We start from the raw sequence: 62,282 nt of genomic DNA on the forward strand, positions 1-62,282 counted from the left end.
TGGTTTTGCCCATTTTGAGAACAAATTTGTACTGTGATCTGATCTGAATAAGGGCCATAGTGAAAATGGTAAGGAAGGTTAGCCAAAATCACCCAGTGTTACGAGGGCTTGCGATACCGATGTGCGTTCGGTATTGCAACTAAAAAACAGAGGCCTCATTCTGATCTGCTCGGTAAGATATGAAGCTCGCAGCTTACCGAGCAGTTGCTGTGCCGCACCGCCGTATCCCCTCACAACTATACAAGGGGATGTGTTATGAACACACCTCCCCTCACATGTGCCCACTGCTGGAGAAATCATTTGATGGACCTGACCATTGAATGATTTCTCCAGGACTCGCAAATATGTCAGTGGGAATGCCCAGCATTTGTAAGGGAACACTGGGCCTTCTCATGTCGGAGTGCTGCCACCACACCCGTCCTCCCCCCGCCCCTGTGTGAGCATCACGGCACAGAAGCCCTGCACAGAGCACAACCATCTGTCCCCCGTGTGAATGCATGGGGGACCGAAAGTATCAGAATGAGGACCAGAGTGTCCAGCACAGTCTATTTCTATTATATCCCAGGAGCCCAGGAGGGCCATGCTGCACCTTCCCTCCACCACCGGTGTTTGTCACCGGTTGGCTGATGTTTTAGCCTTGTCTGTCACCGCTGTCTCCAGATATAGTTATGTAGTAATCCTGCCTACTGGTATGCTGGCCTCGCCCATGTTGATTTGGTGCCGCCCAGAGGCAACTACCAGAAATTTTCCAAGGCCACTTTTAGTTGCCAATCCACCACAGGCTGTATGTCAGGGCTACCACTAGGAATTTTGGGGCCAGGGACTGATTTCCATTCTGGGCCCCTCCAGCCCCCCTTCCCCCTCCCTTCACTTGCGGCCCGACTCCTGCCGCAGGTCCAGAAGCACAGGCTTCTGCAATGCAGGATGCCATAGCCAATTAAAATTCAGCACCAGTTGGTGAGCCAATCAGAGCTTGTATACCAGCAACTGCTCTGATTGGCTAACGCAGAGATGGGGAACCATTGGTGGAGGAGGATTGGCGGCCAGGGGGGCATCAGGACTTATACCCCTTTTACACCGCCGAAAAATCTGGGTCAGCGGCGGGTCAGACCCGGATCTTCGACAGTGTAAATCCCTAACGCCGTGTCCCTTTACACGGGACTTCTACCCAGGTCAGGCTAGGACCTGGGTAGAGGGCGGTGTAAATGGGAACGCCGGGTCGGATGACCCGGCTCCCATTTACATGAATGGGGAAAGTCCAACCTGAGGACCGCAGCGTCCGCAGGTTGGACGGATTGTCAGTCTGACACTGACAGCCGGCGCTGCTGTCTGCTATACTCTGCAGACAGCAGCGGGGGAGGGAGGTGAACGGATGCCTGTGTGCGGCATCCATTCACCTCCTGTCCAATGGCGGGGGTGCGCGCGGGGACTGGGGGCAGCCTAGCAGCTTACCTTAGTGCTGGGCTGCCCCCAGCAGCGTTCCGGGTACGGCAGCGTCGATCAGCGCTTGAAGATGACATCGCGCTGTCATCTTCAAGCGCCGGGAAGGGGCGGGAGGGGGGTGCGGGCGTTTAAGCCCGTCCGGTGTAAATGCCCCTAAACGCCGGGTCGCACCCGGCTTCAACCAGGGTCCAAAAAGCCGGGTGCGACACAGCGTTTTGGTCTAAAAGGGGTATTATCTAGCAGGGGGTCTAGGGTCAGATTAAAATCTCCTAATAGTATCAGGGAGCCCTTAGCTGAGTTCTTAACCCGGGAAAGTAACTTACGCAGGAATGGGATCTGGTTAGAGTTGGGAGCGTAAATGCAAACAATTGTGGTCAGCCTGTCTTCGAGGAGGCCTGTTAACAACAGGTACCTACCATTCTTGTCTGATATTTGGGATTGTAGGACAAAGGAGGTGTTTTTGCTAAACATGACTGCCACCCCATTTCACTTAGCCGGGCCATTGGCATAGAAGGCTACAGGGTAGTTGGAGTCTCTAAAAGTATGGGGGTTGGAAGCGGCAAAGTGTGTTTCCTGGAGCGCGACCAATTCTGCTCTTTGTTTGTGGAAAAATGAAAGAGCCAATCTACGCTTGTTAGGGCAGTTCAGTCCTTTAACATTGAGTGTAAAAATTTATAGGCATTTATAGGGTTTAAGGGGGGCGGTAGGAAACCAGCCAGTGACTGTGTGAGGGGCACTCGGTTCTGGGGGTGCGTTGGTGACAGTTTCTGCCATCCAGGTTGAGGGGGGAGGGGGTGGGGAGGTGGGGGGGAAGGTGGGAACAGAGAGGAAGGAGAAGGGACAGAAAAAACAAAAGGGTCCAGTACATTAGACCCGCATGACTACTGCAGGGGAGAGGAACAAGGGGGAACTCGTGCAGTAGTTTGTAGAGGTGAGGGGGGTGGCCAGGCTCTCGACAGGGGGGGGAGAGAGCAGGGCCGCCACTTACGTATGCATAAATGGGAAGGGAGGCATAGTGGGGAGGAATCTAGCATGCTATAAAATTGCTAATCAAAAGGAGAGGTAATGCAAACATACCATATATCAGGTCTAAATGAACTTGGAGAAACTAACGGCAGACTATATGAAATGAACCTGTCTTAAAGGCTACAAAACAAAGAGAACAGTAACACATAGTTAACCAGTGATAGCGACACTGCAGTTACTGGACCGAGCGTCCAGCGTCCTGCTTTGCTAAGTAAACAATGGGGAAGATACTCATCGCTAAGTCCTCATCCCATCGGGGAGAGAAGCAGGAGGGATAGCTGTGTCGTCCACGAAACTTCAAATATAAACAGGTTCAACGAGTAGTAGATGTTCAGGTGTCAGTCCAATCCTGGCGCAGGGACTGCGGGCGTCTCGGTTCTTGGGGGTCTTTGACCGATATGTCCCACTCGAGTAGGAGTTTGACCCCTGCATCCAGGGAGGATACGTTGTAGGTGGCGTCGTCATGGTATATTATTAATTTGACTGGAAACCCCCAGCGGTACCGGATATCGTGAGAACGTAGGGCCGAAGTGATGGGGGCAAATGCTCTCCTGTTGGCCAAGGTTGCGGGGGAGAAGTCCTGAAATAATTGGAGGCCGCCCAGGATATCCGTGTTTTTTCGCTCACGGGCCGCTCTCAGCAGCTGCTCCTTCACCGTAAAAAAGTGGACTCTGAGGAGGGTATCTCTGGGTAGGTCGGCAGAGACCGTCTTCGGTCTGGGGAGGCGGTGGATGCAGTCGATCATCAGCTCTTTGGGATCAATGGCGGGGAGGAGTTTACGGAACAGGGAAATGGCATAGCCTTCGAGCTCAGGGTTAGCTACGGAGTCAGGGATGCCTCTAATTTTTACGTTATTACGTCTGGACCTGTCCTCTAAATCCGCCAGCTTGGACTTGAACTGGGTGATCTCCTGTTGCTGCTGGTCGTAGGAGGATATGAGATCATTGTGGGACGCAACTAGTTCCTCCATTTTCCACTCAAGGTGGTCTGTTCTGTCGCCTATCGCCACCAGCTCAGTTTTGACCTCCCGTATGGCCAGCTTGAGGTCCCTGGCTATCTCTGCCTGGAACGCGGAGAAAACCAGGCATAGGGACTTCACCATTACTGGTTCATTCGATTTAGCATCAATACCCGCCACTGCAGATGTGGGAGCAAGCTCTTCAATAACTCCCAAAGCATCTGCTTCGGGGGGCTGGAGTGGGGTACTGGGATCTGGGAGGATCTCCTGGAGGACATGGAGATCCTCACCGGCCCAACGTCCTTGGCTTTCTTGGAGGGCATATTAGCGACACAAGTGCGGTGGAGCGGAGGGGAGATGGGGTGTGGTACCGAGGGGGTCACAACTCCGAGTTACAATAGCATGGTGGTAGCTAGATTCTGGTCGTTAGAGAGTGGCGGCCATGCCTGCAGGGAATTCACATGTAAGCAGGAAAAGAAGGGGCTTCTGAGGTACCCCCGCACTTACTGGGGGTTATGTTGCCAGTACAGGCATATGGCTGGGTGGCCAGAAGGCCCGCTGTGCAGCTAGGGCCAAGGTGTTCCTCTGGAGGTAATTCCGAAATCGGAGGGCAGATGTGGGGTAGTGCGGGTCCACACTGCCAGGCCGGCTGAGCAGAGTAGGGAGATGTCGGTGTGGGCCCCTGGGTTCAGCGGGAACGCCTGAGGGAGAGGCTAGTGGGGGAAGAGGCTTTATGCCAGAGGCTGTGGGGATGCTGGCTGTGATGGGGGCACCGTGTTAGGGGGTAAAATGGCGGCTACAGGAGGATTGGGAGCTCCGTTTCGGCTCCAACTCGCCCCGGTGGCTGTGCGGCCGAATCTCCCCCCAGAGGGGTACTCACAATTCGTCTGGGGGGTCCTCAGAGTCCCGGCCGAGGATGGGGGCAGAGCACTTCAGGCAGACACGGCCCGTGTCCAATGGGCGCAGTGTCAGTGCTGCTGGAGTCTTTCCCCCCTGCCTGTGTGCTGCGGGTGTCCGTCTGACCCAGCCCGGGTGAGTCTGGAGTCTGAGGTGTGTGCGGGGGGCTGTCTCAGAGGGGGATCCTCGTCCCCTCTCGTGCTCCGGAGATCCTGGGAACCGCGAGTCTGCCGCGGCTCCAAAATTGAGGCCCCGGCTCCGGCCGCCGGACCAGGCCGCAACCCGCAAAAGCGTTCAGAAACGCTTCCCGGCTCCGCTGCAAGGACCCGGCGTGACCGGAGGTGATGGGGCTGCTGGTGGTGTGGGTTGGAGGGGGCAAAGTCCCCCGGAAAGCTGCTTTTGGGGTGCTTATAGTGCTGGGCAGCAGGAGCACTTCCAAAGTACGTCTGGTCCGTTGCGTGCCTGGCCACCGGCTCCAGCGGAGGTCTATTTCTAATATTGCTGAGTGATATTCTTCTGGCAAAACAGGATAAAAACTTAGACCAACAGTCTACTATGAGTAAGGATAATTTAAATCCCAATCAAAATTTGAGATATAGACCACCCCCCGTGAAAGAAAAGAAATCTTTCAGCCACGGGCTAATAGATATTACAGAGATGATAGACCCTACAACAGAGAAAGGGGAAACACTTATAGAGTGGACGAAATATCACCTATAAAACAAAATAGAGATTATAATCTTTATAACTCTAATCGTCAACAGTTTGAAAGACAATACAGACCAACCAATTACAGATATAGAACGGATAATGAAAACTCGCACCCTAGTAAATATAGAAGGAACAGCACAAATAGAGATAGAACACAACATTTATTCTATGATAATAACAGGTATAAAGTTTTAGACAATTTAGACACAGGAAAGGACTCCTCTTCTTTTTTAGAGTACAGAACATACAAAGAGAGGAACCGATAAATCCAACTGTGCCATTAAATAAAAAGAAAAAGAAACAAAAACGAGGTAAAAGAGGGGGGATTAAAAGAAAGAAAAACAAAAATAACAAAAAGAAATCAAATATAGAGAAATCTATTAATTCCATCGAAGAAATTAAGATATTCAACTTGAGTAAAAGAAAATTGACTATTTATGAAGAGAAGGTCCTAAAAAGAGGTTTGAAGTATGCCCCAACACACAAATTAGATTCCTTTGAATTTTATGTGGACCTGCAAAAGTACATACGTAAACTAACTCTTAAAAAATATTTTGCAAATAAAGAGCCCGATAAAGAAGATACTGGGGGACCACCCAGATCTGAATTTAAAAATAAATCCACTTTTTATCCTAGTGGTCAAAAGGGTTGCTTTATTGACTGCTTTAGCAAAATGGTTTTAGAGGAAGTAGAACAAGCACTTAAAAAGAAAAGGAAAAGCTGTAACCTAACACAGAAGGAATGGATTGCCTTGAAAGCCTTAAAAAGTGATAATGACCTTATCATTAAACCAGCCGATAAGGGTGGAGGGGTAGTCCTTGTTGATAAAGTCGATTACATTAAAGAAATAAATAAACAGTTGTCAGAGGGAAATACTTATGACAAATTAAAATCAGATCCAACTATAAGAATTACAAATGACCTTATAAATCTGACAACAAAAGCCCTAAATGATAATTTAATATCCAAGAGTGAATACGAATTTATAAATATCAAAAACCCTTCCACTCCAACTTTGTATACACTCCCTAAAATCCGCAAGGACCCCCTCCACCCCCCCGGTAGGCCAATAGTTTCGGGGACTAACAGTATAACCTCGAACCTGTCGGCCATTATAGATTTCTACCTACAACCTTTGGTCAAAACCACAAAGGCCTATTTGAAAGATACTGGGGACCTTCTTAGACTTTTGAATGAAGTCAAATGGGAAGAGAACAACACATTAGCAAGTGCTGATGTTTCCACCCTATATACCATAATTAAAGAAGATAAAGGTATAGAAGCGGTATCATACTTCCTTGACAAATCAGACTACTCACTGGAGCTTAAGACCTTTATTCTGGATGGAATAAAGTTCATCCTGAGAAAAAATTATTTTTTCTTTGAGGGCACTTATTATATCCAGCGTGTTGGGACCGCTATGGGCACCAGGTTCGCCCCCAGTTATGCAAACCTCTTCATGTCTTACTGGGAAGATCTTGTAGTGTGGCATGGAGGGGTTCTGGGGGCGGACCTGGTGCTCTGGAGGAGATATATATCGATGATATTTTGTTTTTTTGGAGGGGCACATCGGAAAGCCTGGAAATTTTCTGTCAAAATTTGAACAGTAATGACTTTAACATTAACTTGGTTTTTTCAAGTAGCAAGGAGTTAATTAACTTCTTGGACCTGTTTGTATATAAAAGGTACTAATCTCGAGACTAAAATCTATAGGAAATCTACTGATTGTAACGGCTACATCGAGAGATCAAGCCAACACCATGATAATTGGCTTGACGGAATACCGTACAGCCAATTTGTAAGGGCCAAAAGAAACTGTACGGAAGAAGAAGAATGTAAGAGACAAATAAAAGATATGGGCCAAAGGTTCCTTGATAAAGGCTATGAGAAAACCATGATAGAAAAAGCTAGCATTAAGGAATCCGTGATGCCCCGCATCGACCTTCTAAAGGAGAAGGATAAAACCAATCCATCTTCAAGTAATGAATATACAAAATGGGCTTTTATTAGCCAATTTCATACCCAACACAAAGAAGTTTAATATATTTTTAAAAAACATTGGAATGTCCTGAAACAAGATCCCACAATAGGAAAGGACTTACCATCTAAACCCTCATTTATTTATAGAAAGGCCCCTACAATAAAGGATGCCATAGTGAGAAGTGCAATTGAACCCCAAACCAGAAGTAGCATAAGAAGCAAGGGCTTCTATAGGTGTGGGTGTTGCAAATTATGTAAATGCACCAAGGGGGTAAGCAAATTGAGTAATTTTACTGCAAATGGTATTAACCACCCCATAAGAGATTTCATCACCTGTAATTCCAAAAATATAATCTACGGAATAGAGTGTACATGTGGCCTTATGTATATTGGAAAGACCACCAGGTGTATGAAAGTGAGAATGGCCGAACACGTCTATAACATCCAGAAGGGACTAGATACACACACCCTCTCGGCCCATTTTAAAGCTAAACGTGACCCCACCAAAATTAAGACCTTTTGGGGGTTACAGGCTCTGAAATCCACCTGGAGATGTAAAGATCTGGATCAGAGATTAGCAAAAGCCGAAATGAGGTGGATATATAGATTAAAAACACTACTCCCCAATGGCCTTAACGGCGATTTTGAACTTAATTGGTTTTTATAAATATTTTATTACTTTTTAACCAAGACTTTTTACTCATTTTTTCATTTTTACTCAATTTTCTACTTACCCCCGATCCTCTTTTAAGTATTGGAATTTTTTAAGATAATTTTAAAATGTATGTATTTATTGTGTACCTTTTATAATGTTATTTATTGATAATTGTGTTATCCTTCTTTTTTATATGATGGACTTTTGAGGATAATTTTCCATATACTACTACCAAAAAAAACCTATGGACAGAGTAATACACCTATCTGTAGACATATGGAACGCATATCTGCCAGTTTGGAACGCAGAACTTATCAGCCAAATGAAATATACAGGTGGAACGCATTCTGCATGACGTCCTTCCGCCTTCCCGAAAGAATGGAACGCACCAACGTCATTTCCGCTTCCGGCTACGGACCCGTTTTACATTGCGGAGTCCGTCTATAAAACTGTATGCCATCACTGACCTATTTTGCTGCTATTACGCATTTGTCACTTTAATCTGTAGATTACTGTCTGTATATATATTTTCTTGTGTATCTTTGTTATGAAATATCGATCGGGGAACCATATTGGGAACAAACAGTGCACTTCCGGCACGCATTGTTTAGCTGGAAGTGCTCATTATCTCTCTGTGAATAAAAAGGCTCCAAGGAGATGATGTTTCCAGCTTCTGAGGAAGGACCATCCAGGTCCGAAAACGCGTTTAAGCCTGAAAAACATCATCTCATTTGGATCTCGGTTTCAGTCTCTGGTTTTTGCTTGGCTGGTATATCATCCGCTACTTTTGGAGGAACCGGTACCCCCAGTTGGAGCGATCAGCAAGTATTACCTTGGGCTACCATCTATACACCCGCTGTGGTGATACATGCTTGTTTTTATTGTTTTAAATGTGAGTGTACATCTGTATCAATAAATTGGATATTCTATCTATACAGTGTTGCAGTAGATATATATCTTTCAAGTTTTAGGAACATCCTGAAATCCCTTTGACTCAGAGTGATCTATGCAGGACCGCAGTGTCCCTATTTCGCTATTGATTAACATCTAATATGTGAGTGTAATACCAACAAGAAAAACTCTAACACTTGTGGTGTCCAAACCATCTGCACTTTATTTTTTCTTCTTCTGAGTTGTTTCAGATTTATATCAGGACTCTATGATTCAGACTTCCTACCCAGAAGATGTTTGATAGGAAGAATCAGTAAATCATATGTATGTGGGATCGCTTATTGTGACACCTGCCTTGTTTTTTTTTTTGTCTATCTGTAAAACTTTGGTGAAAGTTTTTTCTGGGTGTCACTGGAGCTGTACTCCACAAGGTGGCGCATTTAGGAGGTTTATATATATTGTATAATTGAGCAAATATATATACATTTTTTAACAATGCATCTTTGCTTGCATAGGTGCAGGGACCCTCCATTTGCTTCAGAGCCCGAAATTCAAAAGTGTTCACTAAATTGTCATTTTACATCTGGTAGCCCCATGGCTCATTTTGCGGGTGAGCTGCTCCACTGTAGCGCGTCTGTTGGCCCTAAAGCACCTTCGTAACCAAGATTCACCTCATACATCAATGGCACATGGTGATTATCAGTTTCCACATCAGTTAAGCACAGCGGTCCCATTTGTCCAGTAATGATAATCAGTCACCACAGCAGCACGTGATCAGGTCACAATCTGCTCTGCTCACAAATACTGACACACTTGGCCTGAATGTTGGTAAACATAACATTTTGCACATCATACAATGAGTGATGTCTGCAAGTGGCCTTTCACACACCTAATATACCCACCAAGCCAGTGCATGCTATGTAGTATACTTCACGGTGTACACGGTGCTGTCATATGTAGGAAGTAGCCATAATTATGTGACTCAGCCTTGTCATTTCTCTCATTTGATGTATAACAAGCTGTAGCCTATGGGAAAATATTTGCTGCTTTAAGTACATTTATATGGCTTCTCTCCTGTGTGACTCCTCTGATGTCGGACAAGATGTGACTGATGGGAAAAACATTTGCTGCATTCAGAACATTTATATGGCTTCTCTCCTGTGTGACTCCTCTGATGTTTGACAAGATTTGACTGATGGGAAAAACATTTACTGCATTCAGAACATTTATATGGTTTCTCTCCTGTGTGACTCCTCTGATGTACGACAAGATGTGACTGATGGGGAAAACATTTGCTGCATTCAGAACATTTATATAGTTTCTCTCCTGTGTGACTCCTCTGATGTCGGACAAGATGTGACTGATGGGAAAAACATTTGCTGCATTCAGAACATTTATATGGCTTCTCTCCTGTGTGACTCCTCTGATGTTGGACAAGATTTGACTGATGGTAAAAACATTTACTGCATTCAGAACATTTATATGGTTTCTCTCCTGTGTGACTCCTCTGATGTACGACAAGATGTGACTGATGGGAAAAACATTTGCTGCATTCAGAACATTTATATGGTTTCTCTCCTGTGTGACTCCTCTGATGTCGGACAAGATGTGACTGATGGGAAAAACATTTGCTGCATTCAGAACATTTATATGGTTTCTCTCCTGTGTGACTCCTCTGATGTTGGACAAGATTTGACTGATGGGAAAAACAGTTACTGCATTCAGAACATTTATATGGTTTCTCTCCTGTGTGACTCCTCTGATGTTGGACAAGCTCTGACTTCTGGGGAAAACATTTGCTGCATTCAGAACATTTATATGGTTTCTTTCCTGTGTGACTCCTCTGATGTCGGACAAACTGTGACTTCCAGGAAAAACATTTGCTGCATTCAGAACATTTATATGGTTTCTCTCCTGTGTGACTCCTCTGATGTTGGACAAGATTTGACTGATGGGAAAAACAGTTACTGCATTCAGAACATTTATATGGTTTCTCTCCTGTGTGACTCCTCTGATGTTGGACAAGCTCTGACTTCTGGGGAAAACATTTGCTGCATTCAGAACATTTATATGGTTTCTTTCCTGTGTGACTCCTCTGATGTCGGACAAGCTGTGACTTCCAGGAAAAACATTTGCTGCATTCAGAACATTTATATGGTTTCTCTCCTGTGTGACTCCTCTGATGTCGGACAAGCTTTGACTTCTCGGAAAAACATTTGCTGCATTCAGAACATTTAAATGGCTTCTCTCCTGTGTGACTTCTCTGATGTAGGACAAGATCTGACTTCCGGAAAAAACATTTGCTGCATTCAGAACATTTATATGGTTTCTCTCCTGTGTGACTCCTCTGATGTATGAGAAGCTGTGATTTATATGTAAAGCCTTTGTCACACTCAGAGCACACATGTGGTTTCTCTCCTGTGAGGTTCATCATGTACAAGATAAGAAAAATTAATTGTTGAATGTTTCTTCTATTCGCAAAATAAAGTCACTTTAATCCTCCAGGTGTAAGAAGAAGTGATGACTTTAGTTGGCTGGATCAGAGAACAACGTCCCCTTGAGCAGGATTTGGACTCAAAATATAAGAAGATGTTGTACAATCGTCCTGTAAGACAGGTAAAATGTAAAAGGTTAACATACTGTAGTACAAGTGTGATGTCAGGGTTATATTGTGTAAGGAACATTTCTATATAGATCACATATCAGTCGTGGTCCATTGTTTTATATTTCTGTATGCTGCCAAATGGCTGGGACTATTTGCTGTCAGATGCACAGCACAGATCTCGCTACCTTACTACAGCAGATACCAGTTAGGAGTGTGCACCCAGACATTTTATGGGTTTAGTGCTTTGGCTCTGGATTGGTTTTGCCAAAACCACCCTCCCAGGTTTTTTGTTTTGGTTTTGGATCTGTATTTTTTTTTAAATAATAGAAACATCTAAAATTACAGAATGTTTTTTTGTTCCTACAGTATTATTACATCAATGACATTTATGCTGCTTTCCCACTGCAGACCCGTTTAAAGTACTGGTAATCTTAAATGGTATTTAAAACGGTATTAGCATTCCCACTGCAGCAGATTACAGTTTTAAATACCATTTAAGTACCATTCCCATTGCAGGTAAAACGTTTGCTGTTCAAAACGTTTTTACAGCAGAAATGAGTGCCTGTCATTTTAAATGGGCTTTTCAGGGTTAAAAAGGCACACAGCTATGACTTTTTCACAGTATAAAAGGAGGGGCAGGGTCCAGGACGGATTAGTGCAGCAATCACCATGGCAGGTACATGTCCTTTACAGTACCTATGATTTGTCTCGCAATCTTCTCCTCACCTCTGATGCGCAGCAGCTCCCTCACCTCTTCATCACTCCAGTTAGACATTGTATACAGAAAAGGTTAAGGTTAATAATAGCACCAGCAATGCACCAAAAACGTGTTCTCTCCTCACACACTTCCTGGTTGAGAAGAGGGTCAGAAGACAGGCAACAGCCTATCAGTGAACTGTAGCCTGTTGTTATCACAAAATAACGTTTAAGAGGCATTCCCACTGCCTCTTAAACGTTATTTTAACGTGTAGGACTCTGCTTTAAAAACGGGTTGAAATACCATTTAACTTTAAACAGTATTTCAACTCTGGCACTTTCCCACTGCAGCCTTAAACGGTAAATTGCGCTGAAAAATCTGCAATTTACCGTTTTTGAGCTGCAGTGGGAAAGGGGCATCCACTCATTCCCCGTCTATTCTGAACACCTCACAACTCATACAATTGCTTTTTAGGCCAAAATGTATCAAAGTAGCTGGATGAATAACAAAAGCCCAGGACACACGGGGCGACGCTGCCTCCATGCTGAGTGAGGTGCTAAAGCACAGATCGCTCAGCACACATGGTAGCACACAAGCAATGCACCCGTGATGTGTGCTGAGCAATCTGTGTATCTAATGTAGGATAAGCAGGATAGACAGTGCATGCATCACCATCGCTATACGGTGTACACACGGAGCGATGCTGCCTCCATGCTGAGTGAGGTGCTAAAGCACAGATCGCTCAGCACACATGGCGGCACACAAGCGATGCACCCGTGATGTGTGCTGAGCAATCTGTGCATATAATGTAGGATAAGCAGGATAGACAGTGCATGCATCACCATCGCTATAGAGTGTACACACTGGTCGATGCTGCCTCCATGGTGAGTGAGGTGCTAAAGCATAGATCGCTCAGCACACATAATGGCACACAAGCAATGCACCCATGATGTGTGCTGAGCAATCTGTGCATGTAATGTAGGATAAGCAGGATAGACAGTGCATGCATCACCATCCCTATACGGTGTACACACGGGGCGACGCTGCCTCCATGCTGAGTGAGGTGCTAAAGCACAGATCGCTCAGCACACATGGTGGCACACAACCGATGCACCTGTGATGTGTGCTGAGCAATCTGTGCATCTAATGTAGGATAAGCAGGATAGACAGTGCATGCATCACCATCGCTATAGGGTGTACACACGGAGCAACGCTGCCTCCATGCTGAGTGAGGTGCTAAAGCACAGATCGCTCAGCACACATAGTGGCACACAAGTGATGCACCTGTGATGTGTGCTGAGCAATCTGTGCATATAATGTAGGATAAGCAGGATAGACAGTGCATGCATCACCATCGCTATAGGGTGTACACACTGGGCGACGCTGCCTCCATGCTGAGTGAGGTGCTAAAGCACAGATCGCTAAGCACACATGGCGGCACACAAGCGATGCACCCGTGATGTGTGCTGAGCAATCTGTATATCTAATGTAGGATAAGCAGGATAGACAGTGCATGCATCACCATCGCAATAGGGTGTACACACGAGGCGATGCTGCCTCCATGCTGACTGAGGTGCTAAAGCACAGATCGCTTTGCACACATGGTAGCACACAAGCAATGCACCCGTGATGTGTGCTGAGCAATCTGTGCATCTAATGTAGGATAAGCAGGATAGACAGTGTATGCATCACCATCGCTATAGGGTGTACACATGGGGCAACGCTGCCTCCATGCTGAGTGAGGTGCTAAAGCACAGATCGCTTTGCACACATGGTAGCACACAAGCAATGCACCCGTGATGTGTGCTGAGCAATCTGTGCATCTAATGTAGGATGAGCAGGATAGACAGTGCATGCATCACCATCACTATACGGTGTACACACAGGGCGACGCTGCCTCCATGCTGAGTGAGGTGCTAAAGCACAGATCGCTCAGCACACATAACGGCACACAAGCGATGCACCCGTGATGTGTGCTGAGCAATCTGTGCATCTAATGTAGGATAAGCAGGATAGACAGTGTATGCATCACCATCGCTATAGGGTGTACACATGGGGCAACGCTGCCTCCATGCTGAGTGAGGTGCTAAAGCACAGATCGCTCAGCACACATGGCGGCACACAAGCGATGCACTCGTGATGCGTGGTGAGCAATCTGTGCATCTAATGTAGGATAAGCAGGATAGACAGTGCATGCATCACCATCGCTATACGGTGTACACACGGGGCGATGCTGCCTCCATGCTGAGTGAGGAGCTAAAGCACAGATCGCTCAGCACACATGGCGGCACACAAGCGATGCACCCGTGATGTGTGCTGAGCAATCTGTGCATCTAATGTAGAATAAGCAGGATAGACAGTGCCTGCATCACCATCACTATAGGGTGTACACACGGGGCGATGCTGCCTCCATGCTGAGTGAGGTGCTAAAGCACAGATCGCTCAGCACACATGGCGGCACACAAGCGATGCACCTGTGATGTGTGCTGAGCAATCTGTGCATCTAATGTAGGATAAGCAGGATAGACAGTGCATGCATCACCATCGCTATACGGTGTACACACGGGGCGACGCTGCCTCCATGCTGAGTGAGGTGCTAAAGCACAGATCGCTCAGCACACATGGTGGCACACAAGCGATGCACCCGTGATGTGTGCTGAGCAATCTGTGCATCTACTGTAGGATAAGCAGGATAGACAGTGCATGCATCACCATCACTACAGGGTGTACACACGGAGCGACGCTGCCTCCATGCTGAGTGAGGAGCTAAAGCACAGATCATCAGCACACATGGTGGCACACAAGCGATGCACCTGTGATGTGTGCTGAGCAATCTGTGCATCTAATGTAGGATAAGCAGGATAGACAGTGTATGCATCACCATCACTATAGGGTGTACACACGGGGCGATGCTGCCTCCATGCTGAGTGAGGTGCTAAAGCACAGATCGTCAGCACACATGGTGGCACACAAGCGATGCACCCGTGATGTGTGCTAAGCAATCTGTATATCTAATGTCGGATAAGCAGGATAGACAGTGCATGCATCACCATCGCTATATGGTGTAAACACGGGGCGACGCTGCCTCCATGCTGAGTGAGGTGCTAAAGCACAGATCGTCAGCACACATGGTGGCACACAAGCGATGCACCCGTGATGTGTGCTGAGCAATCTGTGCATCTAATGTAGGATAAGCAGGATAGACAGTGCATGCATCACCATCGCTATATGGTGTAAACACGGGGCGACGCTGCCTCCATGCTGAGTGAGGTGCTAAAGCACAGATCGTCAGCACACATGGTGGCACACAAGCGATGCACCCGTGATGTGTGCTGAGCAATCTGTGCATCTAATGTAGGATAAGCAGGATAGACAGTGCATACATCACCATCACTATAGGGTGTACACATGGGGTGACGCTGCCTCCATGCTGAGTGAGGTGCTAAAGCACAGATCTCTCAGCACACATGGCGGCACACAAGCGATGCACCCGTGATGTGTGCTGAGCAATCTTTATATCTAATGTAGGATAAGCAGGATAGACAGTGCATGCATCACCATAGCTATACGGTGTACACACGGGGCGACGCTGCCTCCATGCTGAGTGAGGTGCTAAAGCACAGATCGCTAAGCACACATGGCGGCACACAAGCGATGCACCTGTGATGTGTGCTGAGCAATCTGTGCATCTAAAGTAGGATAAGCAGGATAGACAGTGCATGCATCACCATCACTATACGGTGTACACACAAAGTAATCCGTGCTTTATTTCTAGGCAATCTATTCAGATCGCTTAGAAATGGTGTTTAAATCACCCTGTGTGCCTTTTAATCTACACAAGTGGGTGGCACAAGCACTTGGCACATCCAGGAGTGGCACTGCTGTGGAAGACAGGATGACAGTTTTATAGACCGCCAAAAAATGCTCCAAGTAGCATATAATGCAAAGAAAAGAGGTGCAAGATGGAGCTGTCCTTGGTCCCTCACACCGGGTTGGGATCATTTGGTCTATTGCATTATGGTCGAAAGTCATTAGGTCGAATCCACTAGGTCGACATGCTAAAAGGTCGACATGACTCTAGGTCGACATGGGAAAAGGTCGACATGATTCCAGGTCGAAAGGTCATTAGTTCGACAAGGTCATTAGTTCGACATTGTCTATGTCGACATTCACAAGGTCGACATGGGGTTTTTCACTGTTTTTTTACCTGAATGTCAACACAGTCGACATGGAAACAGTTTAAAGTGCACTGCATCCCCTCGCATCGCTCGCTGCGCTCGCTATGCGTCGGGCACGGTGCCTCGCTACGCTCGGCACACTATTTTATTCTCCCACCACGCCCTAGTGGATGGTAGGGCATGAAATACCGCCTGTCGGCACATGTTGGCTCAAAAAACAGTGAAAAACTCCATGTCGACCTTGTGACTGTCGACATAGACAATGTCGAACTAATGACCTTGCCGAACTAACGACCTGTCGAACTAATGACTTTTCGAACTAGAATCATGTCGACCTTTTCCCATGTCGACCTAGAGTCACGTCGACCTTTTAGCATGTCGACCTAATGGATTCGACCTAATGACTGTCGACCATAATGCAGTAGACCAAATGACCGCATCCCCTCACACCAACCCTTGCCTGAGGGACAAGTCAGACGCGATTTACCCAGAACTTCCCCCGGCAGCTTCCCTGGAGTGCTACATGTGATTTGACACTTGATGTGCCATTGATCGCAGGAGATTTATCTGACCATATTGGATGTACATAGATTTATCTGATGGAATGGTCCTAGGGGATGGCATGAGTGCTAGGAGGGGGGTGGCCAAAACAGTGAAATAAAAACAAGGAGCCATTTTAAAACCTCTGCACAGTCTGCTCTGTGATTACTGAGGCTGGGTTATATCTGCTGAGTGTTCCATATGGCTACAATGCTTTGCTTTGGGTTTTTTTTTTCTGAACAAAGGAGCAGGTGTATGACTGGGTGTTATGGGGGAGAAGGGGTATCAGCGCACATTATGTGCACTGATACCGCTACTCCTCCATGTATGAAGGAGCCAGTGTGCAGTAAAAGACAGGGGCACTATGCACCCCTATCCATATCGGCGCTGCTATCTAAATGATAGCAGGCCGAATTAATGAATGGTCAGGATCGCTGACCGGTCCGCCTGTAGCTGGTTTTGGCCCTATCTCAACAGCAGGGATAGCACTGTCCCTACTGTTGGCTCTGGGCTGTGCTGGGGATCTCATGTGAGTAGCGAGATCCCGCGCATACCCAGTCCAGCCGGCTGGGGGGAAGGAGACGGCGCATCAGTGTAAACTCCAGGAGGGGACATCTCCGGAGGGTGGAATTAGCGCTCCCCCACTTCAGCATAGAAGATGTTAATACATCTTGTCAGTCTCCCCTCCTTCTTCTCCTCCTTAATGAGGCAAAGCAGGAAGTTTTATAGCGGCGCACTAAGCGCCTCTATAATACATCTGCCCCAAGTTGCTTTATCCTATTCTGTGATGGCTTCTTATCACTATCACCTTCTGCAAGCCTACGGCTTTCTGACGTTGAGATGTGAGAGGAATCAGCAATGGAAGAGCGTGAGGTCCTGCTGGAACTAGGAGTGGCTGCTGAAGAGACTCGCTCTCTCACATGTCACTACTGACCCAGATAAGGGAGAACAACCCAGAGGACTATCGCAATTACTTGCACATGGATGACGCTACCTTCCAGGCATTGCTGGGCCTGGTGACTCCCTACATTGAGAGACTAGATACCAGCCTGCAGAGGGCCATCCCTGCTGAGGAGAGGCTTGAGGCTACCCTGAGGTTCCTGGCTACAGGGTGGTTACTGGAGGATCTGAAGTTCGAGTCTTCATCTCTGCACAGGCACTGGGGCGTATCATCCCAGAGATGTGCAAAGCTATAGTAGATGTGCTGCAGAACCAGTTGTTAAAGGTAAATAAATACACACCTCACATGTTTTGTGAACTGTTACAACTGTTGTATATACAGATGGAGCAGCGGTTATTCATCTGGATGGGGCTCCATAGCTTTCTGTCTCTGCGCGACATGTGCAGAGAATGGGACACGCCTGAGTGTGACATGCTTGCGTACTTCATTTGTGGCAATGGGATGCATGATTGTGTGAGACGCTCGCACTATATGCATAAGCTGGGCGCACGCACCCAAGTCTGGACGGGGGGAGCGGAGCAGTGGCAGATAGTCGTGCCCATGGCGTTCCCATGCAAACGCTGAGTATTCCCATGGTAATTGAGCCAGGATGTCAGTTGCCTGCTCACTTCCTTCCAAATGTGCACGGATATCTAAGTGACGAGAGTCATTTATATATTTGTGCACTCACCAAACCATTCGATGGTGAGAGTCCCCCCCCCCCGGCCTGCAAATAAATGTTTATGTTAAACATCTATTTGCAGCCTGTGTGAGCATAGCCGTGGTGCGAGGGGGGGGGGCCAACCAGAATTTACAGAGCGGCATCTGGGGGACTGAATAGGCTGTGAATCTGCAGCATTGCAAGACAACCAGAATAAGGTCCTCTACATCTACCGCATGTAGGTATCTATCTGCAAATAACGCATAAACTGAGGTGCAGGTGGGTGGGTGGTGGTGGTCTGTGTCTTAGCATTTGAAATTGTATGACATCATTGGGGGGGGGGCAAAAATATAGGGCATGGCTTCGTGGGAAGGGGCATTGCCACATAATAGTACCAATTCACATTACACCACAAAGTAGTGTCCTATTTACATATAACACCACACAGTAGTGCACTTATACACATTGTGCCAGGTAGAGGCCTTGCCGCAAAGTAAAAGGATTAAGCACACCATTACACATGATGCCACACGTCGTAATGCCCATTACATATTATGCCACACGTCGTAATGCCCATTACACATTATGCCAAACAACGTAATGCCCATTACATATTATGCCACACATTGTAATGCCCATTACACATTATGCCAAACAACGTAATGCCCATTACATATTATGCCACACATTGTAATGCCCATTACACATTATGCCAAACAACGTAATGCCCATTACATATTATGGCACAAAAGTGCTGTTTGCATATATGCTCATTGCCAGGGGGTTACATGCTCGGGGTTTGGGTCATAGGATTGACTGTATGAAGGTCAACACGGCTTAGGTCGAAACATGAAATAGGTCAACATGGCTAAGGTCAACAGGATCGGATGGTCGACACAAGCATTAGGTTGACAATGGGAAGGTCAACACTGACAATTAAAAGGTCAACATGAATTTATCCCATTGTTTTGTCCCAAATTCCAATGTAAGATGACATGGACGCTGTGTCAGTGTACCGCATCCTCCCGCATGGCTCACTGCACCCGTCACCCTATCATATTCTCCCTCTACACCCTCGGTGATGGTACGGTATGAATACGGCCTGTCAGCACATGTCGGCTCAAAACGTGAAACCCCAAAAATTTCATCTGTATGTTTAAAAAAACTCATTTTAATCACATTTGTGTAATAATATTTTTGTTTTTTAGCTTCCTGCGAGTACTAAAGATTGGCAAGCCGCGGCAGACGAGTTTCCATAACTGCGGTGGTGCGATTTATAGACAGCACATCTGCATAACCCCTCCTGCCAACAAGTGTGGATAATAAAGGAATGTCACTTTCCAACCCTCCACCATAGCACACCCAAAATGTAAAGGTGTACCTTCTGTAGTGGTATTCCACCACTTGTTTAATGAGCATGTACAGCCAATCATCCAGCTCCTCCAGAGACCACTCCTCTTCTCTCACAATGGTCCTTATTTTGGTTCACTCTTTCTGACAAAATCCTTCTTAGATGGACAAAACCATGTGCACTGCAGGTGGGGCAGATGTAAAATGTGCAGAGAGAATTCGATTTGGGTGAGTTATTTTGTTTCTGTGCAAGGTAAATACTGGCTGTTTTATTTTTACACTGCAATATAGATCTCACTTTGAAGTAAAACCCCACCAAAATCTAATTATCTCTGCACAAGTAACATCTGCCCCACCTGCAGTGCACATGGTTTTGTCCATCTAAGAAGGATTTTGTCAGAAAGAGTGAACTAGAATAAGGCCCAATGTTCCAACATATATTAGAAAATTAGAAGAAAGCTGCAGAACATTGGAGAACCTAGTGCAGTACTATAAAATCATTTTAATATTACAACAAGATGACAACAGTCTGTGTTCCCTGCTCAACGCGTTTCATCCATCAAATGTACCCAGACTTCCTCAGAATGCTCCTGACGTCCAGGTACATTTGATGGATGAAACGCGATGAGCATGTTTATTAAACAAGTGGTTGAATAGCACTACAAAGGGGACATCTTTACATTTATATATATATATATATATATATATATATATATATATGGCATGTACTGTATATATGGCATGTACTGTATAGTAGTGTATGTACTGGGCTGTGTGTGTACATGGCATGGTGTAGTAGTGTATGTACTGAGCTGTGTGTGTATATATGGCATGGTGTAGTAGTGTCTGTACTGGGCTGTGTGTATATATGGCATGCAAGGTAGTAGTGTATGTACTAGGCTGTGTGTGTATATATGGCATGGTGTAGTAGTGTCTGTACTGGGCTGTGTGTGTGTATATATGGCATGGTGTAGTAGTGTATGTACTGGGCTGTGTGTGTATATGGCATGGTGTAGTAGTGTATGTACTTGGCTGTGTGTGTGTATATGGCATGGTATAGTAGTGTATGTACTGGGCTGTGTGTATATATATGGAATGGTCTAGTAGTGTATGTACTGGGCTGTGTGTATATATATGGCATGGTGTAGTAGTGTATGTACTGGGCTGTGTGTATATGGCATGGTGTAGTACTGTCTGTACTGGGCTGTGTGTGTATATGGCATGGTGTAGTAGTGTCTGTACTGGGCTGTGTGTGTATATGGCATGCTGTAGTAGTGTATGTACTGGGCTGTGTGTGTGTATATATGGCATGGTGTAGTAGTGTATGTACTGGGCTGTGTGTGTGTGTATATATGGCATGGTGTACTAGTGTCTGTATTGGGCTGTGTGTGTATATATGGCATGATGTAGTAGTGTCTGCACTGGGCTGTGTGTGTATATATGGCATGGTGTAGTAGTGTCTGTACTGGGCTGTGTGTGTATATATGGCATGGTGTAGTAGTGTATGTACTGGTCTGTGTGTGTATATATGGCATGGTGTAGTAGTGTCTGTACTGGGCTGTGTGTGTATATATGGCATGGTGTAGAAGTGCCTGTACTGGGCTGTGTGTATATATATATATGGCATGCTGTAGTAGTGCATGTACTGGGCTGTGTGTATATATGGCATGGTGTAGTAGTGTCTGTACTGGGCTGTGTGTATATATGGCATAGTGTAGTAGTGTCTGTATTGGGCTGTGTGTGTATATATGGCATGATGTAGTAGTGTCTGTACTGGGCTGTGTGTGTATATATGGCATGGTGCAGTAGTGTCTGTACTGGGCTGTGTGTGTATATATGGCATGGTGTAATAGTGTATGTACTGGGCTGTGTGTGTATATATGGCATGGTGTAGTAGTGTCTGTACTGGGCTGTGTGTGTATATATGGCATGCTGTAGTAGTGTATGTACTGGGCTGTGTGTATATATGACATGCTGTAGTAGTGTCTGTACTGGGCTGTGTGTATATGGCATGGTGTAGTAGTGTATGTACTGGGCTGTGTATATATGGCATGATGTAGTAGTGTCTGTACTGGGCTGTGTGTATATATGGCATGGTGTAATAGTGTCTGTACTGGGCTGTGTGTATATATGGCATGGTGTAGTAGTCTGAACTGGGCTGTGTGTATATATGGCATGGTATAGTAGTGCATGTACTGAGCTGTGTGTGTATATATGGCATGGTGTAGTAGTGTATGTACTGGGCTGTGTGTATATATATATATATGGCATGGTGTAGTAATGTATGTACTGGGCTGTGTGTGTATATATGGCATGGTGTAGTAGTGTGTGTACTGGGCTGTGTGTATATATGGCATGGTGTAGTAGTGTCTGTACTGGGCTGTGTGTATATGGCATGGTGTAGTACTGTCTGTACTGGGCTGTGTGTGTATATGGCATGGTGTAGTAGTGTCTGTACTGGGCTGTGTGTGTATATGGCATGCTGTAGTAGTGTATGTACTGGGCTGTGTGTGTATATGGCATGGTGTAGTAGTGTATGTACTGGGCTGTGTGTGTGTATATATGGCATGGTGTACTAGTGTCTGTATTGGGCTGTGTGTGTATATATGGCATGATGTAGTAGTGTCTGCACTGGGCTGTGTGTGTATATATGGCATGGTGTAGTAGTGTCTGTACTGGGCTGTGTGTGTATATATGGCATGGTGTAGTAGTGTATGTATTGGGCTGTGTGTGTATATATGGCATGGTGTAGTAGTGTATGTACTGGGCTGTGTGTGTATATATGGCATGGTGTAGAAGTGCCTGTACTGGGCTGTGTGTATGTATATATATATATATATATGGCATGCTGTAGTAGTGCATGTACTGGGCTGTGTGTATATATGGCATGGTGTAGTAGTGTCTGTACTGGGCTGTGTGTATATATGGCATAGTGTAGTAGTGTCTGTATTGGGCTGTGTGTGTATATATGGCATGATGTAGTAGTGTCTGTACTGGGCTGTGTGTGTATATATGGCATGGTGTAGTAGTGTCTGTACTGGGCTGTGTGTGTATATATGGCATGGTGTAATAGTGTATGTACTGGGCTGTGTGTGTATATATGGCATGGTGTAGTAGTGTCTGTACTGGGCTGTGTGTGTATATATGGCATGCTGTAGTAGTGCATGTACTGAGCTGTGTGTATATATGGCATGGTATAGTACTGTATGTACTGGGCTGTGTGTGTATATATGGCATGGTGTAGTAGTGTCTGTACTGGGCTGTGTGTGTATATATGGCATGCTGTAGTAGTGCATGTACTGAGCTGTGTGTATATATGGCATGGTATAGTACTGTCTGTACTGGGCTGTGTGTATATGGCATGGTGTAGTAGTGTATGTACTGGGCTGTGTATATATGGCATGATGTAGTAGTGTCTGTACTGGGCTGTGTGTGTATATGGCATGGTGTAGTAGTGTATGTACTGGGCTGTGTATATATGGCATGGTGTAATAGTGTCTGTACTGGGCTGTGTGTATATATGGCATGGTGTAATAGTGTCTGTACTGGGCTGTGTGTATATATGGCATGGTGTAGTAGTCTGTACTGGGCTGTGTGTATATATGGCATGGTGTAGTAGTGCATGTACTGAGCTGTGTGTGTATATATTGCATGGTGTAGTAGTGTATGTACTGGGCTGTGTGTATATATATATGGCATGGTGTAGTAATGTATGTACTGGGCTGTGTGTGTATATATGGCATGGTGTAGTAGTGTGTGTACTGGGCTGTGTGTATATATGGCATGGTGTAGTAGTGTATGTACTGGGCTGTGTGTGTATATATGGCATGGTGTAGTAGTGTCTGTACTGGGCTGTGTGTATATATGACATGCTGTTGTAGTGCATGTACTGGGCTGTGTGTATATATGGCATGGTGTCGTAGTGTCTGTACTGGGCTGTGTGTGTATATATGGCATGGTGTAGTAGTGTATGTACTGGGCTGTGTGTGTACATGGCATGGTACAGTAGTGTCTGTACTGGGCTGCGTGTATATATATGGCATGGTGTAGTAGTGTCTGTACTGTGCTGTGTGTGTATATGGCATGGTGTAGTAGTGTCTGTACTGGGCTGTGTGTGTGTGTGTGTATATATGGCATGGTGTAGTAGTGTCTGTACTGGGCTGTGTGTATATGGCATGGTGGAGTAGTATCTGTACTGGGCTGTGTGTATATATGGCATGGTGTAGTAGAGTATGTACTGGTCTGTGTGTGTGTATATGGCATGGTGTAGTAGTGTATGTACTGGTCTGTGTGTATATATGGCATGGTGTACACACACATCCGTGTGTGATGTAACGTGTAAGGGGCATCAGTGTGTGATGTAACGTGTAAGGGGCATCAGTGTGTGATGTAACGTGTAAGGGGCATCCGTGTGTGATGTAACGTGTAAGGGGCATCCGTGTGTGATGTAACGTGTAAGGGGCATCCGTGTGTGATGTAACATGTAAGGGGCATCAGTGAGTGATGTAACATGTAAGGGGCATCAGTGTGTCATGTAACATGTAAGGGGCATCAGTGTGTCATGTAACATGTAAGGGGCATCCGTGTGTCATGTAACGTGTAAGGGGCATCCGTGTGTCATGTAACGTGTAAGGGGCATCCGTGTGTGATGTAACGTGTAAGGGGCATCCGTGAGTGATGTAACGTGTAAGGGGCATCAGTGCGTGATGTAACGTGTAAGGGGCATCCGTGCGTGATGTAACGTGTAAGGGGCATCCGTGCGTGATGTAACGTGTAAGGGGCATCCGTGTGTGATGTAACGTGTAAGGGGCATCCGTGTGTGATGTAACGTGTAAGGGGCATCCGTGTGTGATGTAACGTGTAAGGGGCATCCGTGTGTGATGTAACGTGTAAGGGGCATCCGTGTGTGATGTAACGTGTAAGGGGCATCACGGTGTGTGATGTAACGTGTAAGGGGCATCCGTGTGTGATGTAACGTGTAAGGGGCATCCGTGTGTGATGTAACGTGTAAGGGGCATCCGTGTGTGATGTAACGTGTAAGAGGCATCCGTGTGTGATGTAACGTGTAAGGGGCATCAGTGTGTGATGTAACGTGTAAGGGGCATCCGTGTGTGATGTAACGTGTAAGGGGCATCCGTGTGTGATGTAACGTGTAAGGGGCATCCGTGTGTGATGTAACGTGTAAGGGGCATCCGTGTGTGATGTAACGTGTAAAGGGCATCCGTGTGTGATGTAACGTGTAAGGGGCATCCGTGTGTGATGTAACGTTTAAGGGGCATCAGTGTGTGATGTAACGTGTAAGGGGCATCCGTGTGTGATGTAACGTGTTAGGGGCATCCGTGTGTGATGTAACGTGTAAGGGGCATCCGTGTGTGATGTAACGTGTAAGGGGCATCCGTGTGTGATGTAACGTGTAAGGGGCATCACGGTGTGCGATGTAATGTGTAAGGGGCATCACGGTGTGCGATGTAACGTGTAAGGGGCATCACGGTGTGCGATGTAACGTGTAAGGGGCATCACGGTGTGCGATGTAACGTGTAAGGGGCATCACGGTGTGCGATGTAACGTGTAAGGGGCATCACGGTGTGTGATGTAACGTGTTAGGGGCACCACGGTGTGCGATGTAACATGTAAGGGGCATTATGGCGTGCAAAATCCAGAATAGAATTGAAGCAAGGGTTAAAAAAAACCATGATAAGGCAGACCAAGGGGTGGGGCTGTGGGTGGGTCAAGGGGCAGGCTGTGGGCAGGCCAATGTCCAGGAATCTCTCAACACAAAGGTGGCAACCCTAGCTCTGCACCAGGGGTCCTCAGACAAGAGGCCAGGCATACCGGTGGAGGCCCACGCTGGAGAGAGGGAGAGCTGCCTGAGGTACACTCGCCACTGAGGGGGAGGAAGGATTAGGAGGCGCAAAGTAATTTCTGTAACTTTCAAACACCTGTCTGCTCTCCCTTCTCTACCACCACCACCCTCTCCTCCTCTACCATCCCCCTTTCCTCCTCTTTTAAACCCCCCCTCTCCTCTAACCCGTTTCCTCCCCTACACCCCCTCTCCTCCTATGCAACCTCCTCTCCTCTTTTACCACCCCCTTTTCCTCCTCTATAACCCCGTCTCCTGCTCTTCCAAGGAGTTGCAGCCCTCTGCTGCCAGCGCCACGGATCAGGAGGAGACACGTTGCTGTGGATGGCGGGAGGAAGTGTCACCGTGGATTGGAAGGAGGAGGCCTGGGTGCCGCAGATAGGGGGTTGAGGCTCTACACCAGGGGATCGCAGACAAGAGGTCCTGGCACGCGGTGAGCGGGAGGAGGAGGCCCGGCGCTGGAGAGAGGGAGAGCTGCCTGAGGTACACTCGCCACTTTGATAGTTACAGAAATTATTTTGCGCCTCCTAATCCTTACTCCCCCTCAATCAAACACCTGCCTGCTCTCCCTTCTCTACCACCCTCCTCTCCTCCTCTACCGCCCCCTCACCTCCTCTACTCCCCCCCTCTCCACTATACCACCCCTCTTCACCTCTACCACCCCGTCTCCTCCTATATCATCCCCTCTCCCCCTATCGCACCCCTCTCCTCCTCTACCACCCCCTTCTCCTCCTATACCATCCTCTTTCCACCCCCTTCTCCTCCTCTACCACCCCCCATCTCCTCCTCTTCCATCCAATCTCCTCCTCTACTACCCCCCATCTCCTCCTCTACTACCCCCCATCTCCTCCTCTACTACCCCCCATCTCCTCCTCTACCACCACCCTTCTCCTCCTCTACCACCACCCTTCTCCTCCTCTACACTCCCTCTCCTCCTCTACACTCCCTCTCCTCCTCTACACTCCCTCTCCTCCTCTACACCCCCCTCTCCTCCAATACCACCCCTTCTCCTGCTCTACCACCACCTCTTCTCCTCTACCACTTCCATATCCTCCTCTACACCCCTTTACTACTCCTACTCTTCATCTACCTCCCATCTCCCCTCTACCACCCCCCGTCTCCTCTAACCCATTTCCTCAACTAAACCCCCCTTTCCTTCTCTACCCCCTCTCCTCCTATACAACCCCCTCTCCTCCTCTAACCCCTGTCTCCTCCTCTACCACCCCCTCACCTCTACCCCCCCTCCCCCTATACCACCCCTCTTCTCCTATACCACGCCCGTCTCCTCCTATACCATCCCCTCTCCCCCCTATAGCACCCATCTCCTTCTGTACCACCCCCTTCTCCTCCTATACCATCCTCTCTCCACCCCCTTCTCCTACTCTACCACCCCCCAACTCCTCCTCTACCATCCCATCTCCTCCTCTACTACCCCACATCTCCTTCTCTACTACCCCCATCTCCTCCTCTACCATCCCATCTCCTCCTCTACTTCCCCCCATCTCCTCCTCTACCAACCCCTTTCTCCTCCTCTACCACCACCCTTCTCCTCCTCTACACTCCCTCTCCTCCTCTACACTCCCTCTCCTCCTCTACACCCCCCTCTCCTCCTCTACACCCCCCTCTCCTCCTATACCACCCCCTCTCCTCCTATACCACCACCTCTCCTGCTCTACCACTCCCATATCATCCTCTACACCACCTTTACTCCTATACTACTCCTTCTCTTCATCTACCTCCCATCTACCTCTCTACCACCCCCATCTCCTCTAACCCCTGTTTCCACCCCTAAACCCATCTCTCCTTCTCTTCCCCCTCTCCTCCTATACAACTCTCTCTCCTCCTCTACCACTTCCTCTCCTCCTCTAACCCCTGTCTCCTCCTCTACAACCTCCTTTCCTCCCCATATTCCCACATACACACACCAATACTCTCCTGGAGTATTGGTGTGTGTATGTGGGAATATGGGGGGGGGGGGGAGTAGGCAGATACCTTGCACCGGCCCTGCGACCCCTCCCTCTCTCCTCCCATCTCTCTTTCGCTCCCCATCTCACATACTCCTTATCTCCCTTTCCTCTCAACCCACTCTCCCTTCCCCCACTCTCTTTCCCTCTGTCACTTACTCTCACCCTCCTCTCCCCCTCACACACTCTCCCTCTCTTCATTTTCTCATTCTGCCCATCTCTCACTCTCCCCTCCCCCCCATCACTCACTTTCCCCTTTCACACAATCCCTCTCTCCCCCTCTCTTTCTCTCCTCCTCTACCCCCTCCACCTACCCCCTCATTCTCTTGCCCCCTCTCACTTACTCTCCCCTCTCATGCATCCTCTCGTTCTCTACATTCTCTGTCTTCGCTCTCTCCCCCCTATTTTTATCTCTCACTCACACCCTCCCTGTCCCCTCACTGCCCATTTCTCACCCCCCTCTCTCTATTCCACTCACCTCCTCTCTTCCCTCGCTCTCTGTGCGTCACTCCTCTCCCCTCTCACTGTCCCAGTCTCCCATACCTCTCATTCCCATCCCTTTCTCCACCTTCCCCAGCTCCCTATGTCTCTCCCTGTAGCCACCTTTGTCTCTCTATCTCTCCCCATCACCCACTGCATCACCATCTACCTCTCCATTGTAGCACTACATCACCATTTTCCTCTCTCTCCTGTCACTCTGTCTTGCCTGGACATTACCCTCTGCCTACATTACATTAGGAGGGAGAGTGCAACATGCAGTGTATAAATATTGCCAGGCTTCCATGCGCCCTCTAGCTAGCGGAAGTCTAGCTTCCCCAAACATATATATATATATATCTCTGTGTGGGCCATATGTATAACGGGCATCTCTCTGTGTGGCATATGTTTAATGGGCATCTCTGTATGTGGCATATGTATAACGAGCATCTCTGTGTGGCAAAGGTATAATGGGCATCTCTGTGTGTGGCATATGTATAATTTGCATCACTGTGTGTGGGATATGTATAATAGGCATCACGGTGTGTGGCAAAGGTATAATGTGCATCTCTGTGTGGCATATGTATAATGGCCATCTCTGTGTGTGGCATATGTATAATGGGTATCACGGTGTGTGGCATATGTATAATGGGCATCACGGTGTGTGGCATATGTATAATTTGCATCACTGTGTGTGGCATATGTATAATAGGCATCACGGTGTGTGGCAAAGGTATAATGTGCATCTCTGTGTGGCATATGTATAATAATCATCTCTGTGTGTGGCATATGTATAATGGGTATCACGGTGTGTGGCATATGTATAATGGGCATCTCTGTGTGTGGCATATGTATAATTTGCATCACTGTGTGTGGCATATGTATAATAGGCATCACGGTGTGTGGCAAAGGTATAATGTGCATCTCTGTGTGGCATATGTATAATGGCCATCTCTGTGTGTGGCATATGTATAATGAGCATCACGGAGTGGGGCATATGTATAATGGGCATCACGGTGTGTGGCAAAGGTATAATGTGCATCTCTGTGTGTGGCATATGTATAATGTGCATCTCTGTGTGGCATATGTATAATGGGCATCACGGTGTGGCAAAGGTATAATGGGCATCTCTGTGTGTGGCATATGTATAATTTGCATCACTGTGTGTGGGATATGTATAATAGGCATCACGGTGTGTGGCAAAGGTATAATGTGCATCTCTGTGTGGCATATGTATAATAGGCATCACGGTGTGTGGCATATGTATAATGGGCATCACACTGTGTGGCATATGTATAATGGCCATCTCTGTGTGTGGCATATGTATAATGGGCATCACGGTGTGTGGCATATGTATAATGGGCATCTCTGTGTGGCATATGTATAATGGCCATCTCTGTGTGTGGTATATGTATAATGGCCATCTCTGTGTGTGGTATATGTATAATGGGCATCACGGTGTGTGGCATATGTATAATGAGCATCACGGAGTGGGGCATATGTATAATGTGCATCTCTGTGTGGCATATGTATAATGGCCATCTCTGTGTGTGGTATATGTATAATGGGCATCACGGTGTGTGGCATATGTATAATGGGCATCACGGTGTGTGGCATATGTATAATGGGCATCACGGTGTGTGGCATATGTATAATAGGCATCTCTGTGTGTGGCATATGTATAATAAGCGTTACGGAGTGGGTGGGGCATATGTATAATGGGCCAATTCTCTGCGTGCAGGTTGCAAAACTGCGGTATAAAGTAGTCTTTTCCTGCAATGCTGTGCCCCTTGCAGTGATGTTACACCCTTGCGTGCCTAAGGTGTGCGCATATTGTCCACTTTGCTGCTGGGGATTGTTATGTTACTGCCACTGTTGGGAGGAATTATGGTTTTCTTATCTTTCTTTTTTTTATGTAATGCCCCGCCCCTTTGTAGCTCCTCCCATATCACCGCCCACTTTCTGCCCCGCCCACAGTTCCTGAACCTATTTTCCTACAAAAATAGCACTGGATGTAGTAGTGTATGTACTGGGCTGTGTGTGTGTGTATATATATGGCGTGGTGTAGTAGTATATGTACTGGGCAGTGTGTGTATATATGGCATGGTGTAGTAGTGTATGTACTGGGCTGTGTGTGTATATATGGCATGGTGTAGTAGTGTCTATACTGGGCTGTGTGTGTATATATGGCATAGTGTAGTAGTGTCTGTACTGGGCTGTGTGTATATATGGCATGGTGTAGTAGTGTATGTACTGGGCTGTGTGTATATATATGGCATGGTGTAATAGTGTATGTACTGGACTGTGTGTGTATATATGGCATGGTGTAGTAGTGTCTATACTGGGCTGTGTGTGTGTATATGGCATGGTGTAGTAGTGTCTGTACTGGGCTGTGTATATCTATATGGCATGGTGTAGTAGTGTATGTACTGGGCTGTGTATATATATGTCATGGTGTAGCAGTGTATGTACTGGGCTGTGTATGTATATAAGGCATGCTGTAGTAGTGTCTGTACTGGGCTGTGTGTGTATATATGGCATGGTGTAGCAGTGTATGTACTGGGCTGTGTGTATATGGCATGGTGTAGTAGTGTATGTACTGGGCTGTGTGTGTATATATGGCATGGTGTAGTAGTGTATGTACTGGGCTGTGTGTGTATATATGGCATGGTGTAGTAGTGTATGTACTGGGCTGTGTATGTATATAAGGCATGCTGTAGTAGTGTCTGTACTGGGCTGTGTGTGTATATATGGCATGGTGTAGTAGTGTATGTACTGGGCTGTGTGTATATATGGCATGGTGTAGTAGTGTATGTACTGGGCTGTGTGTGTATATATGGCATGGTGTAGTAGTGTCTGTACTGGGCTGTGTGTATATATGGCATGGTGTAGTAGTGTATGTACTGGGCTGTGTGTATATATGGCATGGTGTAGTAGTGTCTGTACTGGGGTGTGTGTATATATGGCATGGCGTAGTAGTGTATGTACTGGGCTGTGTATATATATGGCATGGTGTAGTAGTGTATGTACTGGGCTGTGTTTATATATGGCATGGTGTAGTAGTGTATGTACTGGGCTGTGTGTATATATGGCATGGTGTAGTAGTGTCTGTACTGGGCTGAGTGTGTATATATGGCATGGTGTAATAGTGCATGTACTGGGCTGTGTGTGTATATGGCATGGTGTAGTAGTGTATGTACTAGGCTGTGTGTATATATATATATATATATATATATATATATATATATATATATATATGGCATGGTGTAGTAATGTCTGTACTGGGCTGTGTTTGTATATATGGCATGGTGTAGTAGTGTCTGTACTGGGCTGTGTGTGTATATATGGCATGCTGTAGTAGTGTCTGTACTGGGCTGTGTGTGTATATATGGCATGGTGTAGTAGTGTATGTACTGGGCTGTGTGTATATATGGCATGGTGTAGTAGTGTATGTACTGGCTGTGTATATATATGGCATGGTGTAGCAGTGTATGTACTGGGCTGTGTGTGTATATATGGCATGGTGTAGTAGTGTATGTACTGGGCTGTGTGTATATATGGCATGGTGTAGTAGTGTCTGTACTGGGCTGAGTGTGTATATATGGCATGGTGTAATAGTGCATGTACTGGGCTGTGTGTGTATATGGCATGGTGTAGTAGTGTATGTACTGGGCTGTGTGTATATATATATATATATATATATATATATATATATATATATATGGCATGGTGTAGTAGTGTATGTACTGAGCTGTGTGTGTATATATATGGCATGGTGTAGTGGGCTGTGTGTGTATATGGCATGGTGTAGTAGTGTATGTACTGGGCTGTGTGTATATATATATATATATATATATATATATATATATATATATATATATGGCATGGTGTAGTAGTGTATGTACTGAGCTGTGTGTGTATATATATGGCATGGTGTAGTAGTGTATGTACTGGGCTGTGTGTATATATATGGCATGGTATAGTAGTGTATGTACTGGACTGTGTGTGTATATATGGCATGGTGTAGTAGTGTCTGTACTGGGCTGTATATATATATGGCATGGTGTAGTAGTGTATGTACTGGGCTGTGTGTGTGTATATATGGCATGGTGTAGTAGTGTCTGTACTGGGCTGTGTGTGTATATATGGCATGGTGTAGTAGTGTCTGTACTGGGCTGTGTGTATATATGGCATGGTGTAGTAGTGTATGTACTGGACTGTGTGTGTATATATGGCATGGTGTAGTAGTGTCTGTATTGGGCTGTGTGTATATATGGCATGGTGTAGTAGTGTATGTACTGGGCTGTGTATGTGTATATATGGCATGGTGTAGTAGTGTATGTACTGGCTGTGTGTGTATATATGGCATGGTGTAGTAGTGTATGTACTGGGCTGTGTATGTGTATATATGGCATGGTGTAGTAGTGTATGTACTGGGCTGTGTGTGTATATATGGCATGGTGTAGTAGTGTATGTACTAGGCTGTGTGTGTATATATGGCATGGTGTAGTAGTGTCTGTACTGGGCTGTGTGTGTATATATGGTATAGTGTAGTAGTGTCTGTACTGGGCTGTGTGTATATATGGCATGGTGTAGTAGTGTATGTACTAGGCTGTGTGTGTATATATGGCATGGTGTAGTAGTGTCTGTACTGGGCTGTGTGTGTATATATGGTATAGTGTAGTAGTGTCTGTACTGGGCTGTGTGTATATATGGCATGGTGTAGTAGTGTATGTACTGGGCTGTGTATGTGTATATATGGCATGGTGTAGTAGTGTATGTACTGGCTGTGTGTGTATATATGGCATGGTGTAGTAGTGTCTGTACAGGGCTGTGTGTGTATATATGGCATGGTGTAGTAGTGTCTGTACTGGGCTGTGTGTGTATATATGGCATGGTGTAGTAGTGTATGTACTAGGCTGTGTGTGTATATATGGCATGGTGTAGTAGTGTCTGTACTGGGCTGTGTGTGTATATATGGTATAGTGTAGTAGTGTCTGTACTGGGCTGTGTGTATGCTGTGAGTTGTTGCAATACATTTTTGCTAGTTAATGCTTCACTTTTTCCCCTCCGTGACAGATTTGATTTACCACAAAGCATGAATCATGTATCCAATGTGTGTGTAAGCTGTAAGCCTCCAACAAGATAAACTTAATAGAAGGATTATTTATCATCTCATAAGTTTATTACTGTATTATAGGCTTAACTAGACAGTTTATTAAAAAAAAAGCAATTGAAACATCGGTTTTAGAGTACCAATGTTTAGGTCTAAATGATGTTTTGTAACCAATTTTGAAAACATCATATAACTGATGTCCCATCCCTAGAGTGCAGGGTGCAGAGGTCACACAGGAAATACAATAATACACAGATTATATACCTCAGCCTGTGATGTGTGTATTCGGAATGGAGTCCGGCCAGCTCCGTCTGCAGATACCAGAGGGACTTCCTGTCTGGTCACGTGACTCCGCCTCTCTGACGTCATCCTGTAGTCCTCTCTGTACTACAACTACGGGTGCCCAGATGTTCCAAACCTGTAATAACATGACAAAGCACAGCAAGCCATAAACCAGTGTAGCAGGATTACAGATAGGACAAAAGCTAAAGTATTCTAACTAGTGCAATGTGACAAGTAATACATCTACAGACACAAGGAGTTTTCAATAAAGAAAATGTGTGTATATATATATATATATATATATATATATATATATATATATTATATATATATATATATATATATATATATATATATATATATATAACAGAATATAAACAGCGCGCTGAACCTCTATTGAACTAGGGACAAAATTAAAGTCCACAATCCGAAGAGAAAAAATTCCAATGCCTTTAGAAGTATATCACTCAGGTTCCTTTAACCTGGCCGCTCCGTATCTCACACACAAAGGTTTGACCTGTATACAACAGGTAAGGATTTTCTAGAGAAAGAAGAGAACGGGCGCTGATAGTGCATGAATCAGTTTGAAAAAACAAATTTTTATTGTTCAGCACAAGGTAAAAGCAAGTGTGGATAAAACGTACCAACGTTGGCGGTTCTCATTCACCGCAGTCAGACAGCATGAGAGTGGTGCGATGCACCTGATGGAGCCGGTTACACTCGTCTGGTCTCCAACGTGTAGCAGCAGTAGTGGGATTGATCACGACGCTAGGCCACGCCCCTACGCGTTTCGTATCAACTTCGTCAGAGGGCTGGCCTAGCGTCGGTCAGTCACCTCATTTATACCAGCACAGTGTCAACTACATAATTGATATAATTACATCACTATCACAGAATACACTGTCAAATTTATAAAAGCATACATAAAATCTAATTGGGAACATAAAATATGATTAAATAGAAGTGCTGATATTTAACAGGTTTGATTGATAGATAAAAATACATATAAAACTTCATATTGATGATAATTGATTAATCATTATAACATGTTTCAGGAATACAAATGGAATACATAGTATATTAACGGCATTTACATTCTTATAAAAACAGTAAAAGACATTGTGATGTATAAAAGTACAAAAATGGACATATATCTCATTTAAAAAAATATATATATACAAAAGCTAAATATACAGAAAGGAAAGTGAAGAAAAATAGGTAAGAGACAAAGCTTTCAATGAGTGGAATTATCTTAACGTATAAAGGGAAAAATTTCTAAACCTTCATTCAGACCAGCTGGACTTAACGCATTGAGACTATAGATCCAGTAGGATTCCTGTCTGAGGAGCCGCTTATCTCTATTACCCCCTCTTGGATCTATCTTTATATGTTCCAATGCCATAAATTTCATCCCTGTGGGATCACTGTTATGAAATTTAGCGAAATGTCGGGGTACACTATGATTGGATACTTTATTTTTAATATTTCTATAGTGTTCAAGTATCCTAATTTTTAGTGTGCGCTTTGTCTGCCCCACATAGTTTTTACCACAAGGGAACTGCAGCACTTTGGAGCAGTTCGAAAAACAGGCTGATATATACTGCTCACGTTTTAAAGAGAAAGGGTACCCATTATCACTGATTGTAGAAGCCAGAGAAAAATGCCGCAGATTTTTGTTTGTTTACATGGTGTTTGTTTACATCGTGCGGCTCCGCCTCCCGAATGCCGCTATTGGCCGCCTTGCGGCCTAGCGGCCAATCAGGAGCCGCTAGGCCACAAGGCGGCCAATAGCGGCATTCGGGAGGTGGAGCCGCACGATGTACACACAGTACCATGCGTCTCCGTGTCCGCTTGGTTTCGGGCTGTCGGTTTGTTTTTTTGCCAAGACACTTACCTGGACTACGTCGCGCTGGGACAGGTGAGTATGGTTTCCTTCCACAGCTTCCCAAATGGATTTCATCGGATCCGGACGGCGACAGCGACGGTCGACATGGAGGAAGAAGACGACACAGGACCAGAAGACGACGACACAGGACCAGGGATACCTATGGAAAGAAGATAGGTAAGTATTAGTATGTGTGGGCTTTGTATGTAATAAAGTTTTATTTTAAAAGTGTGTCAGTGTGTTTTGTGCACTATTTTTTTAACTGTGGAACTACAAGTGCCAGCGGGCCCTTTAATGCCCAGCAGGCTGGGACTTGTGGTTCTCCAAGTCCCAGCTTGCTGGGGAGGCTTGCTGGCACTTGTAGTGCCACAGTAAAAAACAATAGTTTCATCTCTTTTTTTACACGATAATCAGCCCGATGCCCACCGCCCAGGGGCATCGGGGACAGTACCAGGCTTCAGCCTGGTCAGGTAAGTCCTGGAGGGGGGGGACCCCTTCATTGGGGGGGTCCCCACTCCCCCAGGGCCCCTGGCCAGGCTGACCGGTCACAGGGATGAATGCTTTGGCCGGGGGGACTTGCATAAAAAGTCTCCCCCCGGCTGTGGCATTACCCTGCTGACTGGTTGTGCCTGGGACTGGTTCTTGAAATACGGGGGACCCCTAGTCATTTTGTCCCCCGTATTTTGGGAACCAGCCCCGGACCTGGAGCCTGGGGCTGGTTGTTAAAAATCGGGGAGCCCATATTTGTCGGGTTCCCTGATTTTTAATTACCGGCCCCGGCTCCTTCAGCCTGGTGCTGGTTACGGCTGTGGGGTGGACCCCACGCCGTTTTTTTTTAAATTTATTTATTTTTCTATTTTTTTTCACTGAAGCCTGCACGGATCTGACTGATCCGTGCAGGCTAAAACGCAAATAGAACAGGAAAATGGTGTTCTATTTTCCTGTCGTATTTGCGTGGGTGTTTCACACCACTTAGCAGCCGTATTATCAGTACAGCTGCTTAGTACATCAGGAACCACCATTCTTTTGAATGGTGATTTCTGTCGTATCCTATCGATGGTGTAGACATTCGTATATGTAAATACAAATACGAATGTTCCATCTTTAGGACTACAAATTGTTGTATTTTTGGGATTGTAAATCCCGAAAATACAAATTCGTAAAAAAAAGGTGTATTTCTGCCTACGAATACACCTTTTTTCTACGAATCCATTTTGGTAAATGTCCCCCATTATGTCTACTTACCCCTGCCAGGCAGCTCCACCATCTCTTCATCCTCCACATTGGGAGGTGGTGGCAAATCGTGGAGGGGTAGGGTCACCTCCTCCTCCTCCACTTCGACCTCCTGGCCGACCTCCTGGGACACCTCCTGGGCCTCCTCTGTGTCCTCCTCCGTGACCACCTCCTGGGCCTCCTCTGTGTCCTCCTCACTGGCCACCTCCTGGGCCTCCTGTGTGGCCTCCTCACTGGCCACCTCCTGGGCCTCCTGTGTGGCCTCCTCACGGGCCTGTCTGGCTCTCTCCCGCGCTGTGGGTTAAACAAACAAAATGGGTGAGTGTCATTTGACATTGAAATCACTCTAACAAGTACATATCATAACCACATTATATATGTGTTATATATCACACATATAGTATATGGCTTTTCTACGTCATCAACACCCAATTGACCTCATGTAATATTAATATTAAATAATGTGAAAATGCAAACACTCACTGGCCTAGATGCACTAGCCTTCAAAAGTTATACAATGTAGAGTGATAAACACGCAGCCAATCAGCTCCTTCCTGTCATGTCACAGACTGTAGTTGAAAAATGCCAGGTAGGAGCTGTGAAAAATGCCAGGTAGGAGCTGATTGGCTGCCTGTTTATTACTCTCCATTTTATCACTTTTGAAGCAGCCCGAATCCTGGCCACTGTCAATTATATGTATTTTGCGAAAATACTTACAGCGTTGAAGACGCCGCCTCAGAGCCTGCAGACGCTCCGGCTCCCGCCTCCGCAGGTCGGACCATCGCCTCTCCAGTTGGGCGATGGTCCTCCGCACATGAGTGCGGGCGAATATGCGGCGCCGGGCCGCAACATATGCCCGGCGCTTGTCCCGATTCGTGATGAAGGGGCCTGCCTGCCCCAGTCTCCGCTCCATCACTGCCACCAGCGACATCAGCTCCGCAGTGGAGAATGGTTGTGCTCGCTGGTAGGCAGCCATTTTAGCAATGGCACAAATCAAACAATCATGTGCTGTCATTGGTTGGTCAGAGTGATATTTGGTATTAACTTTATTGTTCATTTTTACACTAACAGCGTGTATGCGCCCGAACAGACGGCTAACCCATTGCATCGCACCCCCATCCTAAACAGACAGTGTAAACTAAGATGTAAACACATCTCCTATATATTTGGCTACATCTGTCACTCAAAGTGGGTGTCTGTGTCTATAACGCTCTGTTCCTGGACTTTCCTCTTAATGTGTGATTGCCTTCATCTGTGCTGAACACCTTTCTGAGAAATTAACCTGTTTAAAACAGGTGATGGCAATCATACATTAAGGGAAAGTCTAGAAACAGAGCAATGTGTCCCTCCTGGAGAGGGTCATGTTGGGAGGTATGTGACAGAGAACCAGCCCAGTGAGCCCACAGACAGTGCCAGACACCCACTGCCTTCCCATGTTGCCCAGCACTGCTACTCCACAGCCACCAGGTGAGTGCCCCCCTCCCGCGATTTGCGGCAAAACCTCCCCCCCCCTCCCGAGATTTCGCGGCAAAAACACCCGCTCCCCCGCGACCCCCCCTACCGCGATTTGCAGCAAAAACACCCCCGCTGCCCCCCCTCCCGCGATTCGCTGCAAAAAGACCCCCCCCCCACGACCCCTCCCGCAATTCGCGGCATAACCACCACCCCGCGACCCCCCCTCCCGCGAATCGCGGCAAACCCTCCCCCGTGACCCCCCCCCGATTCGCGGAAAAAACACCCCCCCCCGCGCGCGACCTCCCTCCCGCGATTCGCGGCAAAAAGAACCCCCCCGCGACCCCCCCTTGCACGATTGGCGGCACCCCCCTGCGACCCCCCTCCCGCGATTCGCGGCACCCCCCCCGCAATTCGCAGCAGCCCCAGGATTAAATGGCACATGCAAAACACTGACATGGCTATGGTCGACAATGAAAAAGGTTGACATGAGTTTTTGAAGATTTATTTTTAATTTTTTCATATTCATTGTCATGTGTCAACATGGACACCAATGAAGTGGCACACTTATGTCAACATTTACATGTGTTGACCTTTCTGTGTTGATTTTTTCTTGTGGCGATTCGCGGCACCCCCCGTGACCCCCCACCTCCCGCAATTCGCGGCAACCCCCCACCGGAACCCCTGTAAACCCCGCCCTCCCGCGATTCGCAGCACCCAACCCCGCGACCCCCCCCTCCCGCAATTCGCGGCACCCCCCGTGATTCGCGGCAGCTCCAGAATTAAATTGCACATGGAAAACATTGACATGGCTATGGTCGACAATGAAAAAGGTTGACATGAGTTTTTGAAGTTTTTTTTTCATTTTTTGAATATTTTCATATTCATTCTCATGTGTCGACATGGACACCAATGAAGTGCCACACTTATGTCAACATTTACATGTGTTGACCTTTCTGTGTTGATTTTTTCTTGTGGCGATTTGCGTCACACCCCCCCACAACCCCCACTCCCGCGATTCACGGCACACACACACACACCTCCCCCGCGATTCTCGGCACCCCACCCCGTGACCCCCCTCCCGTGATTCACGGCACACCCCCGCGTCCCCCCCTCCCATGATTCGCCGCAACCCCCGCCCCGTAACCCCCCCCACCCGCGATTCGCGGCACCCACCACCGCGACCCCCCCTCCCACAATTCGCGGCACCCCCCCGCGATTCGCGGCAGCTCCAGAATTAAATTGCACATGGAAAACACTGACATGGCTATGGTCGACAATGGAAAAGGTTGAGTTTTTGAAGTTTTTTTTTTCATTTTTTGAATGTTTTCATATTCATTCTCATGTGTCGACATGGACACCAATGAAGTGCCACACTTATGCCAACATTTACATGTGTTGACCTTTCTGATTTTTTCTTTTGGCGATTCGCGTCACACCCCCCCACCCCCCCCCGCAACTCCCACTCCCGCGATTCACGGCACACACACACCCCCCCGCGATTCTCGGCACCCCACCCCGTGACCCCCCCTCCCGTGATTCACGGCACACCCCCCAGCGACCCCCCCTACCATGATTCGCCGCAACCCCCGCCCCCGTAACCCCCCTCCCGCGATTTGCGGCAACCCACCCCGTGACCCCCCTCCCACGATTCTCTGCAATCCCTCCCCTCCCACGATTCGCAGCATCCACCCCCCCACAACCCCCCCTCCTGCAATTCGCGGCACCCCCCACAACCCCCCCTCCTGCAATTCGCGGCACCCTCCGCGACCCCCCCTCCCGCGATTCGCGGACACCTAAGTTGCAATACAGGGCATCTTTCATACAATTCTAACCATATTTCTCATATACAAACGTTCACAAATTAAGGGGGCGCAGCCCCTTACGACGGTGTGAAGAGCGCCCGTAGGGCGCGATGAATCACCTAGTTATATATAATCTATAACATTCACCAAACATGGGTATAAGCACCAGATGAAATAGTCTGCATCACTAGACACTTACACCTAACTCAACAAGGTACTAAACAGCTATTTTATAATGAAAGCTATGCAACAGAAACATAGCAAATAGTGACAGACCTTTTCCCCAAATTAGGCCATGCTGCCATGTGTACACTTACCTTCTACTGGCCCATACTACAGAGGTGGAATGAAAAGTAGCTAGCATCCAGCCTGAATTTGGAGTGCTTTCACATGTGATTTGGATGCTAGCACTGATTACTTGTGGCTAAGTGGTGGACTGGATTTACATATGGAATGGGTAGTGTCAGTTGTACTACATACCAAACAAGTGCACAGTACAGATGTACATTCAAATATACATTTCATGTGTGACCTCAGTTTTATTTGGTCTTTGGTGTTGAAATCTGCATTTAGCTACTAATTCAGACTTACTCAGTTTGCCAGGTTTTTGTGAAATATTTATCCACACCAAGGGGCGTGCCGTATGCGCCACACGGTTGACGCTGCCGTACGGAACGCGGCCGTACGGAACGCAGGTTGCAGCTGATTAACGCCAATTACAGAAATAGTATTTAAAGTTGTCTTAGAAAGGCAAACAGTTGTTGGAAACATGGCTGGCTCAGAGTCAGAGGAAGAACAGGTGGTGCAGAATCTCTTGTCCCGCATGGAGGCCAACACCACCTATGTCCCCCTCAACCCAGAGCAGCAAGATGGCCCATCAACATCAGGCCAATCAGCAGCTGGCCCATCCTCAGCATCAGCAGAATCATTGGGAACACAGCAGGTGGCTTCCCAACAGAGTAGCCAGGCCAGCACTTCAAGTACAGCAACCGGTGGCCGTGGCCGTGGCAGTGCCAGTGGCAGTGGCGGTGTCAGTGGCCGTGCCCGTGGCCGCAGTCGGGCAACAGAGGAACCAACCACAAGAAACATGGCATATGAACCGCAGGAGCTTGACATCCTGGTGACCCGGGCACGTGATTTGATAGAGTGCCCAGCGGTGAAGTTGACACACACAAGGAGATGGAAGATCTGGGAGGAGATAACGGCGGAGATTAATGCGGTGGCTCCACAAGTTCGTGAGGCGGAGCACGTTAAGAAGAGGCAAGTACATGTGTGTTACATTTGAGCAGTACAAGTCCAGTAATGTTTACATTCAATATTAGATGGAGTTGGTCAATGGGTGGTCACGTTGCTTGGAGGCACAGACATGTTTGCCATGATAATGATTTGATAGTTATTGTAGGGTGACTGTGGTTGTATCTTCTAAGGGTTGTTTTTCAAAATTAATATCATCTAAGTTTGGTGTCAGGAGGCACATGTTGTATTATGTTTAAGATTGCAATGGGTGCTACAGCAAACATGAGGAGTGACATGTATTAATATGTACACTTTGATTGCAGGTGGCACGACTTCAAAGGCAACCTCAAGAAGAAATTGACCCAGCGGTGGGAACACAGCCACACCTCTGGGGCTGGCCCCATGCCTGGCAAGCTGAAGCTCACCCCCCAGGAAGAGATGGCACAGTGCTGCATAGCAGTGGAGGAGGTCCGGGGGGTGAGCACCATAGACAGCGAGTCCTCAGCGGAAGTGATGGCTTCTACGCTTGAAGGTAATTATTTGCCAGGCCATAAGTAGATGTTTTGAATTTTGCATGGAATGTGTGGTAATTGGTATTTTCTCGTTCAACAGCATCCCCACCGCTTGGTCAAGAATCTCTTGAGGAGGTTGTGGAGTCTGTGCCACCTGGCCCCAGTAGCAGGCCCGTGCAGCAGCAGCCGGCAATGTCCGCGGCTGAATTGTCCACGTGGGGGCATGTGCTAGAAAGTATTGTGCAGCAGGGAGACTCGGCATCAGAGCGGGTGCGTAGGGCTGAGGAGGTGCTGCAGGGTTTGACCACCAGCCAGCAGAGTATTGCTGCGAGCATGCAGGCTATTGCTGCTAGCCTGCAGGTGCTGGCTGATCAAGCCCTGCGGCAAAATGAACTCCTCCTCCGCCATAATGAACTTATGGTAGAGCTAGTTACCACCAATAGGGTCCTAATGTCACCCGCTTCTGGTGCATTACCACCATCATCACTCCCTGCTGCCAGAGGGGGAAGAAGATCCCCCCCCTCCCCAGCATGTGCTCCACGTGACACACCATCTGACTCTCGCCGTGGGCGAGGCCGAGGAGCTGCTGCACGTGGCAAGGAGCCTGCCAGGGGCAAACGTGCCCGCAAATGAACTTGTGTCCCCATTAATCTCCACCGTTATGTCTTCCCAAATCTTCCATTGAGCTGTGTGTGTCAGCATCCTGTGTCAAAATCCGTGCCGAGGGTCACCACATTTGCCCGCGGTTCAAATGTCATGTTTGGTTCCCCTGTTGCCCAGTTTCGGCTAGCATTACTGTGTGCTGTACTTGAAGTGTTGGTGCTCTACTTTTGTTGTGAAGCCACCTGATGTGTTCCTAATGAGATTCTGCTGTGGCTATTTATTATATATTATTTACTTTTAGTCCTGTTATGGTACCATTTATTTTGTGATGGTTTCGAAATTATTTTCTAAGTTTCTTTAATAAATGTTATTTTGGCCCCACAAATGTCTGTATTAATTGATACATGCAGAAGTGACATGTCTATTAGTATTATTAATATTAAGGTGTGTTCATTATTTGCAGTGTAAAAGTGTGTGAAAACTGCAGCATGTAATGTTCCCTTTAAGCTGCAATGGTTCAAATTGAAGCAGTGAGAAGCGTGTAATTAACAAGTAATGAGTAAAGTAGGTGATTGTATTGTGTTCAGCTGACATTGGTTGAGGTGCGTCCGTCCTCATTAGGCGTTCCGATTGCCTAGCGCATGACCGAGTGGTGTCCGCTAAGCAATACTAGCCTTTTGGACACCGCACATTTCTTCCCTTTTTGTTCGCGTGCATTCGGCGTGCTGTCCGAATGCACGCCTACCAAAATATGTGTACTCCACCACCTTCTATCCTTCCTGTCGGGGTCCCTCAGGGTTCCGTCCTTGGCCCCATTCTGTTCTCTCTGTACACCTCCTCTCTGGGTGCACTCATTAACTCCTTTGGCTTCCAATATCACCTCTATGCAGATGACACCCAAATCTACCTCTCCTCTCCTGATCTGTCCCCCACTGTTTTCTCTCAAGTTTCCAACTGCCTCGCTGCCATCTCTACCTGGATGTCTGAGCGATTTCTGAAGCTGAATATGGACAAAACCGAACTTATTATCTTTCCCCCACCCAGAGCTATGCCCCCTACTAATATCTCTATCACTGTTAACAACACCATCATCTCCCCTGTTCCCCAACTCCGCTGCCTGGGTGTCACTCTTGACTCCTCCCTCTCCTTTGCACCCCACATCCAAACGCTGGCCCATTCTTGCCGGTTCCAGTTACGCAACATTGCTCGCATCAGGCCCTTTCTCTCACAGAGTGCAACTAAGCTGATCATCCACTCATTGGTCATCTCACGGCTTGACTACTGTAATGCTCTTCTCACCGGCCTTGCTCAATCCCAACTAGCTCCTCTCCAATCTGTCCTCAATGCTGCAGCCAGGCTTATCTTCCTCTCCCGCCGCTCTAATTCTGCTACTCCCCTTCAACAAAATCTGCACTGGCTTCCATTCCCCTACAGAATCCTCTTCAAACACCTCACACTCACATACAGGGCCATCTCTAATTCCATTGCTCCATATATCTCTAACCTCATCTCCATTCATACACCCTCCCGCCCTCTACGTTCAGCTGACGACTGTCGTCTCTCCTCCACCCTGATCACTGCTTCCCATGCTAGAGTACAGGACTTTGCCCGTGCTGCACCCCTTCAGTGGAACGCACTCCCTCGCTCCATTAGACTCTCCCCGACCTTGCAAAGCTTCAAACGGGCACTGAAAACTCACCTATTCATCAAAGCGTACCCTTCCACTGCATAAACCAGCTGGTTCTCCGACCCCTTGCCTGTTTCCTGTTTACATCCTGCTATCTAACCACCACCCCCTCGCTTGCACCTCTTGTAATCTGTCTGTCTCCCCTTCCTACTAGATTGTAAGCTCCTCCGAGTAGGGCCCTCTTCCCTCCTGTTGTCAAAGCCCACTTCTCTTCACATTTCACTCACAGCTCTCCTGTACTCCAACACTCAGTGACCATCTTCGTCTGCATACTCCTCTCCATCATTGGCCTCAAGCCTCTAGTTGTATGTTGATTGAGTCCTCACTACTTATATTCAAGCTGTAATGTGTATTGATCTGTGGCGCTCTTTATTTGTACTGTATTTTTGTTATTTATTCAATGTTATGCCAAGTTTTGTTTCCCTGTATTGTTCCTTTGTATGGCGCTGCGAAACACTTGTGGCGCCTTATAAATAAAATTATAATAATAATAATACTCCCGCGTGTCCGCCCATGTTTCCGCCCAGTTTAGCCCACTTTGAAACTACGCCCCTGTGTCATTCCGCATGACGCCCATAACACACCCATATTGCCCGAGTGATTGCGGTGCACATTTCTGTACGGTATTAGTGAGAACAAGTACGGAGACCATGCGTGGCACATGCGCATAGCGTTCCATACGCATGCACAGATGGCTACAAAACGCGATCCGAAAGAATTCGGGAAAGTACGCACCAATCAGAATAATGCCCTATATCGGTTAATTGGTTCCAGGGATATTGAGGTTGAACCGGTTTTTTTTTCCATTTCTTAAATGTAATTTCACGACTGTTTATGTTCTTTGAGGGCAGATTTCTCTGGAACCAAAGAGCCCAGTTTCACGGGAGCAAAATCATTCAAAGCCAACTCAAAAGTTCTTCAATATGATACTGGTCTCATGTAACAGCCATGACCTGCAGTGCTCTGAATACAGCCGGGCAGCCCCCTGCTCTCTGCCCAGCTGTCAATGACTGTCACCCCTGCAGCTTCCGCTCCAATTCTTCTCCCTGCTTTCACCTCAGCCCGCCCCCTCTTTAATCATGTGGTGCCGGCGCCCGGCGTGCTCCCCCGACTTCACTCACAACAACAGCGCGCACAATATTTCAAATGTCCACTCGGCTAGAGGGGACACCAGGAGGGGAGTGGGAGCGTGCTCTGCGCTGCGCTCTGCTCCTCACCCCATAGAAGCAGCTGCACCGCTCTCCATCTCCCCCTGCAGCAGCAGCGAAGGCTCATATAAAAATTTACAGTAAGTGGCACTTTTGGGGGCATTGCTTAAGGGTCGCTACAAGTGGCGGTATTTGGGGGCATTACACATAATGGAGGTTATTCTGATCGGTGCGGCCAAACGTGCGTACGTTCCATATTAGCGTACGCTCTCCGTACGCGGCCATTGAGGTTAAGTCCACCCACAAAACAGCCGCATACGTACGGCCAGAAACAACGTCGAAGGGGAGTGGCGTACAATTGAGCGTATGCCAACGTACACGGACGGACCAGCCCTTACACTCCGACAACTGGCGTACAACAGAGCGTACGCCACCGTTTACGGACGTCTCTCGTCCGTCTTCCCACCGACTTCTTGCGGCTATCTGAGCGTACGCCAGCTTGCACGGACGGGTCTCTATTGTTTTCAATAGAAAACTCAGCTTATGTCACCGCTCGTGAGAGTGAGCGTACGTCCGTGCACGCTGGCATACCCTTCACATATATGGACCTGCAAATCTTGCCTTTCAACTACAATTCTGACAATTAATTAATTATTCTAATTGTTATTCAATTATTGTTTTCTATTAACTCAATTGTCTACCTTAATAAAGACCCTAATAAAACAACATTTTAACCCTCATTACATGTATATTTGTTATGTTCTAATGTGGCATTTTAATCACTATCTATGTGTCCCCACATTGCTTTTACTTGTAAATAAATTTATGTTGGTGTTTGTGTGTATGTACTAAATTATGTCCCTAATTAGTTTGATCTGATTTTTTTAACATGTATACCTACCCTGATGTTATGTGTGATGTTTTCATCTAACAACAATAAAAAATCATGCCTTTTCCTTATGTGTTATTTCACCCTAAAACACACACATTCACACATCATTCATTACCCCTCACCTCAAATTACCAATATAACTTACATGACACATCTGTATGTACCTGCCCTTACAAACCCTCTCACATATTTCTGATTAAAAACACAGGCAACTTCTAACTTTCCAAAAACTTTTATTTAGAACAAACATAATAAGGGGGGGGGGGGGGATAAAAAAAAATTACATGAGGGCCTCCAGACGTACAAAAAGAATATGTAAATAAAATAAAGTAAGGAATATTTCCCTCATGATATTGGCCACCTCCTCCTGGTGCTGTTCAGTGTCTGTAGTGAAGGGGAAAAACACATTATAATTAATATATCATATACATAAATGTTTATTGCATTGTAACATAATATGAATTTGTGAGTTAAGTGTGAAGGCCACATAAATTTTTCCACTACATTGAAGATGGGTATGCTGTAAACATGGTCCAAAATACTATTCTGTTGACACACACATACTGTACATATTACATAAAAATATAAAAATTACTCCTTATTGGATGAATGTATGCTGTATCCCAATTGGTAGTTTTGTTTTGGGGGACTCACCTCTAACCTCACAATTAGGCTGTGCTATTTAAGGGTTATGACATTGTTGCGGCTTAAGCACTCCTTAATATTTTAAATTTAGGACATTGCTGTACAAATTATAGGCCTAAAGCTATGTTTGTAAAGCATGCATCCGCATTACCTCACACACTATGAACAAAACAATCTATAAATTAATGTTGCACATCATGCTGGGAAGTGGAGTTACCCAACACCTGGACCCACATAACTACAACACCACTAATGTCGGATATCTCATTGGATGTACTGTTATGTCAATTATTCAAGGGGTGAGCCATGGCCACACTCCAAAAAACCACCAAGGGGACCCTTGTTCCTGGAGAAGGACAGGCCACACCTCATGGTCGCCCTGCAGTGATATGTTGCAACTAATGTTGATGTTGGATACACATATGTGGTTGTTGTGATTGTTTATGTGTAGAAATGTGTAGGTAAACATTAGACACATTATTTACTTACGGCTAGTTGAGCCATCCTGCTCGCCGCTGGTTGGGTGTGCGGTGGTTGGGGGGGTCAGGAGCAAGGGGGATGGGATAGGACTTGGGATACTGGTAGTGGGTTGGAGTGGGGATTGGAGAGGTTTGGGGGTGGGTGGTGGAGAGGTGTAGGGGGGTTGGAAATGGGGTGGGGAGGGGGTGGGGGTAGGGTAGGGGGTGGGGGTTGGGGTGGGGGTAGGGGTGTGGGTGGGGGTTGGGGAGGGGGTGGGGGAGGGGGTGGGGGTAGGGGTGTGGGTGGGGGTTGGGGAGGGGGTGGGGGTTGGGGAGGGGGTGGGGGTATGGGTGTGGGTGGGGGTTGGGGAGGGGGTGGGGGTAGGGGTGTGGGTGGGGGTAGGGGAGTGGCTGGTGGAAGGGGATGTGGATATTTGGTGGTCCCCAGCTGGACCCATTGTCTCCTCCTCTTCCTCCTCCTCTTCCTCCTCCTCTTCCTCCTCCTCCTCCTCCTCCTCCTCCTCGTCTGGCTGCTCCTGGGCTGCCTGCTCCCGGGCTGCCTCCTCCCGGGCTTCTATGCGTGCCATTGCCCGTGCTGAAATGTTCATGTTGATGGCATCGAAATCGAAGGTTGGGTTTCATAAAATGGGGGAAAGAAAAATTCACATTAGTCATGCTCATAACCTTACAAATTATCATTGCTGTTATATTTCAGACATTTATCATGCGAACTAATTGATATGCTACACCCAAAAACTGAGCAACTACTTAAACCCCCCCCTATACACCCCCTATACACCCCCTATACACCCCATATACACCCATATACACCCACATACTCATGAACATATTTATAAAAAGTACAGAAAACATTGCAAAAAAACGCAGACATACTAGTAAATAAAAACTTACATCGGGCAATATGGCGGCGAATTGAAGAAAGCATTACTGGCTGCCGCCGGCGCAGGTCAGACCAGCGGCACTCAACCTGTGCCAGGCTTCTGCGGACGCCAGGCTTCTGCGGACGCCAGTCCGGGCGTAGATTAGGCGGCGGGCAGCATTATATGCCCGCCGCTTGTCCATGTTGGACACATATGGGCCCCTGGGCCCCAGGCGCCGGTCCATGACCTCAACCAAGGCTACCAGCTTCTGGGTAGAAAACGCGCTAGCCCTGGTTGAAGTCATCTTGGCAATGGCGCAGTTATTAATTGCAGGTACATATATCACTTTTGGTGCTTGCTGATTGGTCTAAAAAATTGTTTGTTTAGTATTAACTTTATTAATCCTTCTTACATTAACAAACTGGATGCGAATAGAAACTTACGCGGACCGTTCCGATACACACACACACCATAACCAACAACATGCTTTCAATGTATAGAGAGACGAACTGTATATACAGTGTGCGGAAAATAATACACGCAACCGTCTACTAATAAATACGCTGATAAAAGGGCACAATACACCGATTTTCATGGAGAGACGTACTGTATATACAGTGTGCTGAAAATAATACACGCAACCGTCTACTAATAAATACGCTGATAAAAGGGCACAATACACCGATTTTCATGGAGAGACGTACTGTATATACAGTGTGCTGAAAATAATACACGCAACCGTCTAATAATAAATACGCTGATAAAAAAGGCACAATGCAACATGTTGGTGTATGACAATTTCATACTCATTACATATGTAAGGAAAGCATTATAACGTGATGTTTTGAAATGTGACTCAGAAAGCATACACGAACTCCAACAGATACCAGCTGACAACACTCATCATTGGAATGACAGGTGCACACATTTCACCATGTAGCACACAAAGCTCCACAACCTGTGTATGTGCATATACAGGTGATTGATCAGGTGCGTTGAGACCTGCGTAATTTAAGCGGGAATTATCGGCGGGAAATATCGGCGTAAATTAGCAACTACATTGCGGGGAAAAATATACGCCCCCTTGTTCATGGCGGGAGATTACCATATAAATATTCAGTCAGATGCAGGCCAGAATTGCTGCAAACATGTCTAGCTCAGACGATTCCGCAGCTGAGGACGCTCTACAGAGAGCTACAGCAGAATCCCTGCTTGAAGCTTTGCAGAAGAGGGAACAGGAGCGGAGAAGGAGGGCCCAAGAGAGAAGTAGCCTGCAAGACCAAGCGGGCCCCTCACTAACAGGCCCTGTTCAACCTCCACCAGCTCCACAAGGGCCAAGCAACCAGCCAGAACAAGAGGTTGCATCTCTCCAAACAGGTGTGACCCAGCAGGTGCATGGTGAGAGAACTGGGGCCACCAGAAAACGAGCTGCAACATCTAGGATGAGGACTGAGCAGGATACCACCACCAAAAAGAGAAACCCTGCATTTGTAGAGGCAGAATTAAGAATTTTAGTGCCCAGAGCACGCGAATGGATCGAATTGCCAACCAGGAAGCCGGGTGCCAGTGCAAGGAGAAACCTTTGGGACAAGATCACAGAGGAAGTGAACCAGGTGTCACCAGTGGTCAGAGATTGGCAAGCGGTGAAGAAAAGGCAAGTGTGTTTGTCCCCCTGATAATGTCATATGTGTGTACATATGTTACATGTATGTTTTGAGAATAATAGAAAGGTGTGTTTGTAGATAGTGCTACACTTCAATGTCACATGTGAACACAACCATGTCTAATAACCCACATTGATATATGAAACATGCACCATTGGTGTGATGTGAGGTTATGGGCACAGTTCTGCTCATGTGAAGTATGTGAAGTATGTGATGGGACAAGAGAAAGTGTGTTTTTGAAAGAGTTGTTTTAACATGTTCCATATGATGCTACTGAAACAAGAATGACCAAACTGTGCATATGTAGCTGGTGAGAAACTACACATCCCAGTATGCCATCCCATAGTTCAATTACTCCATAATAACCACACTGTCAAGCTATGGTGGAATGTGTAGTTTCACAACAGGTGGAGGTGCATAATTTGGCCATGGATGATGTCATTTCTGCATAGTGGTCTATGTATGTGCATTTAGTGGCCTAATGAATGAGATGAGACACTGAAATGCCTCCTAATGGAGACATTAATGTGTGTGTGGGACACATATGGCTAAAAAACATAAGATCACCCACACTAGGAAATGTCACGTAGCACAGTGGTGCACATATCTCATGGTGATATTTGTATTTTTAAACTTGTAGGTGGACAGACTTCAAAACGACACTGAAGAGGAAGATGACTGACCGGTACAACCACAGCATGTCCACCGGGAGAGGGCCTATGCCAGATAATTTGGAGTATACCCCCCTGGAACAGGACGCCTTGGATGTCATTGATGTGGCCGAGGTCAGGGGGATATCCAATATGGATAGTGAGCTCCCGGCGGAGGTCTTTGCTGCTGCTTTTGATGGTAAGTCACAGTAATGCATTGTATTTTGAAAGATATTTTTTTGTGCGTATGTGATGGTGACATTGTTTTCAATTATTATCCTAGAATAATGCGGTGCTAGTGGATAGGAGAGCACACTACACCACGTCACGCAGGGCTCCCTCAGCTGGATGCTGCAGAGGTCAAAGACGGTGAGAGTGTCTCCTCTGCCTCCACTCCGCCAGCAAATATACCCAGCATAAGCCTCTTTTCGGCCAGCCTGCATGCTCCTACCTAGGGGGAGAGAGAGGCTACATTCAAGCTGACTACCTTGCTACATCCAAGCTGATTACCCTGCACAGCTATCCTGCAGCAGTAGAAGACGGAGAGCAGCTAAACTACAAATCCCAGCTGGGAAAGACAGACGCTGAACACTGGTGCAGTATCATATTATTTTTTTTTTTGCTCCCCTTTTTGCCCTGTGTCTTGACCAGGCTCAAGTATATTCAAACAGTGCTGCAGGAATTAAATGTGCCATATAGATAACCTGGTAACCTCTGTACAACTCACAAATGGGGAGCTGCGCCTAGACAATTGTAGTGGCTGTGATAAGGCATAGCGGCTGAACATAATAAGGAGGAAAGGGGGAAGAGAAAAAAAAAATAAAAAATCCTGGCGTGCAGATCTGGTGCAATATAGCCACACATCAGTACTTGACTGTATCTAGTAAATAAAGCGCCAGTACATTCAAAAGCCCCGCAATATCAGGTGTAGTGGCACTAAACCACATCAATACTGGTAGCATTTCCAGAGATCATGGGAAAAACCGGCAATACCTCAGCAGCTGCCCGCTTAGAAAGGTACGCCCGCGCACAAGGCGGGAACACCCAAACCCCTACTTCTACCCCAGTGGGTACACCGTCCAAAAGCAAAAGCCCACCTCCTGAGCCGGAAATTACTCTCCAACAAGTCCTGGCGGCCATTAACAGCTCAGAGCAGCGACTCTCAGAACAAATAATGGGGGTACAATCAGAGATTGCAGTCATAAAAACCGAGATTAAAATGACAACAGAACGTATTAAAGAGGTGGAGGTTCGCATCTCGGCACTGGAAGATGTAAATAATCAGTGGTTCAGCAAAGTCAACAAAATGTCTCAGCAAATAGCCGAGATGAAGGTAAAAATACTGGACACTGAGGGACGGCTAAGAAGGAATAATCTCCGGTTCGTAGGAATCCCAGAAAAAGAGGAAGGGGGGGATGCCACAAAGTTTATAACAGATTGGATGTGTGCAAAATATGGCCAAGCTTCATTTTCCAACCACTTTGCTGTGGAAAGAGCACACAGAGTGCCTACCAGGCCACTACCCCCAGGGTCCCCTCCAAGGACCTTAATTGTGAAAATTTTGAACTTCCAGGACAGAGACGCCATACTACGGCTGATACGTGTTAACGGCCCCCTGGAGCATAATGGGGTTAGAATCTCTGTGTTTCTGGACTTCGCCCTAGAGGTGCAAAAAGAAAGAGCGAAGTTTGCTGAAGTTAAAAAAAGACTTCGGGAAAAAAACCTGAAGTACTCGATGATCTTCCCTTCTAAACTCAGGGTTATTAGCAACAATGAGACTATTTTTTTTCATACGCCGACGGAAGCTGCTAAGTGGCTGGATAACCAGGCCCCTGGGGCAAGGCAGCTGGCGCAGGATTAGGGCTTAGAAAAATTCTTTAAAATTTATTCAGGGAGCTCCCCGCATATTGGTGGCTTATCTATCTTTTTTAGCCCCCAGATAGACGGGAGTAGCTCTAACTTTTTTATATATATATGTGTATGTGTATGTATATGTATGTATATATGTATGTATGTATATATATGTGTATATATAGGGGTCGTGAGGACCGGCACTTAGCGCATCCAGCGTAGCAACTGTAAGGTGCCTTCCACAGGATAAATATAAAGGGACGATTTCCAAATAATTGAAAACAGGAGGCGGCACTCAAAAAAACGTGGATAACTTGTATTTAAAGCATAATAGTGAAGAAATTGTCAGTTTTACATGGTCAACGGTTTCAGAGCTGACGCCCCTTCCTCAAGACCACTGACATAACTCAAAACACAAAGAACACAAACGTGAAGTTTGTCGGGCTTTATGCCCGGCAAGTCTACATCAATAAACTTGCGTAGGCTGTATAGCCATCTCCAGCTGCTAAAGGCCTGCGAGAAAGAACCCGCAATTGCCTCCCTCGATGCCATCAAAGCATTTGATGCTGTAGAATGGCCCTATTTATGGTCCGTACTCCGCGTCTTCGGGTTGGGCCCTAACTTTATAAAATGGATTCAAATGCTGTATGCCAATCCGTCCGCCAAGGTAACGGTGAATGACTGGACATCTCCTGCATTTAGACTTGCCAGGGGGACGAGGCAGGGGTGCCCGCTCTCCCCTGTACTCTTCACCCTGGCGATCGAACCACTCGCATGTCTATTGCGTCAGAACCCAGAGACTATTGGATTTGCCCTGGGTGAACAGAGTAATACCGTCTCTTTGTACGCAGACGACCTTCTAATATACATGTCGGATCATAGTAAACATCTCCCGTTGGTCTTAAAGATAATTGAGAAATTCGGAGATTTCTCTGGATTTAGAATAAACTGGGCAAAATCCATTATCTTCCCCGCAGGACCCCCGGCAAACTATGTAACATCTTCTCCCACTCCATTGAATTGGGCCACTGCCTTTAAATATCTAGGAATCGTCGTGTCGTGGAACCCCAAAGAATATATAAAACTGAACATTCACCCTTTGCTCGAGTGGCTGGGGAAAAAAATTAAATCATGGAACAGACTACCATTGATAGTAACTGGTAGGATAAACTTGGTCAAGATGGCGGTCCTCCCCAAACTTTTATACGTGATTCAACATTCACCAGTTTACCTCCCTAAATCATTATTCAGGAAATTAAATAGCATCATTTCTTCCTTCATCTGGAACGGTGCACGTCCAAAGATACAGCTAAACAACCTGATGAGGCCGAGAGGCGAGGGGGGTTTGGGTCTACCCGATATAAGAAGGTACTATATAGCTACCCAGCTAACACAATTAAGCACATGGTTTAACCAAGAGGAATTTGGCAGCGATATGGTCAAGGCCCTCGTGTCATCGTCCTCTCCAGGCAAATCCCCGAAATATAGGATCCTACAGGGTAATAAAATATCAACGGACCCCCCACTCCTAATACAAGCAATTAGAATATGGAGGGAGGCAAACCAGATAATGGAGGATGGCTTTATAGATCAAGAATACCCATTAGATGCCATGCTCTCCGATAGGGAAGTAAAAGCCCTACAGATTAAAGAAGCATGGTATCCCTATAGGGTGACAGCCCTTTCCCAGCTGTACAATTCAACGGGTCTTAAATCCTATTTACATTTAAAGGAGGAGTTTGGATTACCGCAAGCCCATTTCTTCCGGTACCTACAGTTGAGAAGCGCGTTAGAAGAGCATTCTTCTGGCCATTCTCCAATATTTGGCGAATCTCCAATTAAACGGATACTGAAGTTAAGGAACAAGAAAAAGCTAGCCTCCAGGCTATACAGCACCCTAGGTAATAAGAAATATGACGATGGATTACAGGCGTTGAGGGAAAAATGGGAGGTAGATCTCGGGGTATTGCAGGAGGAGGAATGGACTGTTGCAAAGTCATCAGTGGCTACGGCCACAAATGCACTCCGCACTCAACAAATACAATTTTATATACTCCACAGAGCATATATATCTGCTATGACACTGTCCAAATTTAATGGTAGGCCAGTTGATAGCTGCCCGAAGTGCGGCCTCCTCCCAGGCACCTTTATACATCTATTATGGGAATGCCGGGAGTTGGCCGAATTCTGGGACAGAGTCATTCAAACTATTGTTGAAACGGGCTTCTTGAAGGAAACCTTTACGGCAAAGTGTTGTATACTAGGTATAGTGTGCAACACAATTCCCGGAAATGAAAGATCGTATATTAATAATCTTTGCTCTTTGGCGAAAGTTATAATTGGTAGAACCTGGATGTCCAATAAAGCCCCTGACTTTAATAAATGGACATCGTTAGTCAATTATACATATAAACAGGAAAAATTCATATATATGTCGTAATACCTTGGCTAAATTTAATTCGATCTGGCATTACTGGACGAAATCCCTTTTTTATCTAGGAGATTAACTAATTAAACAACTGGCTCAGTATACTTGATGGTATTAGCACCATAAATAGACACGTTTAATTCACGCTTTAGGGGAAATCACTTTAGCACACTTGATGGGGCCTTCTACTCATCGTGCATATGGGGAGAGGAGAACCATCAATTGGCAAGATATCAAGCACACAGCGATATAGCTGGAATGAGTAACTATTTGAAAGCGGGTGGGGAGGGAAATGGGGGGGGGGGGGCAGGAAATATATTATTAAGTATCACTATATAATAACCGGAGGGAATATGTGTGTTTTGATAGATTCTTAGTAAATTAGATTCTTAGTAAATTTATAATAGATGTGAAAACTACAATATGAGCAACGTTGATCTTGCTCTCTTGCACTTTTATTTTAGTTTATTTGTATATGTTTGACACTTTGACATGCACTTTGGATAGATAGTGTAATATGAAAATGATGCTTAGGCAGACTCGAAGAACAAAGAGTTGTGATACCATTTGTATGACCAAGTTAATATCTACTCCACTGGGTAGAAAACCCAGAATGCCATAGGCTATGAAGACAGAGGATACAAGGTTAGGGTACCATTTAGATAGCCGGGAGTACTACATCAATACCGGTTCCAGAGTTCAACCTCCACAGTATGAAGGCTATACAAGCTCAGGCGCAGGTGGAAAATACCTTGTTGGTCAAGCAATACTCCCTCCACATACAAAGCCCCTTAATGCTAGATAAATGAACACCCCCAGGTTGGTGTGCTTGCCACATAGAAATTGATATATAAGCGATAGAAAGGACCTTCACGTTTCAGGGGCCAGTTGAGCAGAACGAAGCATAGGTTTTCTTTTTTTTTTTTTAGGTCGATATGTACCACTGTCTGTATGTCTGGATGTTTTATGTAGGTTTATGTATGTTTATGTATTATTATGTATATGAAAATAAAGATTTAAAGTTAAAAAAAATTATCCTAGAAGAAGCAGAAACCCAGGATGAACCGGCAGCATCTTCCTCTGCAGAGCCACAGGTGGAGCAAGTGGTCCAGCCTCCACCAAGACGACACCCCCAGCCACAGGAGACATGGGATGCCAGCGTGATGGTGATGCTGGAGAGGATTGAGAAGCAAGGGGTGGATGCTGCGGTCCGTCAGCAGCAGGTTGGGGAATTTCTGGCGGATTGGAAGGCCACAAACAGGCAGCAGTGTGAGGCCTTCAACCGCATGAATGACACTCTGGCGGCTGGCATGCAAAGCATTGGCCAACACCTCAGCCGCCAGAATGAAATTCTTGCGGAGCTGCTGACCACCGCCAGGTCCCTAAGGGACAATCCCCCATCTGCTGGCCCACCCCAAGCTGCTCCCCAACCTTCCACCTCTGCTGACCCTCCTGTGTCCACTAGGGGAAGACGCCGCAAGCCATCTGAGCCAAAGGCCCCTGTCCCCAAGGCCCCATCTAAAAAGGGGAAAAAAGGGCCCAAATAATGAGACCTGGTTCACTTCCTCTGTGGTTGGACCCCAAATGTTTAAATTGCACTGGACATCCACTTCCTGAGTTGGCCATCGATCCATTTTCGTGCCATGGGCATTAAAGTTCTTATTTTGACCTCTACAAATGCAGGATAAATTTTTGGTGGTGTGTATCTTGCTTAGTATTCACCCTGGTTGTTGCAGTACGTATTCTGGTGTCCCCATTTCTTTCACCATTGCATTTGCAGGGTAACACATGTTTGGAGATATGCAACCTCTTGTTCTGGCTATTTTTTTATTTTTGTGTCTATTTTATTTGTTTATTTGATTTATGACATTAAAGTGTCAAATAAGCTGTGATGCTGAACAGCAAATAAATTTATTTTACCAATTAAAACAAAATTGTTGTATGTGTAATTTCTTGTGTGAAACAAAAACTACATTTATGTGTACTTACTGACCAGGGTATTTTTGAACATTTGTTGAAGTGTGGTAGAAGTTTCCCATGTGTAACCCTCTCCATGGCCATTCCCATGTTCCTATCCAACTTTTCCCTGCTAATTAGTTTGTGTCAGCACATGTGCAGAGCAACTTAATAGGTGAGAAAGCAGTTTGTGTGCAGGTGAGGTAGCTCCTACAGTAGTAGGTAAAAGCAGGTCCAGAACAATGCTTTCCTCATGGAGTGGGTGAGGCAGACAAACAAGGGTCAAAAGGTACATTTGTGTAGGAATGCATATGTGTCCTCCCTAAAAAAAGATGTGTGAATCCAAACATGAGAAAATTGCTTGTGAACAAACATGTATAACTTTTTAAATATATATGATTTTACAGTGTCATAAGCAGATGTAGGAATCCTTTGTTAGAGAGATGTGAGTGCAATAATGTGATTGGTGGCATCTTACATCCAGAATGTAGTAAAATCCAATTCATAGCAGATCAGATAGTGGTACAGTTCTGTATTTTGGGTACTATACAAAGATTGTGTGCAAAATAGTGGCCATGGGCTTAAAACATTGCTGAAACATACTTTGTAGGTGTTAGATGTGGTTTATGTTATTGTATCATAAATACAAAACCTATGTTTGTATTAGAGTGAACACGTTGACACATGTCGACTTGTGTAGATTGAGTGTGCTACTGTGTAAAGTCTATGAAAGCACGTAGTGAATATGTATAACTGTTTAACAAATACCTACCTTAGCATATATGAGCAGGTCTTAAAAAGATTCTTACCTTAAATTAAACAAACCTTTAAATGTAGAGAAGTATAGAAAGATAAGCTTCCAATGTGTTTGAGTGCTGTGTGTGGCTTGCAGGTAGTGAAATCATGGTTTGGACTTAATAGACTGCAGCATTGCTTATTACATTCAGGTGTATGTGTTTGAGTAGTAATCAGCGTAAATTAGCAAACCCAGGCGCACGCTGGCATGCGGTATCTGTAGGGGTGGTCTGAGGTGGCGGTTGGCGGCCGCCTGTTTTGTGTCCGAAATGAACGGTGCTTTAGGCGATCGTGCGGTAGTAGCACCGTTCATTTTTGGTGCACACCCCCGTGTACGCCCATATTTACGCCCATTTTCCCTCATTATTTCGGCCGCTCCCCTCAACACGCCCCTATGCCGCCCCCAATGCCCGTACTCTCGCGTACAGGTTTTTTCGCACGGAGAGACCTGTCCGTAAGCGTTGTGGAGTGTTCGCGCCTGCGCATTGGCGATTGTACGCATGCGCAGATCATAAAAAACCCCGGAACGTACGCGTACGGCCCGGCCGCACCAACCAGAATAAGGCCCAATGTGTGGCTTAATGTGTAAGAGGCATTAAGGTGTGCAGCATCATGTGCAGCATCATGTGTAAGCGGCATTATGTGTGCAGCATCATGTGTAAGGGACATTATGTGTGTGCAGCATCATGTGTAATGGGTACTATGGTGCGTGGCATCATGTGTAATGGGTACTATGGTGTGTTGCATCATGTGTAATGTGTACTATGGTGTGTGGCATCATGTGTAATGGGTACTATGATGTGTGGCATCATGTGTAATGGGTACTATGGTGCCATCAAGCAAGAACCCCCTAGCAATGAGCACGTAGGTAAGCATGTGGCAAATATGTAATGGGCATCATGATGTGTGGCACAATGTGTAATGGGCATTATGGTGTGTGGCCCTATGTGTAATAGGCATTATGGCGTGTGGCTTTATGTGTAATGGGTAGTACGGAGTTTGCTAAAATGTGTAATGGGCATTACTGTGTATGGTCTAAAGCATGGGTCCTCAAACTGCGGCCCTCCAGATGTTGTGAAACTACAAATCCCAGCATGCCTTGCCACAGTTTTGCTATAAGGGAGTGTTAAAACTGTTGCAAGGCATGCTGGGATTTGTAGTTTCACAACATCTGGAGGGCCACAGTTTGAGGACCCATGATCTAAAGTGTAATACTACACCCCTTTTTGTGATGCCATACCTACTTCCCATGTGGCCATGCCCCCTTTTTGCCGTGCGGCTAAGCCGCGCAAAGGTCCCCCTGCTATTGTTTCTAGATCTGGGACCACCCATTACCATAATTTTAGATTCGCCTATGAAAGCTCTGTACCGGCACCAGCAGAACAGCTGTATATTACAGAGCTCAGTACTGGCACCAGCAGGACAGCTGTATATTACAGAGCTCAGTACCGGCACCAGCAAAACAGCTGAATATTACAGTGCTCAGTACCGGCAGCAGCAGAACAGCTGTATATTATAGAGCCCAGTACCAGCATCAGCAGAACAGCTGTATGTTACAGAGCTCAGTACTGGCACCAGCAGAACAGCTGTATATTACAGAGCTCAGTACTGGCACCAGCAGAACAGCTGTATATTACAGAGCTCAGTACCAGCACCAGCAGAACAGCTGTGTATTAGAGAGACCAGTACAGGCACCAGCAGAACAGCTGTGTATTAGAGAGACCAGTACAGGCACCAGCAGAACAGCTGTATATTACAGAGCTCAGTACTGGCACCAGCAGAACAGCTGTATATTACAGAGCTCAGTACCAGCACCAGCAGAACATCTGTATATTACAGAGCTCAGTACTGGCACCAGCAGTACAGCTGTATATTACAGAGCTCAGTACCGGCACCAGCAGAATAGCTGTATATTACAGAGCTCAGTACCAGCATCAGCAGAACAGCTGTATATTATAGAGCTCAGTACCAGCACCAGCAGCACAGCTGTATATTACAGAGCTCAATATCAGCAAACCCCATCACCACTGTTTGTAGTTTTACTGCAGCTCTAGTTCCTGATAGAGAGACTGTCCCAGGAAGAAAGAGCCCCTAAGACCACTCCTGACTATCAGGACTGATTTATATAAACCCAGTCCTTAAAAGTGGTCCTGGAGAGGTGGTGGAACTCTTTTCCCCCACCTCACCTTCCCCCATATATCAAAGCCAGGGTGGGTGCTAAGGTGTTTGGTGTCTCCCTGAAAGCTTTAATTTTATGGCCTATCCCACACACCCATAAAAAGAATAATGTGGGCCACATAATACCATCCCTAATTCAACTTATGCCCCACATTGCAAAACAACCCAACACCCATAAAAAAAATGGAATAGTGCACACCAAAGACTCGCAGCAAACATTTAGGGCATGGATTTGTGGGACAGGGGATTATGCAGACCGTAATGCCTATTACACATTATGCCACACACCATAATGCCCATTGCACATTATTCCACACACCATAATGCCCATTACACAATATGCCACACACCATACTGCACATTGCACAATATGCAACACACAGTAATGCCCATCTCCTACATCTCCTCCGTCTCACATCCTCCCCTTCGTTACCCTTCCTCTCCTCTCCTGTTACCCCACTACGCACTCACTTCTTCCCCAGCACAGGTCCTCCACTCAGCCCTGCTCCCTCATTCCTCCTACAGATTCCCTTCCTAGCCCAGGAGTCAGCACAATCACTACACCCTCTACAGCTCTACCTTCTAAATTAGTATCACCTCAATGCTATAGCAATCCTGATAATCTCATTCCCATCCCAACCACTAACTCCTGTGCCCTCTGGAATGCTAGATCTGTTTGCAACAAACTGGTTCCCACTCATGACCTCTTCATTTCCAACTCATCTCCTAGCCATTACTGACACCTGGATCACCTACTCTGACACTACTTCTCCTGCTGCTCTCTCTGCTGGGGGCCTCACATTCTCACATACACCTCGACCTGGAGGTCGCCATGGTGGTGGTGTTGGAGTCCATTTACCCTTTAGCTACGCCTATCAACTCATTCCTCCAGAACCATCCCTTCCATTCTCTACATTTGAGGTTCATGCTATACGCCTCTACAAACCTGCCAATCTTCGAGTTGCTGGCATGCCCTTCAATTTTCTTGACAATTTTGCTTCCTGGCTTCCTCACTTCTGACATTCCCTCTATTATCATAGGTGATTTCAACATCCCTATTGATAACACCTCAAAATCACCTGCCTCTAAACTTCTCACATCTTCACTTGGTCTCTCCCAGTGGACCACCTCACCCTCACATGTGAATGGGAACTCACTGGATCTGGTTTTCACTCATCGTTGTGATATTTCTGATTTATCCAACTCTCCTTTTTCCCCTGTATGACCACCACCTGCTCTCCTTTACCTTATCTCTCTCTGCTTCCCCATCTCTACCTCCTAAGGCTACATTACCAAACCTAACATTGAGGCTATTGACACCTCATCCTTGTCCTCCCTATTTGTCTCACTTCTCTCTCCTATTCTCTCTCTCTCTCATGCCCTGAACAAGCCACTTCCCTATACAATTCATCCCTTACCTCTGCACTTGACACTGTCGCCCCCACGTGGTTAATCTTTCTGTTCTTGCATCTACTGTCGCCCCACCAACCACAATTCACCCTCGCAAATCAACACCTCAACCTCGGCATACCAAATGCTGAGCGACAATGGCAGACTTCCTCCACTTTAAATTTATGCTCTCATCCTTTGGTGCTGCCCTTTCCCTCGCTAAAGAATCTTACTTCAAAATTATCATCTCCTCCCAGTCTTCCAACACCTGAAGCTTCTTTGCCACTGTGAACTCCCTCTTCTGCCCACCACCACCTCCTTTCCCTTCCTAACTGTCTGCTCTTGACTTTGCCACTTATTTCACATCCAAGATTGACTCCATACGTGAAGACATTTTATCCCACCAAATCGCCAGCAACCAGCCACCTCCTATCCCTTTTCCACCCTCCCCTTCCCTCTCACCAACTCTAACATCTTTCTCCCATGTATCTGGTGAGGAATTTTTGGCCCTCATCCATTCCTGCCCCCACCACCCCCTCCCCACTTGACCCTATGCCCTCCCACCTCTCTCCTTCTGCCTGTTCCCATCTTGCCCACCTTCTCAATCTCTCCCACTCAGCAGGCACTGTCCCCTCTGCCTTCAAGCATGCTATTGTCACCCCTATTCTTAAAAAATCTACCCTTGATCCTAACACCCTCTCCAACTACCGACCCATCTCTCTCCTCCCTTTTACCTCCAAACTCCTTGAGCGTATTGTCTACAACCGCCTCACTGACTTCATTTCCTCACACTCTCTGCTTGACCCATTCCGCTCTCTCCACTCCACTGAAACTGCCCTCACAAAAGTCGGCAATGATCTTCATGCTGCCAAATCTACGGGCCACTACTCTCTGCTTATTCTTCTTGACCTCTCTGCTGTTTTTGACACTGTGGACCACCCTCTCCTTCTCCGAATCCTTCACTCCTTTGGTCTGTGTGATACTGCTCTCTCCTGGTTGTCCTCCTACCTCTCTGATCGTTTCTTCTCTGTATCCTCTCATAATACTACCTCCCCCCCACTTCCACTAACAGTTGGTGCCCCACAAGGTTCTGTTCTTGGTCCTCTCATTTTTTCTCTCTATACATCCTCATTAGGTGACCTCATTAGTTCTTTTGACTTTCAATATCATCTCTATGCTGATGATACTCAAATTTACCTTTCATCCCCTGACCTTTCCCCTGCTTTATATATCTTTACACTCCCACTTGTCCCCTTCGCCTGGCTAACACCTGTTGGCTCTTCTGCCGACTTCTGCCGGCACCGCCTGCCCGCTCCCCTGCCCGAGTCCCAGTGCAGTCAGTCTCCGATGCCCACAGCCGCAGCCCAGGGATCGCGCAGCTCTGCAGTGCATCCTGGGATCGAGCAACCCGGCCTGCAGTGCATCCTGGGATCGGATGACTCTGAGCCAGCGCATGATGGTGTCAGAGCTGCGGGAGGCCTTCCCTGGATCTCTGGAGCTGCCTAGCAGCAGCCAGCGCCCCGGCCGCCCAGCTCCTCTCTCCAGACTCCCTTCATCTGCCCATCACCTGGCAGCGCACCCCCAGCAGCAGCCGGCCGAGGCCCACCCTCCCTGCCTGCCACAACCACGCAGCCTGCACAGGCCAGAGAGCGGAGCCTGAACAACAGTCACGACTACCATCATCAGTTTTAAGGTAATCTTGA

The 62,282-nt window shown here is 46.6% G+C and overlaps 1 protein-coding gene across 1 annotated transcript; it reads right to left on the reverse strand.

The window, feature by feature from the left end:
- Window positions 1–3,650: 3,650 nt before the first annotated feature.
- Window positions 3,651–37,668, reverse strand: LOC146075902 (uncharacterized). Its single transcript, XM_083185586.1, has 4 exons — window positions 36,362–37,668; window positions 35,126–35,276; window positions 33,214–33,367; window positions 3,651–11,166 (listed from the first exon to the last, which is right to left on the reverse strand). Exon 4 carries the CDS (start codon window positions 10,993–10,995, stop codon window positions 9,610–9,612), a length of 1,386 nt encoding a protein of 461 aa, XP_083041712.1. The 5' UTR covers window positions 10,996–11,166; window positions 33,214–33,367; window positions 35,126–35,276; window positions 36,362–37,668; the 3' UTR covers window positions 3,651–9,609.
- Between the last annotated feature and the right edge of the window lie 24,614 nt (window positions 37,669–62,282).

Source organism: Crinia signifera, chromosome 4 (genome assembly GCF_055691185.1).
Source record: "Crinia signifera chromosome 4, ASM5569118v1, whole genome shotgun sequence".
Classification (NCBI taxonomy): Eukaryota; Metazoa; Chordata; class Amphibia; order Anura; family Myobatrachidae; genus Crinia; species Crinia signifera.

Bases quoted from the DNA above. Each gene is read 5' to 3' on its own strand.
- LOC146075902 (XM_083185586.1), bottom strand. From the start codon at position 10,995: ATGATGAACCTCACAGGAGAGAAACCACATGTGTGCTCTGAGTGTGAC.